Here is a 72,089-nt window from a genome sequence, read left to right as displayed (position 1 = left end):
GAGAGCTTACTAATCACTTGGAAGACTGCCGTGTCCTTGAAGGACATTGCTGTGTGCAGATGGATAGTCGCATAATACGAGTGTGTTATTTTCCCTGCACCCATGGAGGCGTGCGCTCTGATTGGTTGCTGAGCTATAATTGATAGTCTTCTCTGTGAATGGTAAACCATTCGAACTCGTTTGCAATTGGCACTGATTCTACTGACGAGATCAATATCACCTAACTCATGTTGCTTCTAGGAAGACGAAACGCAGCTTTTCAACTGTTCTACCGGGTGGCAGAATAAATGCACATTACAGCTAATTAGCCAATCAAATTTTGCCACTTGTGTGGGCATCTTAAAATTATCGTGATAAGGGAATACCCACGATTCCGTCAGGGTATTTGAGCGACAGTGTAAAAATGGCCTCATCAAGTAAGAAAAAGTGCAGGCAGTATTGCATGGACTATTTGCGATATGGCTTTATTCAATCTCCATCTAATAAGCAGTTACCACTGTGCTCGCTCTGTGAACAAAGTTTTTCCAACAAGGCCATGAAGCCTTCCCACCTTATTAAACATTTGGAAAAGAAACACGGTGACAAAAAGGACAAAGATTTGGCATATTTTCAAACTTTAAAGAATTAAATTCAATCAGCGGCCAATGATTTCCACTGCTTTTTCAAAGATGGGAGCCACAAATGTGGATGGCCTTGTGGCATCAGACAACATAGCGAAGCTAATTGCAAAATGTGGTAAACCTCATTCCGTGGGTGAATCGTTGGTGCTTTCAGCTATTGCCAAAGTATTATCAACCGTGCTACATCAGGAACCATCAATGACTATCAAGTGTATTCGTCTTTGCAATGATTCCGTGAGAAGGCACATCGATGAAATGGCCTCAAATGTTGAGGATAAATTGTGTTCCCTTTTGATATCGAAAGAAATCACCTTACAAATTGATGAAAGTACTATATGCGGAAATCAAGCTTTACTTTTGGGGGGATTGCATGATTTCAAGGATAAGAAGGGGGCGTTGAATACTGAAAGGTTGAGAAACTACTCTAGATCGTTCTGTACCTTGCCAACCAATGCAAAATAATGGCAAATGCAATTTCTCCCATCTGGCAACAGAAGACAGCTTGCTTAATTTAACCAGATGTTTCTCTGAGAAAAGGTTACTTGTTGAATTATCCATGGCAAACGGGTGAAAAACGTTGCACTCATATAGCACTTCATAAAATCAAAATGCCACTGTCAAGACCGTCACTGTCGATTAAACCTGCCATTACTCTTCACAGACCACTAAGAAGATTTGGTTGAACGTTCCACTGAAATGAAGAGCAGTTTTATCAAATCATCGCAATGTAGTATGAGACATGTTACAAGCAAACACAAAATGTGAAACTCATACACTCTAACAATTCGTATTCCGCAGTTAGGTCATTTTTTTTGTTGTTGCTATATTCCAGGAACGGATTGTTCTGTATGAGTCGGGCAGCGAGACAGACGTGACTGTCTTATACCGGGAAGTGTTGTAACTGATTTGAAAAAAAGAGACAAGGGTAGCGATTAATGAATGAGATTGAGCTGTCACCTTATCAGTTCTGACTTTCGGTAATCCATTACTATAATAGTTTATTAATTAATACTAGCATAAGGTACAGCATTGTTTCGCTTGGCCCAATGTCAATGTTGAATACTTAAATAGAGTCTCTCAAAAAGGCACCTCGCAGAAAAGGATATTTTGGGAGCTCCCAGATTGTTGACCCTTTCTCAATTGTCACAGTCCTCCTGATGGTTCGTGAGGGCCTGAAGAAAGGGACACATCCCCTCGTGTGCTACAGAAACAGAACCACGAGTCTGAGAGATGTGTTCAGAAAGCACTGTCAAAAGCACCGGGGACTCAGTGCAGTCCAAACTTCCAGACATGAGACATTCTCGATCCCCGCTCGGCTTCAACTGGAGTGTGTGCGGCTGGTGAGGAAATGGGAGACGCTCTCCTACAGGCACACGCCGTAAGAGCTGACCAGTCTCCCAGGAGATCCACAGTTACCTTCAACCTTTCACTCAGGAGGCGCCAGCACGCAGCGGAGGCTGTCCATCCCGCAAGAGGCAATTCTCATGCTCCCCAAACCCATCCTGAGGAGAGGTGGCCCCCTGGCCCAGCGAGGGGGCTGAGGCTGGGGCACGCGTGGCTCGAAACTCCCCAGCCTCTGGCGACTCTCCCCCCAGAGACACCGCTGTGAGGAACCCCCTGGCTCCGGGCCTTCGCGTTTGGAGGCTCACTCTGGAGGAGGCGATGTGCAGCTCAATTCACCTCGGTACTGCTGGAGGGAGCTCCGGTGAAGAGGTCAGGATCAGCCCCCCCCGTCCCCGCTAACTGGAGATGGATTTGCGGAGTCCGGAGATTTCACCAGGAGGACTGCAATGGACTGTTACTTGATGAGATGAAAGACGTAGAAACCTCAGACCCTGGAGCTGGAAGTTGCATCTCCTCCACTGTCACCAGAATGGAACAGGAAGAGAGGAACTGGAGACAAATCTAAACACTTCCAGCTTTCAAATATTTTCGCGCCCAGAATGGGCGAGATAAGATCCCAGTTGTTTGTAAACACCGTGCAATTAATCCGTGCAAACCCATGCTAAAATGTTTTGGATTATTCTATGACTTGATTCTTCACTAACCTTAGACTAAATTAAGGGCTCCTTACTTGTGATGGTGACACTTTGTTTTTGACTCTTAAATGTATCCAGTGCCCTGTAGTTTACTCAGCTGCATTTAATAAATTTTAGAGAACGAACTTTGCTGTTTTTTTTTAGAGAATTGAAAGGAACGGAAATACACAATTGAAAGGAATGGTTAGGGTTTGGGTGGCGAAAAAGGAGTAGGTAAGAGGGCGAGCGTTACATTTCCTGTGGTGCATGGGAAGGTCCAAGAGGGGGAACTAGCATATGGGGACGATTATGGAGGGAATCTGTCCCTTTGGAATACTGGGGCAAAGGTTGGAAGGAATGATTTAACCCATTAGTCACTTGGGCAGTAATTTGGAGTTGGACATAGTGACTCACACATGAGAAACTACAAGCATTGGTCCTACAATCTCCATTCTCTTCAAGCCACTTGTGTTACTGACAAAGCACAATTGCATTTGCTGTGCTCTAGTCAGCCCCCTTTGGTGTTGACATTATCTTTCCAACCGCTGAAATATTCTGGATGTAGGTTTGCTCACTGAGCTGGAAGGTTCATTTCCAGATGTTTCGCCACCCTACCAGGTAACATCTTCAATGGACCTCAGGGTGAAGCACTGCTGATGATTCTGGCTTCCTCTTTGTATGGTTGGGCTTCTTTGGTGATGTCATTTCCTGTGGTGATGTCATTTCCTGCAGTGATGTCTTTTTTGTTATTTTTCTCAGGTGGTGGTAGATGGGATCTAACTCCATGTGTTTGTTGATGGAGTTCCAGTTGGGAATGCCATGCTTCTAGGAATAGTAGGGTGACAAAACATCTGGAGATGAACCTTCCAGCCCAGCGAGCAAACCTACATCCAGAACCTCAACCTGAGCTACAAACCTTCTCAAAACATGCTGCTGAAATACTATGTACTTTATACTCGATAATGGCTGTAAATATAATGTAGCCTAAATTTAAACTGGCCACAAATTCAGATGTTTAATCCAAATCTAGTAATTTTAATTTGTTTTGGCCCTCCATCACCATTACTTTGATGGGGACCAAATAGCTAAATGTAACTGAAGCCATCACTCAGAGGTCTGTAGATTGTTGACTTTAGTAACTCCAAGAAATCAAAAACATGAATGAAGCTTACCTGATGGTGTCCACTAACAGGTTTTATACCTTAACTTTAGCCTGGTATTAAAATAATCAATACATATGCAAACGTCTTCCATAATTGTTTTGTTAATTAATATTTTGAGATGGTATGATCGAAAAGTTAAGATGACAATTAACATTTCAGATAAGTTGGATTTCTCAAGAGAAATGCAAACTTTACAATTATTCTAAACAGAAATAACATAGTGAATCTAGAAGGAATAATAGCTCCATATATTCAAACTTACAAATATATAACATATATTAAAGATTGTATATTGAAACTCCAACCTATCAAGACATTGTATTTCTGTCATTTATTATTATATGTTTTCAGCCACCTTTCCGCTTAGACAGCCTACATTCTCCACTGTAACATCACGATGTACACCAACCCTGCCACAGTTAATTCATTGCTAAATCCCTCATGCATGCTTTTGTTAACCCTATACTTGCCTATTCCAATGCTCTCTTGGATAGCTTACCATCTTCCTTGGTCATCTTGAGCTCGTCAAGAGACTGCTACCCATAGCCTAACACAACAAGTTTTATTCATCTATCGCCCCGTGATTGCTGCACCTATATTGACTTGCAGTCCAGGGGGGTTCTATGGGGCAATGCCTCAAATTTAACATTTTCAACCTTATCATCAAAAGTGTGGGCAGCATGGTGGCTCAGTGGTTAGCACTGCTGCCTCACAAGCGCCAGAGACCTGGGTTCAATTCCCACCTCAGGCGACTGACTGTGTGGAGTTTGCACATTCTCTCTGTGCCTGCGTTAGGTGTAGGGGAATGGGTCTGGGGGTGTGTTGGTGTGGACTTGTTGGGCTGAAGGGCCTGTTTCTACACTGTAAGTAATCTAATCTTTCTGTGGCTTTTTCTCTCACTTGCTTTAGTCTTACAACCATCCATGATCTCTATGCTCTTTACCTTGTGTATAGTTTCAATTTCAATATCTCTACCATTAACAGGTATGTTCTCATATACATTGGTCTTTGACTCTGCGAAACCATTCTGATTCTTTATCTCTCCTTCCTTGTTTAAATTGCCCTAATTTCTCCACCTGTGGCTAGAGGTCAAAATATTTTTCATAATGCTCTTCCACTGAAATATTTGACTAGTTAAAAGCATTACATAAGTGCAAATTGCTATTGTCTTCAACACTTTTTTTGCAAAGGGTAGCTTCTCAAATATGTCTTTTACATATTCAGAAAGTGGAAATACAATACTTTCATGAAGAATTGCACATAGGAAGTCTTTCTTGGCATGGTCAAAGAGAGGTCAAGACATTTTCACCTTTAAAAGAAATAGGCTTGAAAGCTAATGGGAGGAGAAAACGTCAATTGACAGAGTGGCTTTGATTAAAGAAAGCAGAGTGTTTTCAGAGATTGGCTTTAAAAAAATTACTTTCTGGAGTATCCAGGAGCTGAGTAAAAAGACATGTGTCACTGGAGTGCATCTGGGAAAATTAACAAACAGTGAATTTCACAACTAATCTTGGAGGAACTGGTTTGAGTGAAGTTCACAACACAGAATCAGATAAGTTAATTGTTGTTTTAAGCCTGTTCAAGAGAAAGGCTGTATTAGTGAGTATAGTGGATTCTTTGTTGATTATATGTTTTTGGAGATAAGTCTCTTAATTAAACTTAAAATATAAGCCATAGCTATGAATTTAACCTGGTGCAGTGTTTTGTAGAGGAATAAGACGGTGTCATTTTCTGGGTCTCTAGATTGTGAATGAGCAAAAATGGCCTTTGCAGTGATATGTACTTCTTGACAGACGTGGGAGTTTAAAGAGAGTTTAAGGGTTACTGTGGATTATATCTGCCATAAATGCTGTTGGATGCAAATCTTATCAGATCGAGTGGATCGGTTGGAGAGACAGATAGAAGCAATGATGAATTTGCAACAGCAACAGTATGTGATGGATGGCAGTTATAGGAGGGGGGGGGGGGGGGGCAAGTCTCAGAAACATCACATAGATGGGTTAACTCCAGGTAGGGTAAGAGACGTAGGCACCTAGGGCAGGAGTCTTTTGTGGATATACCCATTTCAAACAGGTATACTGTTTTGGAAAATGTAGGGGGTGATGGATTCTCAGGGGAACGTAGCACGAACAGCCAAGTTTCTGGTATTGAAACTGGCTCTAATGCAATGAGGGATACGTCGGCTTCCAAGAGATCAATTGTGTTAGGGGATTCTTTCATCCAAGGTACAGACAGACGTTTCTGTAGCCAGCAGAGAAAAATCAGAATGGTATGTTGTTTCCCTGGTGCCAGGATCAAGGATGTCTCAGGGAGGGTGCAGAATGTTCTCATGGGGGATAGGGGCCAGCAAGAGGTCATTGTCCACATTGGAACCAACGATATAGGAAGGGAAAAGGTTGAGATTCTGTTGGGAGATTATAGAGAGTTAGGCAGAAATTTAAAAAGGAGGCCTTCAAAGGTAGTACTATCTGGATTACTCCTGGTGCTACGAGCTAGTGAGGGCAGGAATAGGAGGATAGAGCAGATGAATGCATGGCTGAGGAGCTGATGTATGGGAGAAGGATTCATATTTTTGGATCATTGGAATCTCTTTTGGGGTAGGAGTGACCTGTACAAGAAGGACAGATTGCACCTAAATTGGTAGGGGTCTAATATACTGGGAGGGAAATTTGCTAGAGCTGCTTGGGAGGATTTAAACTAGTAAGGTGGGGGCATGGGGGGGTGGGACCCAGTAAGATACTGAGGAAAGAGGTCAATCTGAGACTGGTACAGTTGAAAACAGAAGTGAGTCAAACAGTCAAGGTAGGCAGGGACAAAGTAGGACTAATAAACTGCATTTATTTCAATGCAAGGGGCCTAACAGGGAAGGCAGATGAACTCAGGGCATGGTTAGGAACATGGGACTGGGATATCATAGTGATTACAGAAACATGGCTCAGGAATGGGCAGGACTGGCAGCTAAATGTCCCAGGATACAAATGTTACAGGAAGGATAGAAAGGGAGGCAAGAGAGGAGGGGGAGTGGCATTTTTGATAAGGGATAGCATTACAGCTGTGGTGAGGGAGGATATTCCTGGAAATACATCCAGGGAAGTTATTTGGGTGGAACAAAGAGATACGAAAGGGATGATCACCTTATTGAGATTGTATTATAGACCCTCCAATAGACAGAGGGAAATTGAGAAACAAATTTGTCAGGCGATCTCAGCTATCTGTAAGAAAAATAAGGTAGTTATGGTAGGGGATTTTAATTTTCCAAACATTGACTGGGACTGCCATAGTGTTAAAGGTTTAGATGGAGAGGAATTTCTTAAGTGTGTACAAGCCAATTTTCTGATTCAGTATGTGGATGTACCGACTAGAGAAGGTGCAAATCTTGACTTACTCTTGGGAAATAAGGTAGGACAGGTGACTGGGGTGTCAGTGGGGGAGTACTTTGGGGCCAGCGGCCATAATTCTATTTGTTTTAACATAGTCATGGAAAAGGATAGACCAGATCTAAAAGTTGAAGTTCTAATTTGGAGAAAGGTCAATTTTGACGGTATTAGGCAAGAACTTTCAAAAGCTGATTGGAGGCAGATGTTCGCAGGTAAAGGGATGGCTGAAAATGGGAAGCCTTCATAAATGAAATAACAAGAATCCAGAGAAAGTATATTCCTGTCAGGGTGAAAGGGAAGGCTAGTAGGTAAAGGGAATGCTGGATGACTAAAGAAATTGAGGATTTCGTTAAGAAAAAGAAGGAAGCATATGTCAGGTAAAGACAGGATAGATCGAGTGAATCCTTAGAAGAGTATAAAGGAAGTAAGAGTATACTTAAGAGGGAAATCAGAAGGGCAAAAAGCGGACATGAGATAGCTTTGGGAAAGAGAATTAAGGAGAATCCACAAGGTTTTTACAAATATTAAGGACAAAAGGGTAACTAGGGAGAGGATAGGGCCACTCAAAGATCAGCAAGGCAGCCTTTGTGTGGAGCCACAGAAAATGGGGGAGATACTAAATGAATATTTAGCATCAGTGTTTACTGTGGAAAAGGATATGGAAGCTATAGAATGAAGGGAAATAGATGGTGACATCATGCGAAATATCCATATTACAGAGGATGAAGTGCTGGATGTCTTGAAACAGGTAAAATGGATCAATCCCCAGGACCTGATCAAGTTTACCTGAGAACTCTGTGGGAAGCTAGAAAAGTGATTGTTGGGCCTCTTGCTGGGATATTTGTATCATCGATAGTCACAGGTGAGGTGCCGGAAGACTGGAGGTTGGTAAACATGGTGCCACTGTTTAAGAAGGGTGGTAAAGACAAGCCAGGGAACTATAGACCATGCATTTGGAAAGGCAAGGACTGATTTGGGATAGTCAACATGGCTTTATGCATGGAAAATCATGTCTCACAAACTTGATTGAGTTTTTTGAAGAAGTAACAAAGAAGATTGATGAGGGCAGAGCAGTAGATGTGATCTATATGGACTTCAGTAAGGCGTTCAACAAGGTTCCCCATGGGACACTGATTAGCAAGGTTAGATTTGGATACAGAACTGGCTCAAGGATAGAAGATAGAGGGTGGTGGTGGAGGGTTGGTTTTCAGACTGGAGGCCTGAGACCAGTGGAGTGCCACAAGGATCGGTGCTGGGTCCTCTTTTTGTCATTTACATAAATGATTTGGATGCGAGCATAAGAGATACAGTTAGTAAGTTTGCAGATGACACCAAAATTGGAGGTGTAGTGGACAGCAAAGAGAGTTACCTCAGATTACAACAGGATCTGGACCAGATGGGCCAATGGACTGAGAAGTGGCAGATGGAGTTTGATTCAGTGAAATGCAAGGTGCTGCGTTTTGGGAAAGCAAATCTTAGCAGGACTTATGCACTTAATGGTAAGGTCCTAGGGAGTGTTGCTGAACAAAGAGACCTTGGAGTGCAGGTTCATAGCTCCTTGAAAGTGGAGTCGCAGGTAGATAGGATAGTGAAGAAGGCGTTTGGTATGCTTTCCTTTATTGGTCAAAGTGTTGAGTACAGGAGTTGGGAGGTCATTTTGCAGCTGTACAGGACATTGGTTAGGCCACTGTTGAAATATTGCATGCAGTTCTGATCTCCTTCCTATCGGAAAGATGTTGTGAAACTTGAAAGGGTTCAGAAAAGATTTACAAGGGTCTTGCCAGGGTTGGAGGATTTGAGCTATAGGGAGAGGCTGAACAGGTCGGGGCTGTTTTCCCTGGAGCGTTGGATGACCATATAGTGGTTTGCAAAATTATGAGGGGCAAGGATACGATAAACAGACAAAGTCTTTTCCCTGGGGTGTGGGAGTCCAAAACTAGAGGGCATAGGTTTAGGGTGAGAGGGGAAAGATATAAAAGGGACCTAAGGGGCAACGTTTTCACACAGAGGGTGGTACATGAATGGAATGTGCCACCAGAGGATGTGGTAGAGGCTGGTACAAATGCAACATTTCAGAGGCATTTGGATGGGTATATGAATAGGAAGGATTTGGAGGGATATGGGCTAGGTGCTGGCAGGTGGAACTAGATTGGGTTGGGATATCTGGTTGGCATGGACAGGTTGGACTTAAGGGTCTATTTCCATGCTGTACATCTCTATGACTCTATGACTTTATCAGATAAAGAGGTGAATAAAGTCATGAGTAGTACAGATTGTATCTTGTCATGAGGGTTGATGTATCCATTGACACATTGTTGAAACTCTTTTTCTGTGTAATGTTTGAGGTGATAGAGGTTGCATTGACTGTTTCTGCCAACTCTGTACAGCCTTGAGTTTCATATGGAGCCTTCTGCTCTCAGAGATCAGCAGATACTCTTTCCTGGCTTCAGGTCTGTCAGCAGTATCCTGAAAGACACGTTAGAAGCTCCAGCTGCTCATTCTGTCACCTTAATGATATTGAATGCTGCTCTTTAATTGATTGCAGCCTTTAAACACTGCACCATAAATGTCATTGTTGATGCCTTTTTATATTTTTATATGTGAAACTGGGATTTGAGGTTTGTCATCATGTCCCTGTAGACTGTTTGAACGGTAGGGTTTGCGGCCTGGCTTTGCTGCTCCTCTCCCTTGTAAAATTGCTGTCTCTTGTATGCAGCTGTAAATGTAACTGTTTGTTGTAAACTGTTTTTGTAATTTGTTTAATAAAATTAAAAAAAACACTGCACCAGAATGGGATTTCCTTCTCAGCAGTGACAAGATGACTGGAGTGATTTTCTCGCATCCAAACTGTCTTACGTCGTGAATGAGGACGAAATTGCATTAAGCAAGGACATAGCGAGATGTGAGGATTGTTCAACTGGAGGCAAACCAAAAGCAAAAGAACTAAACATGAAGGAATTGTACCCAGGACAGTTTGGTTAATATCATAGTCCCAAGATGATGTACCTATTTCTTGGGGCTCCCAACTCAGACAGATTTGAATTATACGAACATCTATCTTGATATCAAGTAGCAAAGAAACCCTTCATATTCCCTCCCTTCCCACCTCTGTTCTCCAAAACCACCTCTCCCACCTCCCAAACAATATGTTTCCACTTAATTTAAGAAAAATCTAACATCAGATCTGATACAAGATTACATTTCCAATTGTAATGCAATGGCAGTTTTGTGATGCTTTGACTTCAAAAGAGACAGGAGGTCACTTTAGGACCTGTGCTGAACTAGTATATATCAACCAGAATAATTCATCATTAAATCTTCTCTGCTGCAGTTCCTTTAAATAGTGTTCTGTTGTGAATTGACTGGAATTAACGTATCAATATTGCCATTCTTGTTTTCTTGAACTAAAAGAAAATTAAAAATTTGTCCTATTCAGAATTTCTTAATTATCAAGTATTAGATTAGACTCCCTACAATGTGGAAATAGGCCATTTGGCCCAACAAGTCCACAACAATACTCCGAAGGGTAACCCACCCAGACCCATTTCCCTCTGACTAATGCACCTAACACTATGGGCAATTTAGCATGGGCAATTCACCTGACCTGCACATCCTTGGACTGTGGGAGGAAACCAGAGGACCCAGAGGAAACCCACAAAAGGAGTCCTCATCTACTCAGGTTTCCCTTAAAAACAACCAGTCTAATCAAATTAAATATTGTAAAGTGTTAAAGCATGTGATTGGATTTCAGGAAGCTCACCAAACCTTACTTTGTTCAGATGTTTAAATGATTAATTTTTATGAAATATGGATGTTACTTGTTGTGATTTTTAACTCTAGATCTTTCTGGTCTGTGGGTCATAAATGTCCTACATGATGAACTGAGTAGTCAAGCAAATACTTCTGAAACATTTCTTGATAAGGTAAGGGAACCATGGTTTACAACAGAAATTGCATCTCTTGTTAGGGAGAAGAAGGAGGCTTATGTGTTGATGAGGCAAGATGGTTCAGATGAGGATGGAGAGTTACAGATCAGCTAGGAAGGATTTAAAGAGAGAGTTAAGAAGAGTAAAGAGAGGACACGAGCAGTCTTTAGCAAATAGAATAAAGGAGAACCCTAAAGCTTTCTTTAGGTATGTGAGGAATAAAAGGATGATTAGGGTAGGAATAGGGCAGAAGTGGGAAATTGAGTGTGGACTCTGCGGAGATCAGAAAGGTGCTAAACAAACATTTCTCAATGATTTTCATTCAGGAAAAGGAGAATATTGTAGAGGAGAAGAATGAGGTATAAGATATTAGACTAGAAAGGATTGAGGTTAGTTACAAACAGGTGTTATCAATTCTAGAAAAAGTGAAAGTGGACAAGTCCCCTGGGCCGGATGGGATTTATCTGAGGATTCTCTGGGAGCTAGGGAGGAGAGAGCAGAGACTTTGGCCTTGATATTTGAGTTGTCATTGTCTACAGGTTTGGTACCAGAGGACTGGAGGATTGCAAATGTTATGCCCTTGTTCAAGAAGGGCAGTAGAGATGAACCAGGTAATTATAGACCAGTGAGCTTTACTTCTGTTGTAGGGAAGGTTTTAGAAAAGACTATAAGAGATAAGATTTATAATCAACTAGCAAGCAACAATTTGATTTCAGATAGTCAACATGGTTTCATCAAGGGCAGGTTGTGTCTCACAAACCTCATTGAGTTTTTTGAGAAGGTGACCAAGCATGTAGATGAGGATATACATGGACTTCAGTAAAGCCTTTGATAAGGTTTCACATGGTAGGCTGTTGAAGAAAATGCAGAGGCATGGAATTGAGGCTGATTTAGCAGTTTGGATTAGAAACTGGCTTTCTGAAAGAAGGCAGCGAGTGGTGGTTGATGGAAAATATGTAGCTTGGAGTTCAGTTAATAGTGGTGTGCCACAAGGGTCTGTTTTGGGACCGCTGTTGTTTGTCATTTTTATAAATGACTTGAATGCAGGCATAAGTGGATGGATTAGTAAATTTGCAAATAACACTAAAGTCGGTGGAATATTAGACAGTGTGGAAGAATGTTACAAGTTGCAGGGGGACTTGGATAAACTGCAGAATTGGGCTGAGAGGTGGCAAATGGAGTTCAATGCAGCTAAATGTGAGGTGATGCACTTTGGGAAGAATAACAGGAAGGCAGAGTACTGGGTCAATGGAAAGATTCTTGGTAGTGTGGATGTGCAGAGGGGTCTTGTAGTCCATGTACATAGATCCCTGAAAGTTGCCCACCTAGGTGGATAGTGCTGTTAAGAAGGCATACGGTGTGTTAGGTTTCATTCGTAGAGGGATTGAGTTCCGGAGCCACAATATCACGCTGCAACTATACAAAGACTGGTGCGGCCACACATGAAATATTGTGTACAGTTCTGGTCGCCATATTTCGGAAAGGATGTGGAAGCATTGGAAAAGGTGCAGAGGAGATTTACCAGGATGTTGCCTGGTCTGGAGGGAAGGTCTTATGAGGAAAGGCTGAGAGACTTAAACCTGTTCTCATTGGCAAGAAGAAAGCTAAGAGGGGATTTGATAGAGACATACAAGATGATCAGAGGATTAGATAGGGTAGACAGTGATAATCTTTTTCCTAGGATGATGACATCAGCATGTACGAAGGGGCATAACTACAAATTGAGGGGTGATAGATTTGAAACAGATGTCAGAGGCAGGGTCTTTACGCAGAGACTGGTATGGGCATGGAATGCCCTACCTGCTAATGTAGCCAACTCAGCAACAGTAGGGAGATTTAAACAATCCTTAGATAAGCACACAGATGATTTTGGGATAGTGTAGGAGGAACGAGCTGAGAATGGTTCACAGGTCAGCGCAAGATCAAGGGCCGAAGGGCCTATTCTGCGCTGTATTGTTCCATGTTCTATCTTTTCCTACATATCGGAGGAAGGAAAAGAAGGGTATGCTAATTGGGTTAGAGATGGACTTTGTGAAGTATAAGTGTGGACCAATCTCTGCACTGCTCACTCTATGCAAGGCGAATATACGGTAATAATATGAGCCTGAAAGTGAGATAAGATTATCTGTGAATCTAATGGTGATTTGTTGATTAAAATGTCCATTCTACTTTGTTTCCATACGTCCTGAGCTACTGAATTTGTCTAACCTTGTTTGTTCTGTGTAATTAGGCAGTCCATATTAGTTAGTACTTGCTTAGCATACTGTAAGCCTTTTCTGTGTCTGTATTGATGTGCTTTTGTCTGATCTCTGAAAGTTAATCAGATGCAAGTCTGGTCAGTATTCAATTACGTAATAATGTCTGTGAATACTAAATGCTGCAGTCTTTATTTCTTCAAACTAATTTGACTAATGTAATTGTCCTGAATGTTTAATTTGCAGAAAACATCTGTCATTGTTAGTAGTGTCACTTTATTTTGCAGGAGAGGGTAAGAGATTGCAGACGTGCTTCTAGTGACACATGGGAAAACATACAGCCACTAATTGCAACAACAACTTGCAATTTACCTAGCAATTTTAATGTAATAGAATGTTCCAAAGTGCTTCACAGCAATGTAATGAAACAAAATTCAACACCAAGCCATAATGATGACAGATCATTAAAAACTGGCGAAAGGGCTAGTTTTAAGAAGCATTTTAAATAGAATCATAGAGTCATATAGCACAGAAACAGGCACTTTGGTCTAACTCATCCATGCCGACTAAGTTTCCTAAACTGAGCTAGCCCCATTTTCCAGTGTTTGGCCCATATCCCTCTAAACTTTTCCTATTCATGTACCTGTTCAAAAGCATGGGTGAGGGATAAGGAGGTGGAGAGGTTAGGGAATTCCAGAACTTAGGGCCATTACCAGCTGAAACTATGGTCACCACTGGTCAAGCAAAAATATGCTAGAGATGAGAATTGGAGGAGCACAGAGATTCTAGGAGGATGTAATGCTGGAGAAGACTACAAGTGATAGAGAGAAGAAAGACCGAAGAGGGATTTAGAAAAATGGACGTATGTTGTGAAGGTGATTAATAGGTCAGGGTTGGATAAAACTGGTCTGTTCACTGGTCCATACAAAGCAAGAAACAAAGGCACTGTGACCATACACTTTCATCCTATCAGATTCACAATTCTAGATTTGAAGCAATTACTTGATTATTTCCATTTCTTCCTGTGTTGCAAATTGAAAGAATTATCTTTCTGACTAAACTCAAGTCAAGTACTTTGTTTCTTCAAATGAATAATTTTATTAGATCTTTATCTAAGAAAGCAGAGTAATTAAGTTGAAAGAGAATGGCCAACAAGAGATTTTAAGAGTAATCAAGTTGCAAAATAAGAGTGTAGAATTGGTTAAAGAGTCTCCTAATGATGCAATAACTTTAGCAGTAAGTAAACATGCTTTGGCCTCTGAGGAGACTGCTCATTCCAGATTAATTATCTCTTAGTAGCTTCATGTTTATTGGCTCAAATGGTATGATCCTTCAATATATAGCATTCCGGTAACAATTAAGTAACATTTTGGAAGCTTTCTTTATGTATTAATTTAATACATCTCTCAGAAACTTCCCAAAATATGCATGTAGAATAAGTTACATTGTAAAGTGTTGTATTGTAAATACATTTTGTGCACAGCAAAGTCCTACAATCAAGACTGAGATAAATAAACAGTTAACCTTTCTGTTGGTTGAATGAGGAATTTTGGCCACAAGACAGCACACTATTTCTCTTTGAACAGTGCCAAGGGATCTTTAATATTCACTTGGTGTCACACATCTAGAAGCCTGGTTTGACGCTTCATCTGCCAGATCATACCATTGAAAATTTACCTCTGAAACAATGCTGCATTTAAATGACATTCTAGATTGCCGAGTCATACAACACGGAAACAGACCCTTCACTCCAACTAGTCCATGCTGAACATAATCCCAGACTTAACTAGTCCCACCTGCGTGTTCCAAGCTTGAACCAAATTGGTACAGTGCAATTCTGAGAGAGTGTGGTCCTCAGCTGAGGCAGGGCTGACTGTAGAGAGGTTAGGTGCCGGTGCATTGCTGCGAGCGTGGAGCGGAGGATCCTGAAGGAGAACCGTTGCTGGTGTTTTTGAATCTGTAGTCTGTACTGTTTGTCCTGTTCAGATCCGAACTCTGCTGATTTAAAGGTGGTCCAGAGTCCATGTGGGATGAGTTGGTTACGGAATCAGGCACTGAGGAAGCAAATGTGGCTGTAGTAGCGAGTTTGTTTCAGGACATGGTTGAAGAGCTTCAGGGCAGAGGAAATGACCTGGGAGTTGCAGTGGGAGAGGGGTTCTCTGAGATTTTTGCAGAGAGAGGAGGAAAACTTCTTCAAGGCAGGCATCCTTGCAAGAGGATTCGCAGTAGGGTTAAAATCAACATTCCTGTATTCCTGATGAAGGGCTTTTGCCCAAAATGTCGATTTTACTGCTCCTCGGATGCTGCCTGAACTGCTGTGCTCTTCCAGCACCACTGATTCAGAATCTGGTTTCCAGCATCTGCAGTCATTGTTTTTACCAAATTGGTGCACTGTCCACCATGACCTTGGTGTTCCAGCTTTGTCAGTTGTTAGATCTCAGGGTTGCTAACTCTGGCTGAGAGTGAAGATTCCTTCCTATGATCTCCCATTGCCAAGCAACCTGTCCAATCAAACAGTGTTTGCTTCCCAATCTTCAATATCTTTACTACTGATAATTAGTGCTCAAAAAAGCAGAACATCCTTACCACATTTTTAATACCATTATGATTTATTTTTTTCCCAAACTGCTCAAGGCAATTTTTAAGAAATTAATGTTTAATTACTAAATGCTCCAAGGACAAACCCAGGGGGTTTGGGAATCCCAATGTGAGTTGGGAATGTTCTTTTGGACACAATTTATTGCATGCCACCTCCTGGACATTTTCCAGAATGGAACCCAACGGATTAAACAATAGACAATAAGTGTAGGAGTAGGCCATTCTGCCCTTCAAGCCTGCACCACCATTCAATATGATCATGGCTGACCATCTTTAATCAGTATCCTGTTCCTGCCTTATCTCCATAACCCTTGATTCCGCTATCCTTGAGAGCTCTATCCAGCTCTTTCTTAAATGAATCCAGAGACTGGGCCTCCACTGCCCTCTGGGGAAAAGCATCCCACACAGCCACCACTCTCTGGGTGAAGATGTTTCTCCTCATCTCTGTCCTAAATGGTCTACCCCGTATTTTTAAACTGTGTCCTCTGGTTCGGCACTCACCCATCGGCAGAAATATGTTTCCTGCCACCAGAGTGTCCAAACCTTTAATAATCTAATATGTCTGAATCAGATTCCCTCTCAGTCTTCTAAACGCAAGAGTATACAAGCCCAGTCGCTCCAGTCTTTCAGTGTAAGGTAATCCCGCCATTCCAGGAATTTACTTCGTGAACCTACACTGCACTCCCTCAATAGCCAGAATGTCTTTCCTCAAATTTGGAGACCAGAACTGCACACAGTACTTCAGGTGTGGTCTCACCAGGGTCCTGTACAATTGCAGAAGAACCTCTTTGCATCTATACTCAATCCCTCTTGTTAAGAAGGCCAGCATGCTATTAGCCTTCTTCACTACCTGCTGTACCTGCATGCTTACCTTCATTGACTGGTGTACAAGAACACCCAGATCTCTCTGTACTGCCCCTTTATCTAAATTGATTACATTTTGGTAGTAATCTGCCTTCCTGTTCTTGCCACCAAAGTGAATAACCATACATGTATTTAAATTGCATCTGCCATGCATCTGACCACTCACCTAACTTGTCCAGGTCACCATGTAATCTCCTAACATCCTTATCACATTTCACCCTGCCACCTAGCTTAGTATCATTTTCACCCTGCCACCCAGCTTAGTATTTCACCCAAAATACTCTTGCATGAGACAGGCAGTTTCATTTTAAATAAGGAAGACATGAATGCTATCACACTTGCTTTTGAACTCTGAATGCTGCATATGCATGTTAGGCCCCATTGTTCAATATTTGAACAGTAGTGGATGGAGTCTTGGGCTGTACCTTGGAGCAGCAATGTGCAGTCACTGATATCATTAGTAATTGTTTCCAGTGTTTAGTACAACTCTCAGTAGCAAGTATGAAAGGCTAAAGGCAAGCCTATTCCTGATGAAGGGCTTATGCTCGAAACGTCGAATTCTCTATTCCTGAGGTGCTGCCTAACCTGCTGTGCTTTGACCAGCAACACATTTGCAGCTAAAGGCAAGAACACCCTTGTTCACACTGCAAAGTTTTCCATGACACCAGTTTACCAGGTGATAGTTTGATTGGTGCATTGTTTTGAAAGGAAACATCAGAAGAAGGGTCACTGGATCCGAAACATTAACAGATGCTGCCAAACCTGTTGTGTTTTTCCAGCAATTCCTACTTTTGTTTTTTATTTCTGATTTCCAGCATCCACAGTGCTTTCAGTTTTGTTGTTAATCCTCCTCAAAGGGCCATTATAACTAGTTGTAGGTGAATTTGGCAGACAATAGGACATCTCCTACCATGAACTGTGATCATTCACCTTCATCTCAGAAATATTGAGATTTTGTAGATGATGAAGTGTCAGGTGGATTAAAGGTGGTGTGAGCCTATGACTCGGACAGGAGCAAGGCAAGCCTGAATCATGTCAATAAACAGATAAACTTGTTTTGTTTATGTATTTCTAATTTTAAAATAATGTGTGAATTGCAACCCACAATATGGACTGAGGCACTCAAGCATATACATGAAGTTGAAACTTCATGAGTAGCACGCATGAAATTTTTAAAACAAATTTTATATAGGCTTATAGAGTGGACATAACTAAAATGTACAGGAAATCAGAAATCACCCCCACTATTAATATGCTTACTATGTACTATAATTGTCACCTGTAAATTGTTCTCTGTGGGTGAGGCCACCTTGCTTCATGGCATTGTACTGTTGCTTTGTGGTTGCACAAATGTTTAACATTTTCACTTGGTATTGTGATCCTGTGTATGTACAATTCCTTTGCTGACAGCAACTGCCTCTTGTCAATTTGGAGCATTTTCACTATGTTTGTTTCAAATTTCCAACAATTGCATATTTTCCTTTTTTCATCACAAGCAGTTAAAATGATTGTTTACCTCAAGAAATCCAAGAGAGGTTTATGGAAAAGTAAATTACTGTAATGAAGTCCAAATAAAAGTTCCCCACAAAAAAAACGAGTTGGACGCAGTCCTTAGAAGCTCCAGCGGGCTAGAACGATAGAACTTTAATGCCTTTAATGTAATTCTGAAAGTTCAAGAGAAAAAGAGGCAGGATTTGAACGTAAGCCAGAGGCTGCTTCGGGTGTACTGTCGCTTTAAGAAAATCTTTGCGATTCAAAGCCCTTGAAAACTGATCTTGCTGATTTGAGGTTTTTTTAAAAAAAGGATTTAGAGCAATCGCACAAATTCTGTAAACCACACGAGCCTCGTTGGATGAGGGGATTTTACACGCATTTTATGAAGTTGGTTTAAAAGATGCTGGCTGCATGGGCTGGGAATAGTGTAGGGAGCAACAAACAGAGGTTACACACGTCGGGAAGAGTTTAAACGATCCGCCACCCCACTTAACTCGACCAGACTGTTCTCAACTATCCGGGAAGAAGGAACTGAGACTGGGACAGAATGAGCTGGGTATTCCCAATCCTGCTGCTCACTGCCCTGGGGGGAAGTTGGGGATGTCAGCTACCTCACGATTGGAGACCACAAAGCGAGTCGTGTCGAGCTGAACTGGCCGAAATCATCATCTATGCCAAGGTGCTGGCTGTCCACAAAGATACTTACAGCGTCTATAACTACCTGCCCTGGCAATATGACACCGACCTGTTCTACTCGGCAGAGGTCGAGCTGCTGTGTGACCAGGCCTGGGGCAGTATGTTGGAGATGCCGGCTGGGGCCAGGTTTAACCTGACTGGACTGGGTTACTTTCCTTGCCATTCTTACACGGTCATGGAAAACAACACTTACTACTTCTTCGTCAGGTAAGAACGGAGCGACTCGCGCGGGAGTTAGGGGATAGAGTGAGTCAGTGGATGGTCACTTCCCTAAGTCATACCTCATCTACTTTACCTTTACAAGAACAAAAGCAACACCAAAGGAAAAACACAAAACAGCTGGTCAACTGAGGAGAGAAACCGAGGGGAGGTTTCAGCTCAATGACCTGATGGATGAACTGTGGGGGATGAAAGGTCACAGGAAGGTCGGGGTGATCGTTCAGTTCATCAGCCGAATCGTCCAGAATGTTTCTCCCCACAGACCCTGCCTCACTTGCTGGGTGTTTCCAGTTTTTATTGAGTTTTGGCTGTCTTTTATTTCCAGCACCGGTAGTATTTTGTGCATTGAAGCTTAAACCCTCCTATCACCCTGACACCGGGGTTTCTCTCAGTTCCCAGGATCAGACTGACCCTGGTAGCGGGCGCAGCCTCAAGTGCTCCTTCGGAATGTCCTGACCCACCCCTCAGTATGATGGACATCTACTGCACAATGACTGATACATTTTCTCTGGATGACATGAGGGACAGGGAGTTTATTGCAGGAACAGTCACAGCACAGTCAGTCAACTTTCGCTCAGTTCCTCTGTGTGTGTGTGTGTGGGTGAGGGGGGTGGGATGGTGGTGCGGTATGTCGACTGCTGTCTGCCAGAGGTGAAAGGCTGAGATGTTTGAGACAAGTGCGGAGAGTTGGGAAAAGCGTACTTTTAGTACTAGTAATGTCAGTGCAGACTCGATGGGTCTTTTCTGCGCTGCGTGAATCCGAGTCTGGGTGTTACAGATAGCCATCAAACTTCCATAATCTTTTTTAGCTATTGATAATTGAACCATTTGTTATATTGAATGAAGTTTATTGAGTGTTGGGATGGTTATCACGTAAGAACTGAAGGATTGGACGCAGGGTATGAAGATATTTCTGTTCACTGGTAGAGTTGTTTCTTTACATCTGATGGACATGCTGCCTTTTTCGTGCCTTATAAAAATGTCCAGGCACACAGTGATTGACATGGCCCAGCTAATATTTCTCCTCAGCTTGGAGAAGAATCGACTTGGATTAACTTTGTTGTCACAGAGTTCACCCTCCCCCTATTGAATAAAGCAGAGGATATTTTTTGTCCGAAAAAATCATAACATTTCTGGCAACAGTTGAGTTGTGAAGCTGTTCCTATTGGAAAAGGAATGTTTCTCTGATGGGGACACTTCCAGCTTACCTCATTCAGTACAGGCTTCCAGCTATCAGATTAGAATGGGAATGTTCGGTCTGTTTGATGTGTCCTTTTGTCCATTAATTGCAGATGTTTTACTCTCTCTCCTTCTATCTGATGGAGAATTTTCTGTTCATCAGACCGGTATGTTTATATTTAATGCAGATGTTCAGCCCCATCTGATGCAGGCGCTTCTGTTTATCTGATGGAGATGTTTACATCTGGTAGAAATGTTTCTGCTGATCAGATACAGATGTTTCTGTCCATCATATACAAAATGTTCTGGATGGAGATGTTCCTGTCTGTCCCATGCAGATGTTTCTGTCAACACGGATGTGCCAATTCAATAGATGCAGATACATCTATCTGCTGCGATTTTCTTTTGCTATGAGATGGACATAGATACTTTTGTCCAGCATTTGTGCCCACATCTGTCTCACTAATGGAGATGTTCCAGCCTGTCTCATCTGAATCCTTCCATTTGAAGCAGATTCCATCTCAATGAATGCTTTTTGATCATCTCCTGGAACCTTTTTACCCATTTGGTGTGACTGGGTTGACTGGGGAGGAAACATTTGCTACTATCTGATAGAGCTGTTTCTATTGATCTGATGGCAATGAGAATATTTTGAAGTCATTTGGCTTTAAGCAGATCCAAACATGATTAACTGTAAAACAAGGATTGGAATTTGTTACAATACATTCCACGATGATTGATTCTAAACAGTAATTTAAAGTTTGCAACAAGTCAAACTATAATTTAGACACCCATTTAGAAAATAATGGTGTCAGTTGATATCCTCCAATGGTGAATCTCCCAGAAGTAAATGTAAATGAATCTAATCAGAGCTTTTGCAGAAAATTACAGGAAATAACTTGCAAAAACAGTGATCAGAAGGTTTTTTGATGATTTTCTTTCTTTTAGTTTTCAAATGACAGGAAAAATGAAATTGTGAATCCACAGGTGCCTCTGAAGATTAACAGTAATTGACAGAAATTGAATCATTATCAGCTTTCTAATTGAAAAGCTTTGATGAGATTCAAGCCCAGTCACAATTAGATATCAGCACTGTGTGTAACTACCTGGCACTGATTTCCCCTGTAGCGCCAGGCATCCAACTTATGGGATCTATGAGTGCTGTGGACTTGGCATACTGTGTTATTAGAACATTTTTGGTGAAAAGTATTCCTTTGTTCATTACTAATTCCTTTAAGATGGAGGTAATTTGCAGGCACTGCAGTCATTGTGGCAAAGGTGTTGGCATGGTGCATCTATAGGACATCCAGAATTCTGGTCCAGTGATAAGAAAGGGACAACAATACCAAGTCAAAAGTGATATGTAATTTGGAGGAGAGGTTACAGGCCATGTGCAGCACAGTGGTTCAGTGAATGGGTGGCATGGTGGCTCAGTGGTTAGCACTGCTGCCTCACAGCAGCAGGGTACCTAGTTCAATTCTAGCCTCAGGCGACTGTCTGTGTGGACTTTGCCCATTTTCCCTCTGTCTGCTGGGTTTTCCTCCAGGTGCTCTGGTTTCCTCCCACAGTCCAAAGATGTGTAGGTCAGGTGAATTGGCCATGCTAAATTGCCCATAATGTTAGGTGCATTAGTCAGAGGGGGATGGGTTATTCTTCGGAGGGTTGGTGTGGACTTGTTGGGCTGAAGAACCTGTTTCCACACTGTAAGGAATCTAATTGTGATGTTTTCATGCACATGCTGTACTTGTCCTTTTAGTGGGCTGCGGTCATTGGATTGGAGGTGCTATTGAACAAGCCTCAGTAAGTTACTGCAGTTACTTGTAAATCATATGCACTAGCAGAATTAGAGTCAATGGGAATTGGGAGAAAACTCTGGAATCAAACTTGGCACAGATGAACATGGCTGTATTTAGTAGAGATCAGTCACCTCAGCTCCAGGACATCTCTCCACAGGAATTCCTTAGGGTAGTGTCCTAGGCCCAGCCATTTTCAGCTGCTTCATCAATGAACTTCCCTCATTATAAGGTCAAAGGTGAGGATGTTCACTGATGATTTCACAGTGGTCAGCACCATTTGCAACTCCTCAGATGGTGACACAGTCAATGCCCAAATTCAGCAAGAGCTTGACAATATTGCTATGTTCTTCCAGTCTCCTGCTTATCTATACAATATCCAGTCTTGGGCTGATGTGGTAAGAAATATTCACATCAGACAAGTACTAGGTAATGGCCAACAAGAGAGAATCTAACCATCACCCCTTGACATTGAATGATGTTACCATCATTGGATCCCCCACTGTCAACTTCCTGGGAGTTACCATTGACCAGAAACTGAACAGATCTGGCCTTACAATGTTAATTCTTTTATTATTCATTTAGGAAATATGAGCTTCACCAGCTGGACTCTTAGTTATTGTCCATTGTTTACAGGAATTGCCCTTATTTATTGGTCTTGAGAAGATGGTGGTGAGCTGTCAATTCTTGGATCACTGCTATGGTTGCACTCACAGTGCTATTTGCAGGGAGGCTGCAGTATTTTGATTCAGCAACATAAAAGGATAGGCAATATATTTTCAAGTAAGGATATTGTGACTACAAAGCAGGTCAGAGGCTTGGAATCCTGCAGTGAATAACTCTTGACTCCTAAAAGCCTGTCCACCATCTGTGGTGCACAAGTCATTTGCCTGGATGGGTGCAGCTCCAACAACACTCAAGAAGGTTTTCAATATCTAAGGCAAAGCAACCTGGTTGTTGAGCATCATAAACATTTGTAACCTGCACCACCAACATTCAGTATAAGCAGTGTGTACTATCTATGAAATGCACTGCAGAAATTCACCAAAGATCCTTGGAAAAAACTTCCAAACCTAAAATATTATCACCTAGAAAGGTAAGGGGAGCAGTTACATGGGAAAAACACTAACTGCAAATTCCTCTCCAAGGCACTCACCATCCTGACTTGGAAATATATTGCTGTTCTTTCACTTTTGCTGGGTCAATATCTTAGAACTTGCCCCCGAACAGCATCATAGGTGTATCTACACTATATAGACTACAGTCATTCAAGGAGGGCCAGTTCATCATTAACTACTCAAGGGTAGTTAGAGATGGGCATTAAGTGTAGGTCCAGCCAACTAAGCCCACCTTGCCTGATTTAATGAAAATAAAATGCATGGATGGTGAATAGGGTGCTTATCTTTGTCACATCCATCCAGGCAAATACGAAGTATTCTATCACACTTTTTGGCCCTGGAAATGTTTTGGTGAGTCAGGAGGTGACTCATTCAACACAATTTTCAGCCTTCAACTTGTTCTTACATGCAATATGTGTATGTGGTTGGACATGTTAAAAGTTTAGTTCAGACTGACCAATACCTCCCCACTTCTCTCACCAATATGTGGGGGATTCAATCAGAGTATTGATGCCAAAGGAAGGTGATAATCATTGCAGATAAGTGTCAGGTTTGAATGGGTTCCTCACCTCTTATCTAAATCCTGCATGTTGTTCAGATCTCGCAGCGTGCAGTTGGGGACTGATTTATTATTTAACAAAACGCAAATGGTACAAAACATGACAATGATCAATGAACTTTCCCCATTCTGACTTCGTGATGAAGAGAAAGTTATTGACGGGCCACTAAAGATGCTTGGGCCTAGAAGACTGAAATGAGGAATTTCAGCTGAAGTGTACAGGAGTTTTTAAATGTATTCTTAATGAACAAGGCTCTTACTTTTCCAGCTGCCACCTTCCATGAAAACTCTTTACTCTTTATAGTTATTACTTTAATAACAATCTTTAATGTTCAGTTGACTTATCTGTTTAAATGACTGCTACAGAAGTTAAAGCTCTCCTGAGAGGATCTGGCATGTTTTAAAGGGAAAATGCAGTAAAGTATGTTTGTTTAGGAATTTCAATGAAACATGTAATTAGCACAGTGCCACTTTTTATAAATACTCATATCAACACTGTAGAATCATTAAACAAATCATGCCTAAAATTCAAACCAAACTCTCAACATGTTTTCAAAGGATATTATCCTAACTGTAGAATCATAGGCTTGGGGAGGCAATGGTCTAGTGGTATTGCTAATGGACTATTAATCTCAGAGACCCAGGAAATGCTTTGGGGAGCTGGGTTCAAATCCCACCATGGCAAATGACAAAATTTGAATAAAATAAATATCTGGAATTACGAGTTTGATGATGACCATGAATCAATTGTCAGGGAAAACCCCATCCGGTTCACTAATCCTCTTTAGGGAAGGAAATTGCCTTCCTTACTTGGTCTGACCTACGTGTGATTCTACAACCACCTGATGAAGGAGCAGTGCTCCAAAATCTAGTGTGCTTCCAATTAAACCTGTTGGAGTATAACCTGGTGTTGTGTGATTTTTAACTTTGTACACCCCAGTCCAACACTGACATCTCCAAATCATGACTACATGAAGTCAGATTTCCTGTAACTGGTGAACAGGAGTGGCTGCATTTCGCTTAAGTTGCTTTGCACATTTATTTTCAGGAGCTTTTGCAGGTGTAAGGACTATGTCATAGAGTCATAGAGATGTACAGCATGGAAACAGATCCTTCGGTCCAACCCGTCCAAGCCGACCAGACATCCCAACCCATCTAGCCCCACCTACCAGCACCTGGCCCATATCCCTCCAAACCCTTCCTATTCATATACTTTTCCAAATGCCTTTTAAATGTTGCAATTGTATCAGCCTCCATCACTTCCTCTGGCAGCTCATTCCATACACATACCACCCTCTGCCTGAAAACGTTGCCCCTTAGGTCCCTTTTATATCTTTCTCTTCTCACCTTAAAACTATGCCCTCTAGTTCTGGACTCCCCCACCTCAGGGAAAAGACTGTGTCTATTTATCCTATCCATGCCCCTCATAATTTTGTAAACCTCTATAAGGTCACCCCTCAGCCTCCGACGCTCCAGGGAAAATAGCCCCAGCCTGTTCAGCCTCTCCATATAGCTCAAATCCTCCAATCCTGGCAACATCCTTGTAAATCTTTTCTGAACACTTTCAAGTTTCACAACATCTTTCCGATAGGAAGGAGACCAGAATTGCACGCAATATTCCAACAGTGGTCGAACCAATGGTCTGTACAGCCACAACATGACCTCCTAACTCCTGTAGTAAAAAGTGAGGTCTGCAGATGCTGGAGATCAGAGCTGAAAATGTGTTGCTGGTTAAAGCGCAGCAGGTCAGGCAGCATCCAAGGAACAGGAAATTCAACGTTTCGGACATAAGCCCTTCATCAGGAATGGAGGGCTTATGCCCAAAGCGTCAAATTTCCTGTTCTTTGGATGCTGCCTGACCTGCTGCGCTTTAACCAGCAACACATTTTCAGCTCCTAACTCCTGTACTCAATACTCTGATCAACAAAGGAAAGCATACCAAATACCTTCTTCACTATCCTATCTTCCTGTGACTCCACTTTCAAGGAGCTATGAACCTGCACTCCAAGGTTTCTTTATTCAGCAACTCTCCCTAGACCTTATCATTAAGTATATAAGTCCTGCTAAGATTTGCTTTCCCAAAATGCAGCACCTCGCATTTATCTGAATTAAACTCCATCTGCCACTTCTCTTCCCATTGGCCCATCTGATCAAGATCCTGTTTAATCTGAGATAACCTTCTTCACTGTCTACTACACCTCCAATTTTGGTGTAATCTGCAAACTTACTCTTATGCTCGCATCCAAATCATTTATATTAATGATGAAAAGTAGAGGACCCAGCACCGATCCTTGTGGCACTCCACTGGTCACAGGCCTCCAGTCTGAAAAACAACCGTCCAGCACCACCCTCTGTCTTCTACCTTTGAGCCAGTTCTGTATCCAAATGGCTAGTTCTCCCTGTATTCCATGAGATCTAACATTGCTAACCAATCTCCCTTGAGGAACATTGTCGAATGCCTTACTGAAGTTCATATAGATCACGTCTGCCACTTTGCCCTCACCAATCGTCTTTGTTACTTGTTCAAAAAACTCAATCAAGTTTATGAGACATGATTTCCCATGCACAAAGGCATGTTGACTATTACAAATCAGTCCTTTCTTTCCAAATACTTGTACATCCTGTCTCTCAGGATGCCCTCCAACAACTTGCCCACCACCGACGTCAGGCTCACTGGTCTGTAGTTCCCTGGCTTGTCCTTACTTTCCTTTTTAATGAGTGGCACCACGTTAACCAACCACCAGTCTTCTGGCACCTCACCTGTGACTATTGATGATACAAGTATCTCAGCAAGAGGCCCAGCAATCACTTATCTAGCTTCCCACAGAGTTTGTGGCTACACCTGATCAGGTGCTGGGGATTTATCCACCTTTATGCGTTTCAAGACATCCAGCACTTCCTCCTGTGCAATATGGACATTTTGCAAGATGTCACCATCTATTTCCCTACTTTCTATATCTTCTATATCTTTTTCCACAGTAAATACTGATGCAAAATACTCGTTTAGTATCTCCCCTATTTTCTGCAGCTCCACACAAAGGCCTCCTTGCTGATCTTTGAGGGGCCCTATTCTCTCCCTAGTTATCCTTTTGTACATAATATATTTGTAAAAACTCTTTGGATTCTCCTTAATTCTATTTGCCAAAGGTATTTCATGTCCCCCTTTTGCCCTCCTGATTTTCCTCTTATGTATATGACTACTACCTTTATACTTTTCTGAGACTTCACTCGATCTATCCTGTCTATACCTGACATATGCTTCCTTCTTTTTCTTAACCAAACCCTCAATTTCTTTAGTCTTCCAGCATTCCCTATACCTACCAGCCTTCCCTTTCACCCTAACAGGAATATACTTTCTCTGGATTCTCGTTATCTCATTTCTGAAGGCTTCCCATTTTCCAGCTGTCACTTTACCTGCGAACATCTGCCCCCAATCAGCTTTTGAAAGTTCTTGCCTAATCCTGTCAAAATTGGCCTTTCTCCAACTTAGAACTTCAACTTTTAGATCTGGTCTATCCTTTATCACTATTATTTTAAATCTAATAGAATTATGGTCACTGGCCCCAAAGTGCTCCCCCACTGACAACTCAGTCACCTGCCCTGCCTTATTTCCCAAGAGTAAGTCAAGTTTTGCACCTTCTCATGTAGGTACATCCACATACTGAATCAGAAAATTTTCTTGTACACACTTAACAAATCCAAACCCTTCACACTATGGCAGTCCCAGTCTATGTTTGGAAAGTTAAAATCCCGTACCATAACCACCCTATTATTCTTACAGATAACTGAGATCTCCTTACAAGTTTGTTTCTCAATTTTCCTCTGACTATTGGGGGGTCTATAATACAATCCCAATAAGGTGATCATCCCTTTCTTATCTCTCTGTTCCACCCAAATAACTTCCCTGGATGTATTTCCAGGAATATCCGTCTTCAACATAGCTGTAATGCTATCACTTATCAAAAACGCCACTCCCCCTCCTCTCTTACCTCCCTTTCTATCCTTCCTGTAGCATTTGTATCCTGGAACATTAAGCTGCCCTTCCCTGAGCCATGTTTCTATAATTGCTATGATATCCCAGTCCCATGTTCCTAACCATGCCCTGAGTTCATCTGCCTTCCCTGTTAGGCCCCTTGCATTGAAATAAATGCCGTTTAATTTATTAGTCCTACCTTGTCCCTGCCTGCCCTGACTGTTTGACTTGCTTCTGTTCTCAACTGTACCAGTCTCAGATTGATCTCTTTCCCCACTATCTCCCTGGGTTCCCCCACACTCTCCCCCCCCCACACACTCCCCACCTTAGTAGTTTAAATCCTCCCAAGCAGCTCTAACAAATCTCTCTGCCAGTGTATTAGTCCCCTTCCAATTTAGGTGCAAACTGTCCTTCTTGTACAGGTCACTTCTACCCCAGAAGAGATTCCAATTGTCCAAAAATGTGAATCCTCCTCCCATACACCAGCTCCTCAGCCATGCATTCATCTGCTCTATCCTTCTATTCCTGCCCTCACTGGCACATAGCGCCGGGAGTAATCCAGATATTAATATTCTCAAGGACCTCCTTTTTAAATTCCTGCCTAACTCTTTGTAATCTCTCTTTAGAATCTCTACCTTTTTCCCTTCCTATGTCATTGGTTCCAATGCAGACAATGACCTCCTGCTGGCCCCTCTCTCCCTTGAGAACATTCTGCACCGTCTCTGAGACATCCTTGATCCTGGCACCCGGGAATACATCATTCTGATTTTTTGCTGCTGGCCACAGAAACGTCTGTCTGTACCTCAGACTAGAGAGTCCCCTAACACAATTGACCTATTGGAACCCGACATACCCCTCATTGCATTAGTGCTAGTCTCAGTACCAGAAATTCGGCTGTTCGAACAATGTTCCCCTGAGAATCCATTTTCCAAAACAGCATACTTGTTTGAAATAGGGATAGCCACAGAAGGCTCCTGCACTAGCTGCCTACCTCTCTTACCTTTTCTGGAGTTAACCCATCTCTGTGACTATATCTGAGACCTTCCCCCCTTCCTTTAACAGCCATTCCTCACATACTGTTGCTGTTGCAAATTCCTCATTGCTTCTAACTGTCTCTCCAACTGATCCATTCGATCTGATAAGAATAGCAACCAACAACATTTATTGCAGATATAATCCACAGTAACCCATTAAACTCCCACATCTGACAAGAAGTACGTCACTCGACTAAAGGCCATTTTTGCTCCTCCACAATCTACAGACCCGGAAAATAACACCATCTTATTGCTCTACAAAACACTGCTCCAGGTTAAATTAATAGTTGTCTTTAAGGCACCTGGACTGAAATGAGAAAGAGCTATTTTAAAACCTGTGGTTACATGTTTTGAAAGCAAATATTCTGACACGCACTGCAGGCATCATCTAAATAATTGCTTGAACAAACAGCAATTTAAGATTGAGTTGCAGAAGACTTAGAGCCAAGTATGGATGTGGTGACAAGAAGTTGAGTTGTCTGTGGACTAGTGACCAGTTATTGATTAGACTCCCTACTGTGTGGAAACAGGTCCTTTGGCCCAACAGGTCCTCCAAAGAGCAACCCACCCAGACCCATTTCCCTCTGACTAATGCACCTAACACTATGGGCAATTTAGAATGGCCACTTCGCCTGACCTGCACATCTTTGGACTGTGGGAGGAAACCCTTGCAGACACAGGGAGAATGCGCAAACTCCACACAACAGTCACCCAAGGCTGAAATCGAACCTGAGTCCCTGGATCTGTGAGACAGCAGTGCTAACCCCTGAGTCACCATGCCACCCCAAATGGCTCTTTCACTCCCCTCTCTCACCGCCTCATGCTCTCTCTCTCTCTTGATAACAGACAATTTTGTGTGCCTATGACTGCATGATTGGTGCCTCTGATCAACTTGGAGCTGGGAACAAGTTATAAAGATGGAGATGTTCAGTTTTCCCCAATTCTAGAGCAGTCTCTCTGTTATCTGCATTCAAAATTCACATTAAACCTGACGAAAACCAGCTTATCATTACTGCAACAGTTTTAAGGTATGAATTTTAACTGATAAGTCAGAAAATTTTTATAAGTAACTTGCGTCTCCTACCAACCAGTAGAAACATCCGGAGAAAGGCAAATGAAGGAACATGTTGTTCAGTAGGAGAGTCAAAAGGAACCACAAAACTTGAGAACAAAAACTACTGAACTGTCTTTCTAGATCATCCCTCTGCCAGAATCTATTTTAACCTGACTGTTTGTCTGTGTGTGTGTGTGAGAAAGAGAGGCAGCGCACCTGTGCATGCGAGGGGGAATTTAAATGGGAATTAGAGTTCTAATTTGTAGTATTACATGCCAATAGTTATAAACTGTAACTGTTTATCTGTATCTAGAATCATTACTTGTAATAATTCGTAATTCTTGTCAAGTACAGTAACATGGTCTGAAGGCTAGGTAAATTGGCGAACTTTGCACATTTTGTGAAATCTTTTGTGACATCTCCAGGAGTAGCAGGGCTTAATTTATCCCAGTAAGATGCAACACAAGGCAGTTTATTGCAAATGGGATACTGAAATGGCCTGGCTACCTCTTTAGAGCACCTGTGTATACAAAGCAAGCAATAATATATTAGCTTAACCAAACAGATTGAAGAATGAGTCATGAACAATTCAACCAGGAAATGTCTGTTTGATGTGTGAATTTAACATCAACTCAGCTACAAAATAAAAGAGAAAGAATAAATTAATTGAAACAAGAAACAAAAAAAAATCTCCGTCTAACATCAGAAGGAATGAAACACCACACTTGTAAAATGTGATTTTCACTGTCAGCAAGGTTGCTGAATGATACATAAGAAAAATCATATCATTAAAAAAGAATTAGACAGAAATGGGCAAACCCAAAATTCTGTAGTGAGTAGTCCATTTCTACAAATTCAGAACCATCTTGACTCAATATGTTTGAATAGAAAGGCAGGTAATGAAATACATTTCATGCACCTTGGACAGCAGCTTCCAGATTTTTGCATTTAAGTGTCCATCTGCCCTCATTTTAAGGTACTATCCAATTTCAGCTAATTTTGAGGATTGTACAACAATTGGCTATAGAACATCCTTTCTTCAATATAATTTTTAAAACAAAATTCCTTGGCATGCTTAATAGTCGTAAATTGATGTAGTTTGATTAATACACCTGAAAATAAGTTATTGCAGTAAAAAATGAGTTTTAGTCAGTGCCTAATGCATCATCTGTTAGTAACTGAAATAAAAGCAGGAAGTGCTGGAGAAACTCAGCAGGTCTGGCAGTATCTGAAGAAGGGCTCATGCCCAAAATGCATCTCCTGCTCCTTGGATGCTGCCTGACCTGCTGCGCTTTTCCAGCAACACATTTTCAGCAGTATCTGGGGATAGCAATACATAATGAATGCTTCAAGTCCAGCATGACTCTTCTTCAGAACGGAATGGAGCTGGAAAATGATGATTTTCACGCAAGTGACAGAGAGAGAAGGAGCAATTAAAAGAGATGGTGAGCTCAGATCAAAACATAAAGGTAACAAAAGCACGGTGGTGAAGGAGTAACAGATATGTAAAATAGATATAAATGTTCATTGTGAAAATGAGAAAATGGGTTCACTCTGCTGAGATAAAATCGAACAATGCACAGTCAAGGCATGGCAATTGCAGGTTGAGCAATATAAGAAAAATGGAGTACAGGGGGTGTACACTGAAGTTGTAGTACTCAATATGGAAAATGTCTGAGTGGGAAATGAGGTATTGTTCTTTCAGCTTGCATTGAGCTTTGTTGGAACACTATAACAGGCCAAGGATGGAAATACTAGAAGGGGAGCAAAATGGTTTATTGAAATGACAATGAACTGGAATGTCAAGGTCAGTCTTAGGGAAAGAGCAGAGACATTAGGCAAAGTCTCTGTCTCCATTTTGTCTTGCTAATGTAAAGAAAACCACATTGTGACCAATGGATGCACTGGATTAGATTGAAAAAATAGGCAATTAAAACATTGCCTCACTTGGAAAGCATACTTAAAGCCTTGGACAATGATGAGGAGGGGAGTGAATGGGCAGTTTTTACATCTTTTGCATTTGCATTAGAAGGTTTCATGGGTAAGTGAGAAAATGATGGAAGAGTGAACCAGGGTGTCAGAAAGGGAATGTCCCTGTGGAATGCTAACAGTGGAGGAAGGGGAAGGGTGAGGACAGAGTGGAAGAGATGTGTCAGACGGGATTGAAGGATCTAATCAACCATTGTGTGTGTGTATGTGTGTGTGTACATGTGGTGGGGGGTGAGGAGTGGAGTGGTCACAGTTTATCCTCAGTTGAAGAAAAAGGACAGCATTTCAGAGGCATTCCACTGGAAGGTGGCATCACTGGAATGTGACAGAGATGCAAAAAGTAAGAAAATAGATTGGAATCCCTTGAAGGAAACAGGGTGTGAGGAAGGGTAACTCTGGGATTCGGTAAGTGGATATTGATGGGCAGCTCTTTCTCAGAATTAAAAACAGTAAAATCAAGAAAGGGAGAAGAAGAGACAGAAATGGACCAAGTGAAATGAGAGAAGGATGGAAATTGGATCAAAATTGATGAACTCTTTCAATTCCATAGACCAGAAAGCAGCACTGGTGATATCATCAGTGTGTTGGAGAAGTTATGGTTGAAGGCCTAAAGGAATGTTTCACATACCCCACAAAGAGACAACCATAACTGGGGTCATGCAGACACCCATTGCCACATGTTTGACTGCTGGATGTGAAACAAGTTAAAGGAAAAACTGTTCAAAGTGAGAACAAGCTCAGCTAGGTGAAGAAGGAAGTTGGTGCAAGGCAGGGCTACCACACCAGATGATAATAACACTTCCTTATCAGTAGGTTTGATAACCAATTCAAGGTTAGACCTGAGAGAAGAGCGCAAAAGTTCTGAGGGAGTTAAAGTGGGTGAGGGCAACAGAGAAATTAAGATGGCTGATGTCACACCAGCCATTCTCATTGAAGAAATTAATTGTCAGTAAAACACCAGAGGGAAGGTTCCAGGTCGAGAGGGGATAATGGAGATGAGTGAAAGGGTCTATGGACTGGGACGGGATTCCTGTCCAAAGAAGTAGACATGGAGATGAAGGTGACAGAAAAAAGAGTTTTCCATTATCTACAAGGCACAAGTTAGAAATGTGATGGAATGCTCCCCATTTGTCTGGATAGGTGCAGCAGCCTGCTTGATTGGTACCACATCCACAAGCATCCACTCCCTCCATCACTGACACTCAGGAGCAGCAGTGTGTTCTATCCACAAGATGCACTGCAGATATTCATCAAAGATTCTTAGACAGCTCCTTCCAAACCAACAACTACTTCAACCTAGAAGGTCAAGGGCAGCCAATACATGGGAACACCACCACCTGCAAACTCTTCACTAAGCCACTCACTTGGAAATGTAGGGCTTTTCCTTTACTATTGCTGGATCAAAATCCTGGAATTCCCTTCTTAAGGGCATTGTGGATCTACCTATAGCACATGGACTGCAGTGGTTCAAAAAGATCACTCATTACCACTTTCTCAAGGATAAATAGGGATGGGTAATAAATGCTGGCCAGCCAACAATGCTCACATCCCAAGAGTGAATAAAGGTCATGTCATGTCTGAAATTCATTGAGGTGGGGGCATAAAGAGATAAAACTAAGGTCTTTATTGAAACCAGATCATTCTGACCAGATCAGAAAAGTGGAATTATGATAAATACCTAGCAAGGTGTAGGAGTAGAAGAAGAGATAGAGTCAGGGGAAAAGCAGAGGGGAAGAAGAATCCAGATGGGCATTGGTATCCATGAGGTTTTGAAGCTTGCATTTCATCTTCTGTCTACCTATCTGTCAGAATCTCACACTCTTGGTTTTACGGACCTTCTGAGTTTTACTTTCCACATGCCCATCCTTCTTTTGAGGGCAGTAGCAGCCACAAGTCTAGCTTATTACAGAGTACTGCTTCACACGTATATATTCTAGCAAAAGAACGTCAATCAGGTGGCACAGGATAACAGATTAATGCTACAATGCCAGGTTGACCTGTCTATACGTGACTAACTGAAGTGTTGAAACCTGCTTATTGCTACTATTTGCAGCTTTAACTGTTCTTACATTTATCAAAGGGTTACCCTCACGCCAGAATGATATAATAATGCTATACAAGACAAGAATCAGTAAATCCAGCCTTCCCAACTCCAAGAGACTCCGAGCAATTCAACAGCCTATTGTTCAACCGTAAAGTTACACTGTTAAATCAGACCACCTTACAACATCACTCAGTCAAAGACATCTGTGTGAACCTTTGACCAAGTAATGCTAGTTGTTGTCACATTGATGTTAGCTGTGCATTAATTATCGATAATCATTAGTAAGATAAATTAAGTAACTTAATTACTTACATCTTAAAAGGTAATTGCAAGGTTCATAACACAATTTCAAAATGACAGTACCACAGTAAACAAAGTAATATTGTGTATGATTTTCCTCTGGAGAGTCTAATGTGAGTCTTTAAAAATTATTTGGTGTAATCAGCATTATTATTCGAAAATTGGAGTGATTATTGCCATATGCTGTGAAATGCACATTTTCTAATTATTTAGAGAAACCATTACATTCTCCACCCCCCCCCCCCAAAATACCATTACAGAATGTACTCAAATTGCATTGAATGAACCCTCTTGTTAATAAATTATGCTTTGATATTTTGAGAGTAGTAGACTAAGTCCTGTTTGCTTTAAATAAGGCAGCCAAGCTTTTAGAATTATCTGCTACCCCTTGCTTTAATCAAACCTCTCAACAGATTTGGTCAAATTTTGCTTTAATTTGGTAAAATCATCAGTCATACAGTCAGACCTCTGGGTAGAGAATAGAGCATTAATCACACAATGAGACCACCCTGTAAAATATGCGACTCTATTACCATCAATCACACAGCAAAACTGCTGGACAATGCATAAAGCATCAAGCCGCATTATTTGACTAAATAATCATACTTTTCTGAATTGCATTGAATAGCCATCAGATAAAAATCTCTTTGCAGCAATCTAGTAACCTTGTTTTAACCTTGAGATAAGCTTCCAAATATATCAGCATAAATTGTCAGGGCTAAATTTCTGGACATCCGTGAGTGGTGCTTATCATGTCTTTTTCCACTATTAATATCACTCAAGAGCATAAGAAAATACAAGTGGTATGAATCAGAAACTTTAAGACTGGGGAGTGGACTTTGACAGACAAGAGAAACTCAGTTACAGAGCTTTGGCAAGGGCAGTTGAAGGTTTCAATGGTTTTCTGATCTGCTACCCATTGATTCCTCAGGTATCATCCAAAATTCCATCCAGTTTCGTTCAGTAGTCTGTGTTTACACAATGAGAATAACTTGCAAACAACCTATTTGTTATCTGCATACTGGATTAGCCTGATTTTGTACTCTTATGAAATAACCAAAAAATTAATGTAGACTGAGCATATACCAGTTAAAGCAATTGAAATATTTACTTTTAATGAAAGTACGATACTGCCTACCAAACTCATACTAATAGAAATATGTAATGCAATCAAGTCAACGCAGCATGGCTTCATGAAGGGAAAATCATGCTTGACTTCTTTATTAGAGAGAGGAAAGAAGCAGGATGGATAAAGGGAAACAAGTGGATTTAATATCCTTAAATTTCCAAAATGTATCTGATAAAGTACCAGATATTGAGCTACTTAATGAGAAAAAAGCACATGGTGTTGAAAATAGTTTATTAACATGGAGTGAAGTTTGTCTAGCTCATAAGATGTAGAGGACTCGAATATGGGGATCTTTTTCAGATGGGAACTGGTAACTAGTTTATTGTCACAGCGATCAGTGTTGGGGACAATTATTTACAATATATTTAATGAAGTGAATATACTGCAGACAAGTTTGTATATGACATAAAAATGGGTGGAAAGACAAGTAGTGAGGATGACACATAGAGTCTGTAGAGGGTTATTGGCAAGTTAAGTCAGTGGTCAAAAACTTCACTGAATAATTATAATGTGGGAAAATGTGAAGTTATGCACGGTGGGCGGCACGGTGGCACAGTGGTTAGCACTGCTGCCTCACAGCACCAGGGACCCGGGTTCAATTCCCGACTCAGGCGACTGACTGTGTGGAGTTTGCACGTCCTCCCCGTGTCTGCGTGGGTTTCCTCTGGGTGCTCCGGTTTCCTCCCACAATCCAAAGATGTGCGGGTCAGGCGAATTGGCCATGCTATATTGCCCGTAGTGTTAGGTAAGGGGCAAATGTATGGGTGGGTTGCGCTTCGGCGGGTCGGTGTGGACTTGTTGGGCCGAAGGGCCTGTTTCCACACTGTAAGTAATCTAATCTAATCTATGCACTTTGGCAGGAGGAATAGAGGAGCTGAATATTATTTAAATGAGAAGAAAAGCAGAATGCTGGAGCATGAAAGAATTTGAGGTTGTTATGTGGACTGGGAGAGTATAAATCGTGCCTGAGGCTTGAGGCTAAATCACTACCTGAGGAGTTGGAGACACAGCAGGATCTGTGAGGGAGCAGTGTGGAGCAGGAGTGTATCAACCGAGACTAACATTTGAGTCTATACCACTGACTTTGGGAGTATGGAGGCAATGAGACCTGTGAAGGAGCAGCACTGAGTTCAAAACAGAGTGAGAAAACAAAGAGGGACATCTCAGCAAAACCTTACATTCATCATTTGGACAGCTGTTAAGGATTGTCTACAAATTGCCGTAAATTAGAACAGTGTGTTTTGAAATAAGTTGTTGTGCTTTCATTTAACTGAAAAAGGTAGGGCCACTATATTAAGGTAATAAAAATAACATAAGGGAAGTAATGCTAATATAAAGTGAGATCTTCAAAAACTTAAAGTAAGGACTTTGCATTGCAATGGGAGGGCTTGAAGTGAAATAAGGTTCCTAGCATAAATAGTATTGTTTAAAATAAGTAACTAACAAAATATAATTTAAAGGAAACTCATTGCAGTGGAGGTCACACCCATGATATGCTCCTCTTGCCTAAGTGGAAAGTCATATACAGTTCCAATGACCTTGGCAACCATATGTGCAGCAAGTGTACCCACTGCAGCTCCTGATGTCTTGGAGTTGGGTGGGTGGACTCACTGTGGAGTTTCTGCAATGCTGGGATTGTCATAGTCAACACATTCAGTGAGGACAGAGCAGATCAAGACTGAACAAGCAGAAAAGGAGTGAGTGGCCACCAGACAAAGTGGAAGGTGTTTGCTTTGGCCATCCCCCTCTCTAACAGAGGTACCATTGTGGATACTGTTCAGAGCGGCAGCCTTTGAGAAGATAGCTGTGGAAGCCAAGTCTGTGACACCATGGATGTCTCTGGTGCACAAGAGGAGAGGAAGAAGAATGACAGTGGTGTCATGATTTTTTTTCATCCATTTGTGGGATGTGGATATGGCTGGCCAGCCATCCCCAGTTGCCTATGAGAAGATAGTGATGAGCTGACTTCTTCAACTGCTGCAGTCCACCTGCTGTGGGCTAACCTGCAATGCTGTTAGGGAGACAATTAGACTTTGTAGTGATTGGTACAAAATAATGGCTTGCTAGGCCATTTCAGAGGGCAATTGAGAGTCAGCCACATGGCTGCAGGTCTCAAGTCACATGTAGGCCAGATTAGGTGAGGTTAGCAGATTTCCTTCCTTGAAGGACATTAGTGAATCAGATGGGTTTTTCCAGGGTCATCGACAATGAATTCATGGTCATCAATAGATTCTTAATTTCCAGATTTTTTTTGGAGGGAGAATTCAATAGTGAGGGAAACAGACAGGGCATTTCTGTATTGTCTCTCTGGTATGCCAAAGTCTTAGATGTCTTGGAGTGGCTGCATGACATTCTGAGGGGACAGGATGAACAGACAGTGGTCATGCTATGTATTTTTACCAACGCCATAGCAAAAAAAAGGGATGAGGATCCACAAACAAAGATAGAATGTAATTTGAAAAATAAGACCTCAAAGCTAGTAATCGCAGGATTACTATCAGTGTCACATGCAAGCGAGAGTGAAAATAACAGGATTTGTCAGTTGAACACCTGACTAGAGAAATGATGTAGGAGGGAGGGATTCTGATTCCTGGGATATTGGAACCAGTTCTGAAAGGCATGACAGGGAAAAGCAGAGCGAGTTACATCTGGGCAGGACCTGACGGGATGTTTGCTTGTGACTCAACATTGAGTCAAGCTCACATCAGTTAACTACTTTCCTGTGCATCAAAAGCTGATCTAAACATGTACATTAGTAGATCATTGGGAAGCCACTCTGAGAATGGCTTCTTCTTTTTTCAAATACTGTTGCAAGAATACCAAGGCAATGTAGATTGCCTAAAAGAAATTCATTAAGATTATAGCATAGCTATGATAAAAAAAAGATAAACAAGGGCTGTTTTTATAACAACAAAGAACTATTTGATAGACATGAAAGAGTTTTATAATGTAACTAAAGGAGAAAATATTTGCACCGTTTAATGAATGGGAAAATGAAAGGAAAGATCAGGAGCTATTTCTTAAAATATTTCATTAGTTCTTTGGGCATCACATACTCCATATGAAACAGTGGTGGTCGCAGAATCCCTAATAATAGCCTTTTTTTTGTAGATATTTTTATTGAAATTTAACATTTTTGCAAATTTACAAAAATAAACAAAACTCTCAAATACAAACATTGATGTACAATTAAATCATATATACAATAGTCATAATTTAACAAAGAAAAGAGAAAGAAAGAAAACAAAAAAAAGAAAAAAAGAAACGAAAAAAGAAAGAAAAAAGAAACTCAACTTTCTACTAATCTAACCTATAACTAACCAGAGTGTATACCTAAGTCTCTTACATGCTCGGAATGTATTAACATCAAATATAATAAAACCCGTATTCGTGCAGGATTCCTCTCCCAAGGGGCCCCGGAGCAGCCCGGTCTGAAATCTTCACTAAATAAAAGCCCTTGTTAGGATAGCCGAAATATCTGCATTTATATAATTCAAAAAGGGCTGCCATATTTTATAAAATAATTCAGTTTTTCGGTGCACCATATTTGTGAGGAAGTCAAGGGGGATATATTCCATAATTAATCTGTGCCAATTTGAAAGTCCAGGGGGGCCCTCAGCCACCCAGTTCACCAAAATATTTTTCCTTGCACAGAAAGAGAGAATAGAAAATAGTCTCTTCCCATGCATATCCAGAGATGAGAGATTCGAAAAGCCCAAAAGGAGAGATACAGGGTCCACCCTAATTTCCGTTCCTAAAATTTCTGTCAGGGTATTTGCCACTTTAGTCCAGTATCTGCGGACTTTCTGACAAGTCCACAGACAATGTACAAGAGTACCCACCTCTATTTTGCATTTAGGACACATTGGAGATGCTCCTGCCTTAAATTTTGCCAGTCGAGCCGGAGCTATATGGGCCCTATGAAGTATCTTTAGTTGGATAGCCTGAGTTCTGTTACAGATAGCAATTCTTCTAGCATTTTCCCAAATGTCATTCCACATATCCTCAGAGATTTCTAGCCCCAAGTCCTGCTCCCATGTTTTAAGCAGGTCATCCATGTCTCCTGAGACTCCATCATGTAGCAAATGGTATATAGTACTAACGGAGGATGCCCCCGCTGGTCGTAAGACATTACGTTCTCTGTCTGATTTATAAAGACTATCTATTAATGTAGTCTTCCTCTGTATATAATCTCGAACTTGGAAGTATCGAAAGAGATCCCCATTAGGTATTCCGAATTTCAGACGCAGCTGCTCAAAGGACATCAGGATCCCATCTTTAAATAGGTCCCCTAAGCATGAGATGCCCCTGGATCTCCAGAGTTTAAAGGTGGCATCTGTAATCCCCGGTTGGAATCCCCATGCGCCTACTATTGGTGCATGGGGGGATGTTTTATGTGAGTTACCCTCATTTTGCCGCATTATATTCCAGGCCTTAATTGTGTTTAATATTATGGGATTTTTACAGTGGTCTGTAATGATTTTCCTCTTATCTGAAAATAAAAGGTTAATAAGTGGGTATTTTACTTGGGAGGCTTCGATATCCAGCCAAATTGATTGTGGATCAGATGAAACCCAATCAGCTATGTAACTTAGTAGGGAGCTTAACTGATATTTCCTAAAGTCTGGGAAGTCCAGTCCTCCCCTTGCCTGTGGAAGCTGTAGCTTCTTCAGCTTAATAAGGGGCCGTCTATGGTTCCAAATAAAGGAGCCCAACCAGCCATATAATTTACGTAGGGCTAGCCTTGGCAGCATCAGCGGGAGCATTCTCATAGGATATAAGAGACGGGGCAGAACATTCATTTTAATTAATGCTATTCTCCCTAGCCAGGAAATCGGAAGGTCTCTCCATCGCTGGAGGTCCTGCCTTATCCTTTCCATTAATTGTACAAAATTAGCCCTATACAGCTGATCAAATACTGGCGTGATAAAAATACCTAAATATAAGAAGCCCTCCAGGGACCAACGGAAGGGAAAAGGGGATCCGTCCATTAAGTGGGGTATCATAGCCAGACCACCCATTGGCATGGCTTCCGATTTTGAAAAATTAATTTTATAGCCTGAGAATGCACTAAATGTATTAATAACTTGAATTAGACGAGGCACTGACATTAAAGGATTACTGAGGAATAAGAGAACGTCATCTGCATAGAGGGTAATTTTGTGTTTACCTGTACCAATCCTCGGGGCCGTTATGTTAGGATCAGTCCGGATGGCTTCTGCTAATGGTTCGATTATCAGTGTAAACAACAATGGTGAGAGAGGACATCCTTGACGGCAGCCCCTACCCACACTGAAGCCATCCGATCTTAACCCATTAGTAATAACAGCTGCTTTGGGGTCATTATACAATGTTGAAACCCATTTGGTAAACACCTGTCCAACGCCAAACCTTTCCAATGTGTAAAATAAATATGACCATTCAACCCTATCAAATGCCTTTTCCGCATCCAATGAAATTACTACTCCTGGTATCTTTCCCTGATGACAGGCTTGGATCATATTCAAGACCCTTCTGATATTATTGGATGATCTGCGGCCCTTAATAAATCCCGTCTGGTCCTCCTTTATAATATATGGCAGTACCCTTTCTAGTCTTAGTGCTAACATTTTTGAGAGAATTTTAAAGTCTACATTTAGTAAGGATTTTGGTCTGTAAGATGTACAATCTTCTGGGTCTTTTCCTTTTTTGAGGATAAGAGAAATATTTGCTTCTTTCAGCGTGGGCGGGAGACAGACCTGACTATGTGCAAAATTATACATATCCATAAGTGGGTCAACCAATATTCCTGTAAATTCTTTATAGAATTCAGCTTGAAAACCATCCGGGCCCGGTGCTTTTCCGCTCTGAAGTTGCCTAATTGCCTCAAGTATTTCTTGGACTGTTAAAGGGGTATTTAGGGCCGACACCTGTTCCGGAGTCAGGCCCGGGAAGGTCAAATTTTTAAAAAATGACTGCATCCTCCTAATCCTATCTTCACAATCCTGCGATCTATATAGTTCAGAATAAAATTCTTTAAAGGTCGCATTGATCTTTTTATGATCATGAGTCAGGGTACCTGTACTTTCCTTGATGGTTGGAATAGTTTGAGGGGCTTTCTTTTTCTTTGCAAGAAATGCTAAGTATCTACCCGGTTTGTCGCCATATTCATATAATCTTTGTTTCGCAAATAATATTTCCCTTTTAGCCGTTTGAGTAAGCGCGGTGTTTAAAGCTGTCCTAAGTGCTGTAATCCTCTGCAATTTTGTGATAGAAGGTCTATCAGCGTATGCTGTTTCGGCTGCTTTTAGGCGAGCTTCGAGCAGACGCTGTTGCTCTCCCTTCATTTTCCTCTGGGTCGCTGAATAGGAGATGATCAAACCTCGTGCATAAGCTTTGATGGTCTCCCACATCATTGACGGATTACTAGCCGTACCAGTATTAATTTCTAAAAAAGTTTTAAGTTCTTGGGAGAAGTACTTTAAAAATTTGCTATCTTTTATCAGGAAGGGGTCCATATGCCAATGCCGAGCAGATGTCCCATTGTTCTTTACCTTAGTTTCCATGTATACAGCGGCATGGTCAGAGATTGCTATAGTACCTATTTTACAGGTTGCTATAGAGTTTAGAAAAATCGATGGGGCAAAAAACATATCAATTCTTGTGTAACATTTATGTGGATTAGAGTAGAAAGAAAAATCTCTACCCTGTGGATGGAGACATCTCCATACATCTACCAATCCTAATTCTTTATTCAGGTCCGCCAGTTGTCTAGACCTGGGAGATACTCCAGCGGCACTCTTGGGAATCCTGTCTATTTCTGGATCCATAATACAATTAAAGTCTCCCCCTATAATTGTATGACGGGCACCAAAGGCCATCAGTTTTGAAAAAGCTTCCGTTATGAATTTAAAGGGGTGTGCCGGGGGGCAGTACACATTTAAGATCCCATATTCCTCTCCATTTATGAGGGCTTTAATCAAAATATATCGTCCAGATTCGTCTTTTATCTGATTTAGAATTTTCAAAGGGAAGTTCTTCCGAACAAGGATAACGACTCCCCTGCTTTTTGAATTAAAAGAGGAAAAAAAGGCCTGATCAAATCCGCCCTGTCGTAATTTTAAGTGTTCTTTATCCGACAGGTGTGTCTCCTGTAGGAGAGCTATATCAACTCTCTCCTTCTTAAGATTTGATAATATTTTCTTCCTTTTAACTGGCGAATTACTCCCCCTGACATTCCAGGTGCACCACTTAACCGACTGTTCAGCCATAATCATCTGGACAGATCCGAGACCCCTCGGGAGGGGAAACCCTATCTAGAACATCCCGAGCATGGAGCTTACAAGATTTACAAAAGTAAAGACTCTCTGATACACTCAAAACAATATAACAAAAAACTCTTTCTAAGTATAAAAAATATAAAACATTCCGAATTGGAGATTTTCTCCCTTGTTCCCAGGGAGCGTCACTTCCTCTCCCACAGTCCATCTTACCCTCTTCCAATCAGTGCCCCACCCTTGACCCAGGTGTTCCCCAATAAAATGAGGAGAATTCAAATATAATATAAAGCTAGAGTTAACAGTGAACACCCCACCCCCACCCACACCCACATCTAAATATATTTGGGAATATTAATACCATATATAACTATAAGATTACAATCTCAACATGTAATACTTAAATATAATACCACAAAATAACAGGGGAAAGAAAAACAACCCCGCTCCTAAAAACAGAAGTAAAATAGAATAAGGTAACCACCTCTCCCCATCAACATTAACCAAACGCCCCAACATATATATATACATAGGGGGAAAGATAAGTAAAGATGAAGGGATGTAAACCAAAATAATGGGAAAGGCAGACCAGCGTCCACAATCTCTTACAGTTTATTTAAGAGAGTCCAAGAATTCCTTAGCCTTCTCCGGTGATCCGAAGTTATATATGGATCCTTCGTGGCTAAGGCGTAGCGTCGCTGGATATCGTAAGGAGTACTGGATATTTAAGTCCCTTAAACGCTTCTTCGCCTCATCGAATGCCTTCCTCTTTCGGACCAAAGCTGGGGAGAAGTCCTGGAACAGCATGATCCTGGATCCTTTGTGGGTCATAGCTTGGGGATCTTTTCCCAGATTTCTTGAGGCTTCCAGGAGCATCTGCCTCTCCCTATAGCTCTGCAGCTGGAACAGGACCGGGCGTGGGCGCTGGGTTGAACCGGGCCCACGTACTGTGACCCGGTAGGCCCATTCCACCCTTACCTGGCCTGATCCATTATGCAGATTTAAAAGTTGTGGCAGCCAATGCTCTAAGAATGCTGTCAGCTGACCTCCCTCTTCGTGCTCGGGCAGGCCCAACAACCGAATATTTTTTCTACGACATCGATTTTCGAGGTCATCAATGTGGTTTTCTAGGTTCTGGACTTGATTCTCGAGAAAACGGATGTGGTCGGCTGCTGATTAATAATAGCCTTTAAAAGGGAAGTGACTAAATATTTGAAAAAGAGAAATTTTTAAAATTTACAAAGAAATGGAGAGCAGTTTAGGAATGAGTAAGTAGCAAAGACAACTAAGGAAGGCACAAGAGCTAAATGGCTGCCTCCTGTGCTGTAAAATTTATGATTAAATTTTAACTTTGTTGCTTGATGTAAATTGGATGATAGTGAATGGCCAATCCTGCATTTGTCCCATTTCCCCTAAAGAAATTAGGTATAAGAGGTCTAACATTTTTTTTTTAAATCACCAGTTTATAAACATGCAACAAAAGTTTATATTTCTTTTGAAAGCTGAATATGTTTCAGCATTTTTATTTTCTATTTCAGATTTCCAACAATTGCAATATTTTCTCTTTTCAGTAATATTACCATGTCTAATTCTAAATAAGTGCTAAATATACTTTCTATGACTGTCACTAAATAGAATAGCAGCTGACCAAAAACAGGATACTGATTGAGGATGATCAGCCATGATCATAATGAATGGTGGTGCAGGCTCGAAGGGCAGAATGGCCTACTCCTGCACCTATTGTGTATTGTCTATTGACCAACCTCTTTAGAAAGCCTGATGTGTTCTTACTCCACCTACACTCGAGAGATACTTACAGTTTCTTCCTCTTATTCCTACCTTGCTGTGGAAACATCTTAAAATAGTTTATTTTTCTTCTTCTCCTCGTGAAGCAATCTTTGTCTTTCCTTCTGCCTTTTGAAATCTAAGCCTTCCAATTTGTAAAAATGAGATGTCAAATTTGTAACATGACATATCAGGTTTTTCTGGCATTTGAGAACCACATTCCACATTTCCATCTGTTTGCAACTGGGGTCATTGTTGCATGTTTCGCAAAGAAGTCAAATTCTATTTTTTGTATATGTAAAATGTAAACAGGCCGTTATTTCTATTCCATCGAAATCGCAAGCATGTTGGAGGGAGTCTGGAGTTAAATATGTGGCTGTGCAATTTTTGTAAGCACTCTCATACTCATAAACACAAACAGCTGGTGAAGCGTCACTGAGCTTTAACAAATGGCAAAGGGTATGGCATATGAGCTACTCCATGAATCTTTTGAAGAGAATTATGAAATTTCATTCTATTTCAGGTTGGATGAGAATTACAACATTGTGCCACATGGAATCAATTTCCAGGATCCAATTTTTCCTGACACTACTGAGAACAAACGTATGTTTGCAAGTCTGTTCCAGTTCTCTAACTGCACCAGCGGTGCCCCTCATCACACCTACATGCCAGACTGGGAACTGCAAGAGGATAATCGGGTAGGTCTTTATTGAACAGATGGTATAATTCAAATTTAATCTTGCTGAGGCTCCAATACATTGGTATTAAGCACATGCTCATCCTGTGTTAGCATTATGTAACTCACCATGTTTGTTACAGTTGTTGAGTTGATATGCAAGATATGAAATATTTGTAACGTGTATGACATACACAAATCAAGGGCTCAATGTCTGTTTAGATCTCTTTTCCATGTGGTGCATGTTGTGGTAAGTGTCTTCAGGTGCCTAGTGCTGTCATTAGAATGAGCACTGGAAGCTGTTTTTCCCAGATGTAAGGCTAACATTATTTGACCTACCCTATTGTGGAGCTCAGAGGAGAAATGGTCTGACTCCACCACCACCATTATACCCCACTCCCTGCAATCCTGATCACCATTGACGCCAACTTGACAGTATCATATTTCCCAGACTTCTATATCTTGCCATATTTATGATACCATATCCCAAAATGTCACAAGTACGAAATCTAATTCGCTGCACCAGCTGGCTATTAAATTAGCAAACTTCCAATATTAATAAATTAATAAACTGCAAACAAAAGATACCAATGAAAAGTGAGCAAACAGTGGAAAGTTCAGCAATTGAAACCCTGGTATTTGCATAAAAAGCACTCATTCAGCATGTGCAAAAGGATTCCAATTATTTCCATGCACAATTTTGTTTTGAATGCAAGAATCTTGAGGGGCAAAGAAGAAGAGATACATATAACATATATAACTGAGAACTCGAGGTTTGGGGCAGAAATATCAGAGTTTCCTGCAAGTTTTGTGGGTGCTTTGAAAATATGGAGTGGCAATTCTGAGTTCCCAGCTGTTTTGATATGTATAATATTCTTACTCTCTCAGATCGATCATAAGGTACATCGCTGTAGTGTTTTACTAAATGGTGGAAAGTTGAAGTACAATATATGAATAGATTTCCCAATGCAGTTTTCACACTTAATCATACTATACAACCTATGCCCTTGTAATTTGATGACAAGCTTCTGGTATTACTACACCTTAAGATTCCAATGTGTTTTTGTCCTTAATCTTTCCGTCCACTTATTGCTGTCTTTACCATGCTCCACATACGCATATCTTCTATGAATCCAGTCATGCATCTCATCCAATTCTGCAGGGATTTTTAAGCTTATTCAGTGACCTTCAGTGGTTAATAAAACCTCAACTATTTTTAAAACACAATTTAGAGACATTGAGGAGATGGGAAACGATAATTATCTCCATGGTGTTTGGCTGTCCAAACTGCAATGCTGTGCCGTGACATGCTGAACACAGACAGCTCAGTAACTCAGCCAAAACTAAAGGTTTCTGACTGCAGCTGAACCATGTGAAGCTGCTCCACAGTGCTGAGGAATTTCAATAAACTCGTCATCTGGCACCAGGAATTTTGGTTTTCATGCATTCACAAAGCAAAGGGCTAAAACCACATTTCAAAAGTGTGTTCTTCAAGTGCAGAATGGTCCTTAGCTTGGAAAAGAACAATTGGTTTGCATATGAAGAACCTTATTTTAGATTTCATCTGGTTCTCTGTATAAGAGACCATCACTTTCAGCTTTTCTAGCTATTAATTTCAGTTGATGCATTTAGTTCAAACTTGGAGTAATGTGAGGGTACTGGGATATTACTTGTGACCTTACTCTGTTATCAAGGTTTGGGGTGGAAATGTGGGAGAAGATATATCAGCAACAGAAATATCTCAAAAGTAATTTTTCGGATATATAGTTCTCCCAAGACAGAAAAATATTCTTTCTGATTTCCAGCACCTGCAGTTCTTTTTGTTTTCAAACTATTCTTTATTGTCCTGTCTATCAATTTGAATGGGAGATAAAACGACAAAAATTGAGTAAAGAAAGTGTAATCCCTGAATTACCTCTGAACATTTGCTTCCTTCAGTTTTCAGATGGGCTGCAGTCAAGAAGTTGACAAAAACTGGCAGTATCCCACTCAAAATATTTCAATGTTTTGACTTAAATGCTATGTTCTTGTAAATTGGGAATCATTGCTATTTCCTGAACCCATCCACAAATTATGATCTGAACAGGGAGACTGGTAATATCATTGGGTTAATAATCCTGAAGCCTAGGTTAATGTCCTCAGGTATGGGTTCAAATCCCACCATGGAGAAAGTGAGGACTGCAGATGCTGGAGATCAGAGTCAAAAAGTGTGGCGAGAAATTGAAGGCTGGAGATCAGAGTTGAAATGTGTGCAGGAGAGTTGACGTTTTGGGTATAAGCTCTTCACCAGGAATGTCGACTCTCCTCCTCCTCAGATGCTGCCTGACTGGCTGAGCTTTTCCAGCACCACACTTTTTAACTCAAATCCCACCATGGCTCGTGAACTTTAAATTCAACCATTAAATATTGGAATTGAAAATTAGTCTGACCTTGAAACTATGATTGGTTTGTTCTGGTTCACAAATATTCTTTAGAGAAGACAGTCTGCTGTCTTTATTTAATCAGACCTGTATGAGACTCCAAGGAGATTAATTATTACCTGAGATACATAAACAGATAAAGGTAGTGAGGACTACACATGCTGGAAAGTTGGAGTTGATAAGGTATGGAGATGGAGAAAGCACAGCAGATCAAGCAGCATCAGAGGGGCAGGAAAGTGGACATTTCAGGTCGGGACCTTCCATCAGGACTGGGGTGGGTGGAATAGGGCTGAGAAATAAATGGGGGATGGGGCTGGGGGAAAGGTGTGTGGGATGGTGATAGGTAGAGGAAAAGCACCTCATCTTCCACCACAGGAGCTTACAACCATATAGTCTGAACATAGAATTCACCAGCTTTGAAATCTCCCCACCCCTCACCTTATCCGAGGTCCAGCTCTCCCTCTCCACCCTGCCCCTTGAACTGACCTAAACTGTCAATCTTCTCACCTATCTGCTCCACCCTTCCTACTAACCAATCATAATCACCCAGATGATCTAGTCATTTATCAATTGCTTCTTGTTAGGTCTTGTGTGTAGATTGGCTGCCATACCTGCTAATGTATAACAGTGACTGCCATTCAAAAGTATGCCATTGGCTGTACTTTGGGACATCATGAAATGTTATATAAATTATCTAAAACTCTACGCTGAAAAGAAATTTGAGATATAGATATCATAAGCAAAGTTATGCCAACTAGGATGTCACATGGAGGTACTGGCCTCTCCAGCTGTTACAATGTCAGGGGCAAGTCCACTTTGGCCAACCATGGAATTCATTACTCAACACTTTTCTGCTTCCACTCCTGAAATGCAGGATGTCTCACAGCCTAAAGATGCTAGCTAGTGCAAAGGCCTGCATCAATTCAATCCTGGCAGTGCCACCACTGGTGGTTGCCACATCTGGGACTGCAGGCCAACTCTACAGCAGCCACCAACAAAGAGGTCCAGAGTGCAGGTAGCTGGGCTCAGGGACCATCAGACAGGCAAAAGTGAGGACTGCAGATGCTAGAGATCAGAGTCGAGAATGTGGTGATGGAAAAACACAGCAGGTCAGGATCTGAGAAGCAGGAGAATTGATATTTTGGGCAAAAGCCCTTCATCAGGAATGAGGCTGTGAGCCGAGGGGGTGGTGAGATAAATGGGAGGGGGGTGGGGCGGGGGGAAGGTAGCTGAGAGTGCGAAAGATAGGTGGAAGTGGGATAATAGTGTTAGGTCAGAGAGGAGGGTGGTGCAGATAGGTGAGAGGGAAGATGGACAGGTAGGACAGTTCATGAGGGTGGTGCCGAGTTGGAAGCTTGGAATTGAGCTCAGGTGGGGTAAAGGCAATGAGGAAACTGGTGAAATCTACATTGATGCCATGGGATTGGCAGGTCCCAAGGCAGAAGATGAGGTGCTCTTCCTCCAGGCATCAGGTGGTTAGGGAGCGGTGATGGAGGAGGCCCAGGACCTACATGACCTTGACGGAATGCATCCTTGAACAGGACCCGACAACACAAAGGGGATTTATCACAATTGGAGCGAGGACTCATTCAGCAGGGGTGGCCCATGCTGAGTTGGCAGGAAGGACTCTGTGTGCCACAAGGTGTGCAATCATAGAACCATAGAACATAGAACGTTACAGCCTAATGACCCTTGATGTTGCACCAACCTGTGAAAATAATTCGATGCCCATCTAACCTACACCATTCCATTATTATCCTTATGTATGTCCAATGCCTATTTAAATGCCCTTAATGTCGGTGAGTCTACTACTGTTGCAGGCAGGCCATTCCACGCCCCTACTATTCTCTAATATCTGTCCTACATCTATCACCCCTCAATTTAAAGTTGTGTCCCCTCATGTTAGCCTTCACTATCTGTGGAAAAAGGCTTTCACTGTCCACCCTTTCTAACTCCTTGATTATCTTATACGTCTCGATTAAATCACCTCTCAACCTTCTTCTCTCCAACAAAAACAGCCTCAGTTCCCTCTTCTTTCCTTGTAAGACCTCCCTTCCATACCAGGCAACATCCTAGTAAATCTTCTCTGAATGCTTTCCAAAGCTTCCATATCCTTCCTATAATGCGATGACCAGAACTGCACGCAATACTCCAGGTGCGGCCTTACCAGTGTCTTGTACAGCTGAAGTACGACCTCATGGCTCCGAAACTCAATCCCCCTATCAATAAACGCCAGCACACCATATGCCTTCTTAACAACCCTATCAACCTAGTTGCTCCTACACCACAAGTCAGTAGGATTCATGGGGAAGATCTCCCCATACATGGTGGTGGTATTCATCTGCTGTTGGGAAAAATACCAGTGACAGCAGGAAAAATCCATTAAGGGGCCATTAATTAGCTGCTTAAGAGCCTCAGTAAAATACCAGCAGAAATGGGAAGGCCATGGTGACAGCATCTCCTGCATCCCACTCAACGTTACACTTTATTCCCCCAATTGACCAGTACACAGGCAAAGTAAGGGTGGGCCATAAAATTCAAGCCATTGTGCTCATGTGTTTCTGTGATATTTCCAGCATGAATCTGATTCAAAATATTGTATTAACATCAAATTTTAATAACATCACTGCAAATAAATGAGAACATCCGGGAACCAATTTTATTCCCAAGAATATAAGAAAATAATTAATGTGGATATTAAATACTTTAAAAGTAATTTATTAATTGTGTTCTTCGGCTGTATTAACTTATCCTGATTTAAGAGACAGAAGAAATATCTGTTTTCCTGTGATTTCACACTTTGGCTCTTATATCCTGTTGCTGCTCTTCTCACAGGGTCCACCCTTCTGTTTACAAAGTATAAAATGGCACAACTATTGAAACTTCAAAAATAAAGGTTGTTTCATTTCTCAAAACCATAATTTATGTAAATGGCAACTGCAGTCATAGTCCGGATTGCAGCAAACACCCATATTCACCTAAAGCGCAAATCCAAAACCCAGCGACCCCCAAGTTCTCTGAAGATTCCAGTCCAGAACTCTGAAATTTATTTTTGTAAAGAACATGGAATAGAGGGTGGCACCCATGCAGGCAGTAAGTCTAAACGCCAGGAATAATATATGAGTTCATAAAAAGCCAGAGTCTGTGAAAATTGTCTCAATGTGAAAATACTGTGAAGAAAATGGAAAATGTCAATCCTGTTTTTTTTGGCTGCAGTGTAGGGACTCTATGCAGTTCATATAGAATGTTTTATCTTTGATAAGGATCAACTTGTTTAAGAGGAAATATTTGTCTTTGATTTTATCTGTGCTTGACTGAATGTGCATTGGTCACATCCTACTTAAAAACTTAGACTATCTGTTTATTTAAATGCAGAGCACAGTTGCATATAAATGCTCATAAATTAATCTCAGTTCCAAAAAGCCCTATCAAAGTGATCGAGTATCTTTGAAAAACATGCAATAAAGTGGCTACAACTTTCTTGTTCCTGTTCATAAAGAGCTGAATTAATATTTTGATATGGGGAAATTGGAGCGGTTGAACAATTCCTTGAAAATATTTCAGATTAATCCTGCAAATATCAAAGAATTAAATCAGTTGTTACGCGATGAGTAATTCCTTGTCGTAAGGGACTGAGTCAAACGTTATAACATAAGGGGACTGAATATTTCTTTGCAACAAAGGGAGTAACTCAGTAATTGTAATATGGGGCATTTTGATGCCTCCCTTCAATATGGAGGATTGAATCAATGTTGTGACATGACAAGTTAATCATGTGATATAATTTGATGGGTGTGTGGAGAACTGAATTGGTAATTCAAGCAGACAAAATCAAATTCATAAGAATGATTTTGGGTGTGATGCAAATCATTTGGTATAACAGGGAAGACTAGAACCAGAGTTCGTGGAAAATTATACGTAAATTGAATATTTGATTGCCACTGAAAACACTGGCAGAGGGATTGTGATACATATGTCAACTGAAAATAATGCAGGCAGCATACAAACAGGGTGCTGCCTGCTAAATATGATAATAAAATTCAGCCTAACTCTAAATGTGGCTACATGATTTGGTAAGTATCTATGCTTGTGCAGTGTTTGCATTACTTAAATTGGACTGAATTAATTGAAGTCTGATTGCACTTCAGGTACCGGATCAGTTTTTAGAAATAGAATCTGCATTGGTAGACAATTGAACATGTTGCTACAGAACAGAGTGTATGTTCAAAGTTTCTCTGATGCAGAACTGGATATCATTGAATGTTTTGAAGAGGTTACCAAGAAGATAGGTGAAGGCAGAGTGTCTAAATGGAATTTAGCGAGGCTTTCAACCAGGTCCTGTGTAGTAGACTGATTAGTAAGGTTAGATAACATGGGATCCGGGAAGAGCTAGCCAATTGAATACAAAATTGGTTTGATGTAGAAGAAAAAGGGTGGTGATAGAGGGTTGTTATTTGGACTGAGGCCTGTGTGCCACAAGGATTGGTTCTGGCTCCACTGCTGTTCATCATTTATGTGAACAATTTGATGAGATATAGAAGATATGGTTAATATGTTGGGGATTACACCAAAATTGGTGGTATGGTGGACTGTGAAGAAGGTTATTCAAGAGTACAATGAGATCTTGATCAGATGAACTGACCCCTCTGTGGCATTTTAACTTCCTCACCTCCACCACAGTTGACAGTGCATTCCAGACATTAACCATCCACTGCATGATGTTTTTTGCACCTGTCACTTTTTCTGTTTTTATTAATTATTTTAAACTTGTGCCCTCTCCTTTACAGGGGGGCAACCTTTTCACTCAGAGGGTGGTATGTGCATGGAATGAGCTGCCAGAGGAAGTGGTGGAGGCTAGTACAATTGCAACATTTAAAAGGCATCTGGATGGGTATATGAATAGGAAGGGTCTGGAGGGATATGGGCCAGGTGCTGGCAGGTGGGACTAGATAGGGTTGGGATATCTGGTCGGCATGGACAAGTTGGACCGAAGGGTCTGTTTCCCTGCTGTACATCTCTAAGTCTCTATCTCTATGACTCTATGAGCCAATAGGCTGCCAAGTGGCAGATAGAGTTTAATTTAGATAAATGCAAAGTGTTGCATTTTGGTAAAGCAAGCCAGTGTGGGACTTACACAGTTAAAGGTCGAGCCCTGGAAAGTGTTTTGAGCAGAGTTCATAGTTCCTTGAAAATTACATCACAGGTAGACAGGTGAAGGATGCCTGTAGCATGCTTGTCTTTATTGGTCAGTGCATTGATATAGGAGTCGGACATCATGTTACAGCTTTACAAAACATTGGTAAGGCCACATTTAGAATACTGTATACAATTCTGGTCGCCGTGCTACAGGAAGGATGTTGTTAAACTAGAAGGAGTAGAGAAAAAAAATTACAAGGATGTTGCTAGGACTGGAGGTTTGAGTTGTAAGGAAAGGCTGGATAGGCCGAACTTTTTTCCGGATGCTGAGGGGTGACTTTACGGAAATTTATAAAATCCTGAGGTGCATAGATAAGGTGAATCGCAAATGTCTTTTTCCAAGGGTATGGGAGTCCAAAACTAGAAGACATAGTTTTAAGGTAAGAGGGGAATAGATTTGAAAGGGACCTGAGGGTCAATTTTTTTCTCACACAGCATGGTGCGTGTATAGAAAGAGCTGCCAGAGGAGGTTGTGGAGCTGGGTACAATCACAATACTTAAAAGACACTTGGACGGGTACCTGGATAGGAAAGGTTTGGAGTGATATGGTTCAAACACAGGCAAATGAGATTGTTTGAGTTTAGGATACCTGGTCAGAATGGATGAGTTGGACTGAAGAGTCTATTTCTGTATGACTCTGAGAATTTGGTGTGTTTTTTTTGGAAAAATTGGTTTGGAATGGTTGCTGTGATATTCAGTAAAGGTTGTTGTGGTTTATTTTAGAATGAGGAGGAGGATTTACTTGTCATAGAATCATTGTTGCATGAAGTGATCCCAAAGAGTCTAGCCAGAAAGGGGATGTGCTGGTTGTCTCTTCCATTCTGACCACTCTTCCTCTTCATTCTTCTATTGTTCCTTCTGCTCTGCTGCTTGTTGTATGCTTGGCAGCAAGGGATGTGCCCTCATGATGGCAAAGCCATTCAGTAAACAGTGCAGTACCATGGATCAAGGCACAGGATATGGCCAGTATTCAAAGTCTCCAATAGACTTGTGGAATAGGCAATGACTAAGTGGTATTACCACTAAACTGTTAATCTGGAAATTCAGCTAATGTCCTGGGGACCTGGATTTGAATCCCACCACAGCAGATTGGTGGAATTTCAATTCAACAAAAAGTACAAACTGGAATTAAGAATCTGCTGATGAGCATAAAACCATTACCATTGTCAGAAAATACTATTTGGATCACTAATATCCTTCAGGGAAAGAAATCTGCCATCCTTACCTGGTCTGGCCTACATGTGACTCCAGATCCACAGCAATGTGGTTGTATCTCAACTACTCTCTGAAATGGCCCAGCAAGCCACCCATTTCAATGACAGCTAGGGATGGGCAATAAATGCTGGCCAACCAGCAATGTCCATGTCCCATGAATGAAATAAAAAGAATTTTTAGAATATCTAGGCAGCAGGACCTTTGCCTGTGCAACCTATGATGTTTCACATGATTACATGGCTCTCAATGCAACACTTGCTGACCACATCTGGTTGGCTTGCTGAGCAGAGTCATGAGACACATGAAAAACCCTTTGCACCCAGCAACTATCTTTTTGGTGACTCCATTATTGAGGGAATAGTAGTCTGGTACAGAATAAGTGCACCATGCCTATGGACATTCCAACACATGATATCCTGTATGGTCACTGCACCAATTTCAGTGAACGGAAGCTTGCAGTTGAAATACATCTCTGCATTTAAATGCACAATTGCAAAACCATATGCGTGTTTTAATATCATCGATGGAAATCCCACTGGCCTGACAAAGCTTATCCTGCTGTTCTTTGCTAGGAGAGAACACAATGAACTCACCTCTTGGCATTAACAGTGTCAGTAACCTTCCTGATACAGCAGTAAACAGCAAACCTGAAGATTGTGGGTAGCATGGTGGCACAGTGGTTAGCACTGCTGCCTCACAGCGCCAGGGACCCGGGTCCAATTCCTGCCGCAGGCAACCTTCTGTGTGGAGTTTGCACATTCTCCCTGTGTCTGCGTGGGTTTCTTCCGGGTGCTCCAGTTTCCTCCCACAGTCCAAAAATGTGTAGGTGAGGTGAATTGGCCATGCTAAATTGCCCGTAGTATTACTGTAGGGGAATGGGTCTGGGTGGGTTGATCTTCGGCGGGTCGGTGTGGACTTGTTGGGCCGAAGAGCCTGTTTCCACACTGTAAGTAATCTAATCTAATATGCCTGCTCAAGCCTGGAAGGATCCACAGGGCCACAGCCGCTGGACGGCACTATCCATACCCATGCTCTGAGTCTGTATACTGTCCCTGGCTTAGGTTGAAGCAACAGAAATGCTCCCAGAAGACCCTGGTTGAAGCTAGCCTCTGCCTATGTGTCCTTCTGTTTCTCTGCAGGTAAGTAGCTTGTTCCCTTCTGTGCTGTTTCTGCTCAATCTCCCTTGTGTTGTAGACTAAGGGGGATGGTAACTACAGATAGTACATTAATAAGAGCAAGGGATCGAACTAGAATCCTTGAGGTCAGAACTGGATATGCTCCACATGTCGTACCATTCCATGTCAACTTCACTAACCTTCAACGGTTTCGCAAATTCAATCACTTATACAAATTCAGGCACTGGAAAGTATTCAGCAATTACCCTAATAGTTGATGATCACTTTGAATAGTGTTCTTGCTTCTGCTAGTCACATGTTTGTTTGTGTACGTTTCAGAGCAGGTATTAGCTGACACCTGAGGTTCCAAATGGCAGTGTTGCTATAAAATCAGTATTATATACTGGTTCACAGCCTGTTGCCTAGTCTACATATCCTGACGTAATTTTTTAATGCTTACATTACTGACCTCCTCAAATGGCATCCAGAGCCAGTTATGACACAAGTGCGTGCAGGCAGTGACTACATCGTTTGGAAATAAAATAGCAGCTTTGGTGCAGAAATTACAGGTTCTACAGAATTGATTTTCGTGAGTGTTTAGTTTATATTATTTGTTTAAGTGAACATGTAAGCAGGGCTCTGTAAAGTAATATACCTGATGATGTTAATTTGAAACCATCCATCTGAGAGTCAGTAATCCAATATTTTAAGCATGCAGGTCTGCAGTATTTCAGGCACTGTTAATGATTAACCTGCTAGCCTGTTTATGAATGAAACCTGATGGAATGGGCCTGAAATTCTTGTTTGGCTCAAGAGTAAACTATCAGTTAGCATTTAAAAGGGTAGGTGACCCTGACGACTGCAAGAGAAAGATTACTCATATTCTAAACTCAAGAAACTGTGCACTTGCAGCTGAATTAAGCCGATCATTGCCCTTGCATGTGCTTTGATTTTCTATTCTTGTATCTCCTAAAAAGCTCAAATTTGGACTTGAGGAAGCTGTATATGCACCTGAAGATGGAATAAGACTCTGTAAGCTTGTGTTTTCAAATAAACCTGTTGGATTATAATTTGGTGTCATGTGATTTTTGACTATGTTCCCAGAGAGAGAGAGAGAGAGAGACAAAGTGCTCTCTGAATTGGCCACACAGAAATATTGTATGCAAATATTTCCAACTACCTTTATTTGAAGATTCTTAGATAGGCTGGAGCATAAATCACAAACCTCTTCGATTAAAAAAAATTCGGGTCATCTGGACACCATTGCCAAAATGTTTCAATTGGGTGATATTTTAAAATCGGGAGTAAGGGATAACCATTCATTTTAAAATGGTACTGCCAATATTAAAATCAAGTATTGAGTCATAGTCTTTATGTCAAGTAGTTATCTGTGCCATCATTGTTTTTTCTGGGTGGCCTATCTTTATGTCCTGTAGTCTAATAAATTCTTCAATGTCTCCTTCAGCTCCTGTGCTCAACTGTGCAGAAAGCCCTATATGAGGAGGAAGATCGTGTAAGGAAGCTCTCCCAGAAAGTGAAATCTCTTGAAAAGGCCAACAACCATCTGCGTGAGAAGGTGAAGAGGATTAAGCGCTCCCTTCGGCAGGTGAAAAAAGAGAGCAAGAAAGAATCAATTCTCATGAAACAGATCCTACAGAAGGAACAGAACAAGGAGAGAGGAAAGTTGAACATCAAGCAGGACACTGGCAAGCGACCCCTAAAGAAACCAGTCAAGAAACCAGTCAGCCATAAACTGTAACATTGCAGGCTCACTTGTAATATTCTCAACATAAGAGAAGTGGGAACATGACATATGTGAAAACTGGCTACAACGCAGTGGCTATCCATTCTAAATAACACTATAAGGAAGCAAAGTAGAAAACAAAGTGTTTGGTTCAGCTTTCGTGATTGCATTGTATTATTTGAGCAATTTAAATCAACTTTTTGTTCTAGTTAACACTTGTCAGAATCCTAAGTGAACATAGTTGAAGCAGGGAAAGACACCACAGCAAAAAAATGCAAAATGTTGTTAAAATTGGCAATCTCACTGAGAAACAATGATTGATGTGAAAACAATAGTTCATGATGTACCAAAATTGGAGGAAGCGTATTATTGGCAAAAGCAGCTTTACTGTATGCAGTTAGTAATATACCAACTGTTGGAGTACTTAGTGCAGACATTTGGTTTTAAGAGGGACAATGCATTTGTTTCCTAGTATTGATTTCCCTCATTAAGGAAAAAGATTGCAAATTTAAATGCATAGATTTATTTTTCAATCGCTTGTTGTGGTAGAAGTGGCCATTATTTTAAGCAAATAGGAAAGCTCAAAAATGTTTTAAATTTGAGGAAAATCATTAAAAGCATATCATAATAATTAATAAATTGTCTACAGTAACACCTCTGAACATGTTGATTGGAAAATATCTATCACATATTCTGAACTCTTTGAGTGCATTAAAACATCATCCAACTGATATTCTGTCCTGAGTACTACATTATATGTTTGTTATTTTCTAAGTAACTTCCCACAGTAGAACTGGAAGGTGTGATCAAAAGGGGGTGAATTGAAATCTTGCCTTATGAATGAGAAGATAGCCTGCCAGGATACTTTAATCTTGGAAGAAAACCTCTTGTTCATGAAAGACTTCACTGATATACTTTGGTGGCAAAGATAATTACAAAGCAAGCAATGTATTCATGTCTTTTTGAAGCTTATTGTTCCTGCTTCCTATGCCTAAACATGGCCACTTAACTTGAATCACCGTTACCTACAATCCATTTACACAGTATTCAGATGGCTCTGTGGTTAATTTAGACCAGATTAGGTAGATTGCTTCCTGTGATAACCATTTTTCCTCTTTGTATGTATAGTGCATTTTCTTTTTATTTCTATGCTTAGCTAGAACAGATTGAGTTTATTTTTGTTTAAGGATTTATATATACTGCTGTTTAAGTACATGTATTTTCTCTTGGAGCTTGGCAACTTTGGCAACTATGGTAGTGGGGTTTGGTGGTGATCTTAAATTGCAGTTATTACTCCTGGAGTTCAGTAATGCTTGGGAGGAATTCTCATGCAGTGATTCATCACTGAATTTATAACCTTCTGTGGAGAGTGCGTTTATTACAATGATTATATTCAGTAACTTGCGGGAGATGTTATAGCATGATGACTATTCTGGGCTTGTTCATTTCATTTGAGACCAGTCAGGTTCTGTTAATTTAAGGGAGAATCACACAATCATATCTCTCCTTTTGAAAATGGGTAACCAACTTTTCATTTACTTACAAACATAATGACATAAATCACAGTGAAACAACAATGAAATGAACAGAAAGACCCTGATGAACCTTTACAACAAAAAGAAATCTCGTTTGAAACAAGATTATTTTCTAAAGGTTAGTTGTGCAGTTATGTTTTCATTGATATACTGACTAGTTACAATCTATGTTGAATTATCACTGACATGTAATAAGTGAATTTAGTGTATGCATAAATGTAGATTTGCTACTGATTATAAGCCAAAGGGTCTTGTACTAATAAAACTTTTCTTACAATTTCTAGTTTCTTAGTTTCAAGATTTTATATTCTTATCCAAATTCAAAATGTAAATGAAGAGTCTGGGAGAAGGGAAGTTAGGATATTGGGGCAGCAGTGAAGTGATGCAGCACTAGACATCCTAATATATGAAGGATGGCAGGACTTCTATTCCTCAAATGCCAAGGTTCTGGTTTCAGTTGTGTGATCTGAAGGAAATAATGATGAAGGTGAATTCTGTCACCATGGGGAGAATGAAAGTAAAAGCACTTGGCCCAGACTTGCCACCCTTACACACTTCACCTGAGCCAATGAGTGCAATAGACAATAGACAATAGGTGCAGGAGTAGGCCATTCTGCCCTTCGATTAGTGGTGCTGGAAGAGCACAACAGTTCAGGCAGCATCCAAGGAACAGCGAAATTGACGTTTCGGGCAAAAGCCCTTCATCAGGAATAAAGGCAGTGAGCCTGATGAAGGGCTTTTGCCCGAAACATCGATTTCACTGCTCTTTGGATGCTGCCTGAACTGCTGTGCTCTTCCAGCACCACTAATCCAGCATCCGGTTTCCAGCATCTGCGGTCATTGTTTTTACCTCATTCTGCCCTTCGAGCCTGCACCACCATTCAATATGATCATGGCTGATCATCCTTAATCAGTATCCTGTTCCTGCCTTATCTCCATATTATGGAGATAATATTATGTTCTCTCAGCTTGTGAAGGACCTCATTGGAATATCCAAGTCACTAATAAAGTTATATCCAAACAAACCATTGTGTGATTTGAATGCTGTTTTCTTCATTCATTTGTGAGATGTGGTGTCACTGGCTGGCCAGTAGTTTTTGCATTTCCCTAGTTGCCCTTGAGAAGATGGGGGTGAGCTGCCTTCCACTGCAGTCTACCTGCTGTAGGTCAATCCACAGTGCTGTTAGGGAGGGTATTCCAGGATTTTGACCCAGCAACAGTGAAGGAACAGTGATACATTTCCAAGTCAGGATGCTGAGTTGCATGGAGGTGAATTTGCAGGTGGTGTTCCCATGTCCTTCTGCCCTTTCCCTTCCAGATGAAAGTGGTTGAGAGTTTTGAAAGTGCTGTCGAAGGATTTTGGTGAATTTCTGCAGTGCAGCTTCTAGATAGTACACACTATTGCTATTAAGCATCAGTGGTGGAGAGAGTGGATGTTTGTGAATGTGGTGCCAAACAAGTGGACTGCTTTGTCCTGGATGGTATCAAGCTTCTTGAGTGTTGTTGTAGTTGCGCCCATCCAAGCAAATGGGGAGTATTCTATCACACTTCTTGTGCCTTGTAGATATCGGATACAATTTGGAGAGTCAGGAGGTGGGTTATTGTTGCAGTATTCCTAGCTTCTGACCTACTTTTGTAGCCATAATGTTTATGTGGTGAATCCAGTTGAGTTTCTGGTCAATTGTAACCCTCAGATGTTGATAGTGGGGGATTCAGTGATGGCAACGTCATTGAATGTCAAAGGGCGATGGATGGATAGTCTCTTATTGCAGATGATCATTGCCTGGCATTTGTGTGGCAAGAATGTTACTGGCCATTTGTCAGCCAAAACTGGATATTCTCCATACCTTGTTGCATTTGAGCATGGACTACTTGAGTATCTGTAGAGTCCTGAATGATGCTGAACATTGTGCAGCCATTGGTGAACATCCCCACTTCTGTCCTTATGTTGGAAGGATGGTCATTGATGAAGCAGCTAAATATGGTTGGGCCCAAAATACTACCCTGAGGAACTGCCACAGAGATGTCTTGGAGCTGAGATGACTGATCTCCAATAAGCACACCATCTTCCTATATACCAGGTATTCATCCAACCAATGGAGAATTTGACTCCTGTTAATTGCAGTTTGGCTGGGGCTCCTTGATGCCACTCTCAGTTGAATGTGGCTTTAATGTCAAAGGCTGTCACTGTTGCCTCACCTCTAGAATTCAACTCATTTGACTCTGTTTGAACCAAGGCTGTAATCAGGTCAGGAGTTGAGTTGCCCTGGCAGAACCCAAACTGGGCAACACTGAGCAGGTTGTTGCTGAGCAGGTGCTGCTTGATAGCACTGTTGATGACACCTTCCATCACTTTACAGATAATCAACAGTAGACTGGTATTGGCCAGGTTGGATTTGTCCTGCTTTTCATGTACAGGCCATACCTGGGCAGTTTTCTGTATTGTTGGGCAGATGCCAGTGTTGTAACTGTACTGGAATAGCTTGGCTTGAGGAGCAGCAAGTTCTGGAGCTCAAGTACTATTGCTGGAATGTTGTCAGGTCCTGTGGCCTTTGCAGTTTCCAGTGGCTCCAATTATTTCTTGTTATTGCATGGAGAGAATTGAATTGGCCGAAGACCAGTAATTGTGTTGCTGGGGACTATTGGATGAGGTCAAGATGCATCAATTACTTGGTATTTCTGGCTGAAGATTACTGCGAAGGCTTCAGCTTTATCTTTTGCACTGAATTGCTGAGCTCTTCTATCATTGAGGATGGGTCTATATATGCATCCTCATCCTCCAGTGAGTTGTTTAATTGTCACAACTAGATGTGGCAGGACTGCAGAACTTAGATCTGATCCACTGGTTGTAGAATCACTCATCTCTGTCTACCATTTGCTGCTTATCATGTTTGGCCTACAGGTAACCCTGTTTGGTACCTCATTTTTAGGTTTGCCTCATTGCTGCTCCTGGTATGCACTCCTGCATTCTGCATTGAACCAGAGTTGATCCTTGGCTTGATGGGAATGATTGAGTAGGGGAAATGCCAGGCCATGAGCTTGCAGATTGTGCTGGAGTACAGTTCCCTGCTGTTGATGTCCCTCAACGCCTCATGGATGCACAGTCTTGAATTGCTAGATCTGTTCAACGTCTGTCCCATTTAGCATGGTGATAGTGCCATACAGCAAGACAGAAGGTATTCTTAGTGTGAAGGTAGGACATCATCTCCATAAGGACTGTGCAGTGGTCACTCTTACTGATACTGTCATGGATAGTTGCACCTGCACTGACAGATTGGTAAGGATGAGGTCAATTATGTTTTTTCCTCTTGCTGGTTCCCTCACTATCTGTCACAGACCTAGTCTAGCAGCTATTTTGGTTAGGATCTGACCAGCTTGATCAGTAGTACTGACCACAAGCCAGTCTTGGTGGTGAATATTGAAATCCCCACCCAGAGTATATTTTGTGCCCAGGCCACCCTCAGTGCTTCCTTTGAATGGTAATCATCAGGAGGTTTCCTTGCCCATGTTTAACCTGAAAGTCATGCGACTTCATGGGATCCAGAGTCAATGTAAACCACTCTGCAGCTACCTCTGCTGGGTCTGTCCTGCTGGTGGGACACAACATATCCATGGATTGTGGTGTCTGGTACATTGTCTGTTATGTATGACTCCATGAGTATGACTATGTCAGGTTGATGCTCAAACAGGCTGTGAGATAGCACTCCCAATTTTGGCACTAGCTTGAGTAAGGAGGACTTTGCTGAGTCTCCAGGACTGTTGCTACCATTGTCTTTTCTTGTACCTTAGTGGATGTCAGATGATCCATCCAGTTTCAGTTCTTTATTGAGACTTAGTAGTAATTAATACAACCTGGTGGACTACTTCAGAGAGAAGTTGAAAGTCACACATAGGCCAGACCTGGTGAGGATGGTAGTTTGCCTTCACTGAAGGACACCAGTGAGCCAGCTGGGTTTTTTTTCCCAACAGTTGACAATGGTTTGATGGTCATCAGTAGATTCTAAATTCCAGATATTTTTTAGTGAATTCAAATTCCACCATCTGCCGTAGCTGGATTTGAAACCGGGTCCCAGACATTAGCTCAGTTTCTAGATTAATGGTCTAGAGATAACTTCACTAGGCCATCACCTCCCTACACATTAATGCTATTATAATAATACTACTAAAATAACGGTAGCTTTGAATAAACTGCTTAATTTATCAACGAGTCATTTTTCTACATTCCAACAGTGGCCACACTTCAAAAATGCTTAGTTGTCTTTCAAGTAATTTAGAATGTCTTGAGGTCAAGTAAGATGCCACACAAGTGCAAGTTTGTTTGCACCTTTTCAGGAAAATATCATAAGACTAATAACCAAGAGGTTCAGACTAACAAGCTGGAGACCCTGGGTAAAAATTCCAATATGGCAATTTATGGAATTTAAGTTCTATTAATAAGTAAGAGATCTGGAATCAAAATCTAGTCTCAAGAATGATGCTACAGAACTATTGTTGTAAAAATCCATCTGATTCACTAATGTCCTATGGGGAGGAAAAACTGTTATGTTTACTGGGTCTGGCCAGTATGTAACTCCAGAATCACAGTAATGCAGTTGACTCTTAACTTCCCTCTGAAATGGTCAAGGTCACAAGTGCTGTTCTCAACAACAACGCCCACACCCAACAAAGGAATAATGTTTTTAAACTTTTTCTAGTTATTTATTGTCAATACTTGCTCAGATTCTTGCCTACTTGATGTTGTAACTGAACCTGAGGGACAATTAATGTCCAGGATTTTAAAGTGGAGGGAAAAACAGCCATGATAATGTAACAGTAGTTGCTTGGGGTCTGAACATTTCCTTTCTGACCACAAGCTCTGATCATCACTAAGGGAAGTGTAGATTACATTCGATTCTCAACAGTGTGGAAACAGGCCCTTTGGCCCAACCAGTCCATACCAACCCTCAGAAGAGTAACCCACCCAGACCCATTTCCCTCTGACTAATACACCTATCACTATGGGCAATTTAGCACGGCCAATTGACCTAACCTGCACATCTTTGTGATTGTGGGAGGAAACCCACACAGACATGTGGTGAATGTGCAAACTCCACACAGACAGTCACCTGAGGCTGGAATCGAACCTGGGACCCTGGTGCTGTGAGGCAGCAATGCTAACCCTCAGTTGTGAGCTGAGGGTTCAATCATTTTATAGCATGAACATGTTTTCAGATGGATAAGCTGTTCAAGCCATCCTCCTCAACCCCTAACCCTGTTCTCTGAACAAAATAATACCTTATGTAGAGAGAAGGTTCCAAATCAGATAAAACAGGTTATATTTTTACCTGCTGTTCTAATATCCTAAGTATAAATCTTTGTGGTTCAGTAAATATGTCTCCTTACTCTGGAACAATAACAATATCTCTAACCTGTAAGCAGGTTAAGATTTAAGATTGCTTATAAGAATGGGATTCAAATAATTTGTTCTTCATTCACTAGATTAGCATCATTATTTTGAATTCATTCATGGGATAAGGGTGTCACTGGATGGGCCAGTATTTATTGCACATCCCTAATTGCCCAAAGGGCAGTTAAGAATCAACCAAGTTTTTCTGGGTCTGGAGTCAGGTGTAGGCCAGACCAGGTAAGGATGGCAATTTCTTTCCTTAACGGACACTAGTGACCCAGATGGGTTTTTCTGACAATCAGCAAGGTTTCATGATCATCATTGCACTCTTAATTCCAGATTTTTATTAAATTCAAATTCCATCACCTGCCGTAGCAGGATTCAAAGTCAGGTCCCCAGAACGTTACTGGGTCTCTAGATTAACAGTACAGCAATAATATCACTAGGCCATTGCCTTCTCGTGATTGTAGATTTACTGATTTTGCAACAATTTGTTTCAAAGATTCCACCTTGCAAAATCAATGAAAAATATGAGATAAATGAGGACAAGTGCTCTGTATGAGCTCGAGAGCCAATTCTCATTGAAATATTCTCTAAAACAGTGGTCATGAAGGGGTTTTAGTTGTTAAAGGAAAGAGCATGCCAGTGGCATGACAAGAAAGGATCAAGTGGACATGGTTGTTTGATCAGATTATGCCCATTGATGGGAGGATGCAAAATAAGAAATACAAAAGTGAAAATGGGGATCAAATCCAAGAGGTGGGAGCAGAATAACAAGCACATCCTTATTTGTTGTGATGGAATAGATATGCATTGAAATATGATGCTGGAAAGTGTATACTTCATTCAAAGGTTTCAAGCAAAATAGCTGTCTATATGTACATTCCTTGGCTATTGTTTTAGCTACTATATATTAACTTTTGAATGTGACTTATAATAGAATTTCTAACCCACATGTATGCCTCTTTGCACTATTGCTTGAGCAGCTAAATATTCTGCCTATAAATTCCACTTTATCAGCTTTTTTTGTCCAATAATAAGGAGCTGCACAAATTACTAAAAGATTTATTTGACAAAAGAATTAATTTCAGAGCTTGACCTTTCTTTTCATTAATCCTCTGAGGATTGTATAATCTCGACATCGGCCCTCATTCCTGGTGCTCAGGACATTTCTGAACAATCTTGCTGATTAAAACATTAGTTCTGCTTTCTTGCATCGCATTCGTAGAGTGCTGATAAGTAAACTGAACGGAAGGTTTATAAATTACTATGTGGCAACCTTAACTTTTGCGAACAGAAAGGAGGGAATGCTAATCCTAACTGGTGTTCCTGGACCAGGTTTCCATGGACTCAAGCACATAACCTAGGCTGGCAACTCACTACATTACTGAGACAATGCTGCCCTGTCTGAGTTGCCATTTTTTTTAATGAGATGCAACTATTTAACAAAGAAGCATGAATGCTCTCAGTCTAGACTAATATTTATCCTTGTTGTGGTTCTGTTCGCCGAGCTGGAAGTTTTTGTTGCAAACGTTTCGTCCCCTGGCTAGGAGACATCATCAGTGCTGTGGAGCCTCCTGCGAAGCCCTTCTTTGATGTTTCTTCCGGTATTTATAGTGGTCTGTCCTTGCCGCTTCCGGGTGTCAGTTTCAGCTGTCCGGTGTAGTGGTTGGTATATTGGGTCAGGAGCGTTTCAGAATTGACAGCCAGACTACTGCGACCCTTAGGACTCATAACGGCACACAAACCAACAGCCACGCTCAGACAACAACTTACTAGAACAAAGGAGCCGATACCCAACATGAGCAAAAGTAATGTAGTTTACAAAATACCATGCAAGGACTGCACAAAACACTATATAGGACAAACAGGAAGACAGCTAACAATCCGCATACATGAACATCAATTAGCCACGAAACGACACGACCAGCTATCCCTAGTAGCCACACACTCAGACAACAGGCAACATGAATTCGACTGGGAAAACACTACTATCATAGGGCAAGCCAGACAGAGAACAGCCAGGGAATTCCTAGAGGCATGGCATTCATCCACAAACTCCATCAACAAACACATCGACCTGGACCCAATATACCAACCACTACAGCGGACAGCTGAAACTGACACCTGGAAGCGGCAAGGACAGACCACTATAAATACCGGAAGAAACATCAAAGAAGCGCTTCGCAGGAGGCTCCAGAGCACTGATGATGTCTCCTAGCCAGGGGACGAAACGTTTGCAACAAAAACTTCCAGCTCGGCGAACAGAACCACAACAACGAGCACCCGAGCTACAAATCTTCGCACAAACCTTTAATATTTATCCTTCAAACAGCAGAATAGAAATAATGAAACCTGAGATGTTTACAGTATGGAAGGTTGCTATTCAGCCCATCATGTCTCTACTGTCCAAAGGGGAGCTGTCAGTCTAATCCCACTTCCCAGCTCTTGTTATGTAATGTTGTAGGCTACAGTACTATATGTGCAAGTCCAAATACTTTTAAAAAATGTTGTATAGAATCCCTACAGTGTGGAAACAGGCCCTTCAGCCCAACAAGTCCACACTGACCCTACAAAGGATATACTACCCAAGCCCTATATTTACCCCTGACTAATACACCTAACCAACACACCTCTGAACACTACAATTTAGTATGGCCAATTCACCTAGCCTGCACATGTTTTTGGATTGTGGGAGGAAACTGGAGCACCCAGAGGAAACCCACACAGACACAGAGAATATGCAAACTCTACACAGACAGTTACCTGAGGCTGGAATCGAACCCAGAACCCTGGCTCTGTGATGCAGCAGTGTTAACCACTGAGCCACCACGCCATTCAAACATTCAGGCAGTGAGTTCAAGATCCTCTCCACTCTCTGGGTGAAATTATTTCTCTAATTCCTTCCAAATGTTCCTACCCTTTCACTCGAAATCACTGACTCCTATAATGTACCCCCTGAACCAGGAAAATGGTGGATTTTGCCATCATTTCAACAAATCAGCAAAGCCAGTTCAAGTTGTTTGAACTGGTTCAAGTGCAGATTTTCATTTTGGAGTTGTCCATTTCCTAGATGAGTATCTAAACACTGAGAGGCCTGGATAGAATGAGCGTGGAGAAGATGTTTTCACGAGGAGGAGAGACTAGGACTTGAGAGCACAGCCTCAGAATGAAGGAATAACCCTTTAGAACTGAGATAAGGAGGAATTTCTTCAGCCAGTGAATCTCTGGAATTCATTGCAGCAGTGGAGGTCAAGTCATTGAGTGTATTTAAGACAGAGATACATTATATTTTGATTGGTAAAGGGGTCAAGGGTTATGGGAAGAAGTCAGGAGAACTGGGTTGAGAAGCATATCAGCCATGATTAAATGGGCAATTTCGATGGACTGAATGGCCTAATTCTACTCATATATCTTCAAGTCATATAGTGTTATGGTCTCACCTGGGCTTTCTATGTTTGTCCACATTCAAAGCTGACAACACTTCACTATTTGCTGCAAAAACCAGGTTTGTCACTGCTGGGTAGGCCAAAGCTGAAAATCACCAGCGCTCATTTCTGAACAGGGTTGACACATGAAGCCAGACAGCAGAAGTTTGATTACAAAAGGCAATTTGAGATAGAGGCATAAGGGACTTTTTGAGGATGACAAATATCAAAATTCTCTTCAGCATTCCAGTCCTTCCTAATCCTTTCTCCCCCAAGGAGAATTGGGCCTTTCTCTCCTATCCATTTAGATCCCTCATGATTTTAGTTATTTCAATGAGACTTCCCTTTAACCTGTTGTGTTCTGGTAAACTAACATAGAATGCACAAGCTTCCCCTATCATTAAATTCTCCAACCCAGGGAACGTCGTCATAAATCTCTTCTGTACCCTTGCTAATGCAGTCGCACTTTCCATCATTTTGTGACCAAAACTGCACATTGTTTTTCAGCTATGAATAAAGTAGCATTTTGTACAGCTCCATCTCAACCTCCCTGCTCTGGTATTTAATGCTTTGACTACAAAAGGCAAGTATGCCATATGCCTTTAACTGTCTTTTCCACCTGCCCTGTTGCCTTCAAGGAATGATGGACATGCACAACAAGGTCCGTCTGATCCTCCATACTTCCTAAAATTGTACAATTCATTGTGTACTCCCATGCTGTGTTATTCCTCCTAAAATGTATCATCTTACACTTTTCAAGATAAAATTCCATTTGTTCTACTCATTTGACCAGCCCACCAATATCAATCTATAGTCTAGGATTTACTTCCTTGACATATACCACACCACCAATTTTTGTGTTATCTGTGAACTTGCAATCAACCATCTACATTTAAATCTAGATAATTATATATACACTATGAACACAAAGGCATCCATCATTGAACCTGGGGTATACGACTGGATAGAGGCTGACAGTCACAAAAATAATTTACAACCATTGCCCACTGTTTCCTGTTGCTATGACAAATTTTTGATCCAATTTGCCAAACTGCCCTGGATCTCTCAGTCTCCAGTATAAACACATGTAAAAAGCATAGTCAATGTAGACTATATCCACTGCACTACTTTCATCCATCCCCCTCATCACCTCCTTGAAAAACTCAATCAAATTGATTTGGCACGATCTTCCCTAACAAAGCTATGCTGATATTCCTTTTCTAATCCTTGCATCTCTGATTGGAAATTAATTCTATCCCTCAGAAATGTTTCCAATAGTTCCCCTACCACTGATGTTAGACCTAAAGTTCCCTTGCTTATCCCTCCTACCCTTTTTGAATATTTCTGCTACATTAGCTGTCCTTCCAGTCCTATAGCACCTCCAATTGTCACTGTTGTGCCACATGGCCATTCCATTGCTATCTTCTTGCAGGCTACAGTTTTTCTCTGCATGACCACAAGGCCAATGCTTGTATTTTGCAAACTTCTTTAACCATCCACCCTACAATTAAGTCCAAAGCAGCAAAACAAATATCTGGTTATTAATGTCACCGCTGTTTGGGGAGCCACACTGTATACAAGCAGGATACTTTATTTTTCTGTAGAAGATTGGTGAATACCATTGAAAAGGAATCCGAGGAGCAGTTAGCACAATTTGAGACATTCTGATGTTCTTAAAGGCACTCTATAATGGCAAACTTCATCTTTATCCTTGACCGTTGTCAATTTTTCAGAATCATTATGACATGAGGAGCAAGAAACAATTCAATTTTCCGAAAATCAGTTACTGGTTGCTATCGCTCTTCTTTGGACAGGTTACCACAGTGCACATGCCACAAACCATCATTTTGTCCTGTTCTTCTTAGTTTCTCAGAATCCTGTGTTAAGCTCTTCATTAGTCTTTTCATGCGATTTGGCAGCCAGCTCTGAACTTGGGGTCAGCTCGACTGTTTCCCAGTCATGTGCCTTCCACCCTGACTCACTCCTCCCACTCTCCAGCAGTGCATCCTCTTCATGCCTCACCTCTTAAGCAGAACTCTATGTTCCTGGCACACATTTCTTTTCTCCACCAGGAGTTCTTGGCTTGCCTGTATTCTAAATTGCTGTGTACTTTCCTAAGTGCACTCATCCTGCTTTCCTGCAGATAATCCTGTCCCTAATTGACAGTCCCACTTTCCAACAGAGTTGTATTTCTGGCTAATGTAGTGCTCCTCTTATTCTTGCATAAAATTGGAATGTTGCTTTTGAACTGGTAAGAAGCAGCGAAGTGGCATTTTTCAAATTAATCACCTAGGTTTAAATAACACTGTACACTCCACCATTGTTGGCAAGCTAGTCAAAAATAATGACCATTCATTCCTGAAAAGATCAGCAAACTTATTCTCTATTAGTCATAATGACTATTTACAAATAACGAGGGCTTCTGCAAAGTATTAGAACCATTGGCCTTTAAATGCAACCCCATAAAATTTCAGAACAAGAAACAATGTTTGGTTAATGAAATGACCGCACAGAGACTGGGTATCCTGTCACCAAGCCACCCTTTATTTACATGTGCACAATAAATAGACTGTGACCAGCCAGTTCAGAGCCAAGCCCTAGAATGAGGACAATCTCTGAATCTTCTCTTTATGTCTGTCAGTCAGGGCTCCCTGATTTGCCCAGGTTAACAGCCCCAGTCATTGTCAATGAGATCCACCTGATCATCATTTCAATCACTACACTTGACTATGTTTGTTTTAATTCATGACAGAATGTAACTGTGTTAAATTAAATCTGGAATAAAAAGCTACTATCAGATATGGTGACTAAGTGAAACAGTTATATTGTCATAAAACCCATTCTGGTTCAATAGTTCCCTTTCATCCAAAGTAATCTTATCTTTCTGTGATTCCCAACTGCCACACGCAAAGACCAACAAACCATTCAGAAAAGCAGGCCTCACCTTCTGCTGGGCAATTAGAGGTGAGCAATAATTGTTGGTCTTGTCAGTGATGCTCACACTCTATGAATCCATAAAACAATCCAGATGCCAGCAAATAATTTATAACTTCCCCTCAAGCGAAAAGCACTCTTAAATTCACACAGCCGAATGACAATTCGACTGTAAAATTGCAGCTGTAACACAGTGGAGAACAATTTCAATTTCAAGTAATACATTGAAGGTGGCAGTCAAAGGATACAGCAGCATATCAGAACAGCGAATAAGCCACAGAGGAACCTGGATCTGAATCTTCAATGTTCTCAACTAACAAGCATGGATACTCACTTCATGGGATTGTGTGGCTCCATAGGAGGTAAAACCCAAAGGTTTCAGTGGAGCTAGTCTGGAGTCAGCTCTGTTTTCAAATATACTGTTTTTTAAAGTATGCTCTTGTAGTGTGGCAAATACCAGCAGGGTGGTATCTTGTGCTTTAACCAATATGGCTACCTGTATATTGAGAAACAACCTGGAGTATCTCTGAGTTATAGACATTTGCAGATACACTGTACTGCAGGTCTTCACTTCTAATGTACTGTAATACTCCTTTGTTCACATCTGTACAAAGAACATCATCAAATACAGCTCAATAGCGTACTGTCTAAGACCTCTCTCTTTGCATGTTCATTCTAGACTGGTATCTTCTCGCTTACAGATATCAGATTCAAGTGATCACATATATGACATTTTGTTTCTCAGGCTGAGGGTTAGTGGGGAAAGGGGGCAGGCAGATGTCCCCAAGTAGATGCAACCCCTGCCTGAGGTCCAGTCCCTCAATCAAGCGCTGATTGTCTCTAATCCAGCTGTAGGTGGGCATGGTACTATGTGGCATTCCTGATAATGGCTACTCTGTGGGTAATTTGTCAGCTTGGGATGGAGGATCAATCATCGCGGTGGCAGATTGAGGCCCTAAGTTGTCCTTACCTGACCATTCAAGGGCCTCAGTTAGCAACAGCAAGATCGATTAGGGGGCCTCCCTGACCAGCACTTAATTTTCATGAAGACAGGTAGGCCACAGGGTTTGGACATATTACTGCCCTGTCCCAATCCCACACACAGAATCAGGTTCACAGTGCTACATGGACACAAACCAAGGCCAATTTTCAACTTGCTGCCCAGGCAAATCCAGAATTAGAAATCAATGGGATGTGGATATTAGGCAGTTTCCACAATGGTCACTTCATAGGTTTATGTTTAGGCAGCAAACTGAAAATCTCTCCTGGAATGTCTTTCCTCATTCATCTTATAAATAAAAAAGCCAAAAGTTAAAGTTTTAATAATGTTTGTGCCTAGTACTTTATTGACTTGCAAGGTGTGTGTGTGTGTGTGTGTGTGTGTGTGTGTGTGTGTGTGTGTGGTCAAGAACACAACATTAAGAATTTTTGTGCTGTATGAAGGATCTGCCCACTGTTCAAACTTAAATTAATTGACAACCTCACCATGAAAAGCCATAGGATAGCTGGTGCAAGAAATAGAGAGGACCCACAAGAGTGCATTCAGATGTCAGGGGGCAGCAGATTCCTCTTGCCCTGTGACTACATGGTGCTGGCACTGGGTTCTCAAATGGACAGTATTTCATTCCTCAGTAGTACCATCCCTCATCCCATGAACAGAAGATTAACATTTTAACTCATTGAAGGAAATACAGTATTGTGCTTAATGGGCCCCCCTGATGATTCAACGAACAAACTGTCATCCTGCTACAATTTTCCAGCAGTCTGGTACTGCACGTGCATTTTCTATTTCTTTAAGATTTTGTCTGACTCCAAAGAGTTCTCTGGGGGTTGTTTCTCGTTTACACAGCAGATGTGAACTTTAACCCCATGCGCTACTTCTTTCACTAAACCCCCAAGTTCATGTGATCTTATTATATTAAGTACATCAAGCTGTGTGGATTCTTCTCAATTGTTCCTGTAAAACACATTCTATGACACTTTGAATGGGTTGAGCTTATGGAAATAGATAGTGAGTGGGAAAGTGGAGTGTTGCCTGGTTTTGGGTGTCAGTGCTG

General features: G+C 41.3%; 1 protein-coding gene and 1 pseudogene across 1 annotated transcript; both read left to right on the top strand.

Annotated features, from left to right (window-relative positions):
- The first annotated feature begins 403 nt into the window (after positions 1 to 403).
- On the top strand, positions 404 to 1,082 carry LOC132822461 (zinc finger BED domain-containing protein 5-like; annotated as a pseudogene).
- Positions 1,083 to 18,528: 17,446 nt separating this feature from the next.
- LOC132822092 (coiled-coil domain-containing protein 3-like) lies at positions 18,529 to 59,007 on the top strand. Its single transcript, XM_060835117.1, has 3 exons — positions 18,529 to 19,158; positions 44,907 to 45,081; positions 56,471 to 59,007. Exons 1-3 carry the CDS (start codon positions 18,803 to 18,805, stop codon positions 56,762 to 56,764), a joined length of 825 nt encoding a protein of 274 aa, XP_060691100.1. The 5' UTR covers positions 18,529 to 18,802; the 3' UTR covers positions 56,765 to 59,007.
- Positions 59,008 to 72,089: the final 13,082 nt, after the last annotated feature.

This window comes from Hemiscyllium ocellatum, chromosome 14 (genome assembly GCF_020745735.1).
Source record: "Hemiscyllium ocellatum isolate sHemOce1 chromosome 14, sHemOce1.pat.X.cur, whole genome shotgun sequence".
Lineage (NCBI taxonomy): Eukaryota > Metazoa > Chordata > Chondrichthyes > Orectolobiformes > Hemiscylliidae > Hemiscyllium > Hemiscyllium ocellatum.
This window is presented reverse-complemented; position numbering and strand designations above follow the sequence as displayed.

Excerpts from the sequence above, each read along its gene's own strand:
- LOC132822092 (XM_060835117.1), top strand. The coding sequence starts at position 18,803 with ATGAGCTGGGTATTCCCAATCCTGCTGCTCACTGCCCTGGGGGGAAGT. Across the intron at positions 19,159-44,906 it reads ACTTACTACTTCTTCGTCAG|GTTGGATGAGAATTACAACA; the intron begins GTAAGAACGGAG and ends ATTCTATTTCAG. Across the intron at positions 45,082-56,470 it reads AACTGCAAGAGGATAATCGG|CTCCTGTGCTCAACTGTGCA; the intron begins GTAGGTCTTTAT and ends TGTCTCCTTCAG.